Below are 72,089 nucleotides of genomic sequence, written 5' to 3'. Positions count from 1 at the left end.
GCAGGTTCACACTCCCAGCACATTCACAGTCCCAGCAGGTGCACTCTCCCAGCACATTCACAGTCGCAGCAGGTTCACTCTCCCAACACATTCACAGTCCCAGCAGGTTCCCTCTCCCAGCACAATTACAGTCCCAGCAGGTTCACCCTCCCACCACATTCACAGCCCCAGCAGCTTCAACCTCCCAGCACATTCACAGTCCCAGCAGGTTAACTCTCCCAGCACATTCACAGTCCCAGCAGGTTCACTCTCCCAGCACATTCACAGTCCCAGCAGGTTCACTCTCCCAGCACATTCACAGTCCCAGCAGGTTCACTCTCCCAGCACATTCACAGTTCCAGCAGGTTCACTCTCCTAGCACATTCACAGTCCTAGCAGGTTCACTCTCCCAGCACATTCACAGCCCCAGCAACTTCAACATCCCAGCACATTCACAGTCCCTTCAGGTTAACTCTCCCAGCACATTCACAGTCCCAGCAGGTTCACTCTCCCAGCACATTCACAGTCCCAGCAGGTTCACTCTCCCAGCACATTCACAGTCCCAGCAGTTTCACTCTCCCAGCACATTCACAGTCCCAGCAGGTTCACTCTCCCAGCACATTCACAGTCCCAGCAGGTTCACTCTCCCAGCACATTCACAGTCCCAGCAGGTTCACTCTCCCAGCACATTCACAGTCCCAGCAGGTTCACCCTCCCAGCACATTCACAGTCCCAGCAGGTTCACTCGCCCATCACAATCACAGTCCCAGCAGGTGCACTCTCCCAGCGCATTCACAGTCCCAACAGGTTCACTCTCCCAGCACATTCACAGTCCCAGCAGGTTCACCCTCCCACCACATTCACAGTCCCAGCAGCTTCAACCTCCCAGCACATTCACAGACCCAGCAGGTTCACTCTCCCAGCACATTCTCAGTCCCAGCAGGTTCACTCTCCCAGCACATTCACAGTCCCAGCAGGTTCACTCTCCCAGCACATTCACAGTCCCAGCAGGTTAACTCTCCCAGCACATTCACAGTCCCAGCAGGTTCACTCTCCCAGCACATTCATAGTACCAGCAGGTTCACTCTCCCAGCACATTCACAGTCCCTGCAGCTTCACCCTCCCACCACATTCACAGTCCCAGCAGGTTCACTCTCCCAGCACATTCACAGTCCCAGCAGGTTCACTCTCCCAGCACATTCGCAGTCCCAGCAGGTTCACCCTCCCACCACATTCACAGTCCCAGCAGCTTCAACCTCCCAGCACATTCACAGTCCCAGCAGGTTCACTCTCCAAGCACATTCACAGTCCCAGCAGGTTCACTCTCCCAGCACATTCACAGTCCCAGCAGGTTCACTCTCCCAGCACATTTACAGTCCCAGCAGGTTCACTCTCCCAGCACATTCACAGTCCCAGCAGGTTCACTCTCCCAGCACATTCACAGTCCCAGCAGGTTCATTCTTCCAGCACATTCACAGTCCCAGCAGGTTAACTCTCCCAGCACATCCACAGTCCCAGCAGGTTCACTCTCCCAGCACATTCACAGTCCCAGCAGGTTCACTCTCCCAGCACATTCACAGTCCCAGCAGGTTCACTCTCCCGGCACATTCACAGTCCCAGCAGTTTCACTCTCCCAGCACATTCACAGTCCCAGCAGGTTCACCCTACCAGCACATTCACAGTCCCAGCAGGTTCACTCTCCCAGCACATTCACAGTCCCAGCAGGTTCACTCTCCCAGCACATTCACAGTCCCAGCAGCTTCACCCTCCCAGCACATTCACAGTCCTGGCAGGTTCACTCTCCCAGCACATTCAAAGTCACAGAAGCTTTACTCTCCCAGCACATTCACAGTCCCAGCAGGTTCACCCTCCCAGCACATTCACAGTCCCAGCAGGTTCACTCTCCCAGCACATTCACAGTCCCAGAAAGTTCACTCTTCCAGCACATTCACAGTTCCAGCAGGTTCACTCTCCCACCACATTCACGGTCCGATCAAGTTCACCCTCCCAGCACATTCACAGTCCCAGCAGCTTCAACCTCCCAGCACATTCACAGTCTCAGCAGGTTCACTCTCCCAGCGCATTCACAGTCCCAGCAGGTTCACTCTCCCAGCACATTCACAGTCCCAGCAGGTTCACTCTCCCAGCACATTCACAGTCCCAGCAGGTTCACTCTCCCAGCACATTCACAGTCCCAGCAGGTTCACTCTCCCAGCACATTCACAGTCCCAGCAGGTTCACACTCCCAGCACATTCACAGTCCCAGCAGGTGCACTCTCCCAGCACATTCACAGTCGCAGCAGGTTCACTCTCCCAACACATTCACAGTCCCAGCAGGTTCCCTCTCCCAGCACAATTACAGTCGCAGCAGGTTCACCCTCCCACCACATTCACAGCCCCAGCAGCTTCAACCTCCCAGCACATTCACAGTCCCAGCAGGTTAACTCTCCCAGCACATTCACAGTCCCAGCAGGTTCACTCTCCCAGCACATTCACAGTCCAAGCAGCTTCACTCTCCCAGCACATTCACAGTCCCAGCAGGTTCATTCTCCCAGCACATTCACTGTCCCAGCAGGTTCACTCTCCCAGCACATTCACAGTCCCAACAGGTTCACTCTACCAGCACATTCTCAGTCCCAGCAGGTTCACTCTCCCAGCACATTCACAGTCCCAGAAGGATCACCCTCCCAGCACATTATCAGTCCCAGCAGGTTCACTCTCCCAGCACATTCACAGTCCCAGCAGGTTCACCCTCCCAGCACATTCACAGTCCCAGCAGGTTCACTCGCCCAGCACAATCACAGTCCCAGCAGGTGCACTCTCCCAGCGCATTCACAGTCCCAACAGGTTCACTCTCCCAGCACATTCACAGTCCCAGCAGGTTCACCCTCCCACCACATTCACAGTCCCAGCAGCTTCAACCTCCCAGCACATTCACAGTCCCAGCAGGTTCACTCTCCCAGCACATTCTCAGTCCCAGCAGGTTCAGTCTCCCAGCACATTCACAGTCCCAGCAGGTTCACTCTCCCAGCACATTCACAGTCCCAGCAGGTTAACTCTCCCAGCACATTCACAGTCCCAGCAGGTTCACTCTCCCAGCACATTCACAGTCCCAGCAGGTTCACTCTCCCGGCACATTCACAGTCCCAGCAGTTTCACTCTCCCAGCACATTCACAGTCCCAGCAGGTTCACTCTCCCAGCACATTCACAGTCCCAGAAGGTTCACTCTCCCAGCACATTCACAGTTCCAGCAGGTTCACTCTCCTACCACATTCACGGTCCGATCAGGTTCACCCTCCCAGCACATTCACAGTCCCAGCAGCTTCAACCTCCCAGCACATTCACAGTCCCAGCAGGTTCACTCTCCCAGCGCATTCACAGTCCCAGCAGGTTCACTCTCCCAGCACATTCACAGTCCCAGCAGGTTCACTCTCCCAGCACATTCACAGTCCCAGCAGGTTCACACTCCCAGCACATTCACAGTCCCAGCAGGTGCACTCTCCCAGCACATTCACAGTCGCAGCAGGTTCACTCTCCCAACACATTCACAGTCCCAGCAGGTTCCCTCTCCCAGCACAATTACAGTCCCAGCAGGTTCACCCTCCCACCACATTCACAGCCCCAGCAGCTTCAACCTCCCAGCACATTCACAGTCCCAGCAGGTTAACTCTCCCAGCACATTCACAGTCCCAGCAGGTTCACTCTCCCAGCACATTCAGAGTCCCAGCAGGTTCACTCTCCCAGCACATTCACAGTCCCAGCAGGTTCATTCTCCCAGCACATTCACAGTCCCAGCAGGTTCACTCTCCCAGCACATTCACAGTCCCAACAGGTTCACTCTACCAGCACATTCTCAGTCCCAGCAGGTTCACTCTCCCAGCACATTCACAGTCCCAGAAGGATCACCCTCCCAGCACATTAACAGTCCCAGCAGCTTCACTCTCCCAGCACATTCACAGTCCCAGCAGGTTCACTCTCCCAGCACATTCACAGTCCCAGCAGGTTCACCCTCCCAGCACATTCACAGTCCCAGCAGGTTCACTCTCCCAGCACATTCACAGTCCCAGAAGGTTCACTCTCCCAGCACATTCACAGTTCCAGCTGGTTCACTCTCCCACCACATTCACGGTCCGATCAGGTTCACCCTCCCAGCACATTCACAGTCCCAGCAGCTTCAACCTCCCAGCACATTCACAGTCCCAGCAGGTTCACTCTCCCAGCGCATTCACAGTCCCAGCAGGTTCACTCTCCCAGCACATTCACAGTCCCAGCAGGTTCACTCTCCCAGCACATTCTCAGTCCCAGCAGGTTCACTCTCCCAGCACATTAACAGTCCCAGCAGGTTCACTCTCCCAGCACATTCACAGTCCCAGCAGGTTCACACTCCCAGCACATTCACAGTCCCAGCAGGTGCACTCTCCCAGCACATTCACAGTCGCAGCAGGTTCACTCTCCCAACACATTCACAGTCCCAGCAGGTTCCCTCTCCCAGCACAATTACAGTCCCAGCAGGTTCACCCTCCCACCACATTCACAGCCCCAGCAGCTTCAACCTCCCAGCACATTCACAGTCCCAGCTGGTTCACTCTCCCAGCACATTCACAGTCCCAGCAGGTTCACTCTCCCAGCACATTCACAGTCCCAGCAGGTTCACTCTCCCAGCACATTCACAGTCCCAGCAGGTTCACTCTCCCAGCACATTCACAGTTCCAGCAGGTTCAATCTCCTAGCACATTCACAGTCCTAGCAGGTTCACTCTCCCAGCACATTCACAGCCCCAGCAGCTTCAACATCCCAGCACATTCACAGTCCCTTCAGGTTAACTCTCCCAGCACATTCACAGTCCCAGCAGGTTCACTCTCCCAGCACATTCACAGTCCCAGCAGGTTCACTCTCCCAGCGCATTCACAGTCCCAGCAGGTTCACTCTCCCAGCGCATTCACAGTCCCAGCAGGTTCACTCCCCCAGCGCATTCACAGTCCCAGCAAATTCACTCTCCCAGCGCATTCACAGTCCCAGCAGGTTCACTCTCCCAGCACATTCACAGTCCCAGCAGGTTCACTCTCCCAGCCCATTCACAGTCCCAGCAGGTTCAACCTACCAGCACATTCACAGTCCCAGCAGGTTCACTCTCCCAGCACATTCACAGTCCCAGCAGGTTCAATCTCCCAGCACATTGACAGTCCCAGCAGGTTAACTCTCCCAGCACATTCAGAGTCCCAGCAGGTTCACCCTCCCAGCACATTCACAGTCCCAGCATGTTCAATCTCCCAGCACATTCACAGTCCCAGCAGGTTCACTCTCCCAGCACATTCACAGTCCCTGCAGGTTCACAATCCCAGCACATTCACAGTCCCAGCAGGTTCACTCTCCCAGCACATTCACAGTCCCAGCAGCTTCACCCTCCCAGCACATTCACAGTCCCAGCAGGTTCACTCTCCCAGCACTTCACAGTCCCAGCAGGTTCACTCTCCCAGCACATTCACAGTCCCAGCAGGTTCACTCTCCCTGCACATTCACAGTCCCAGCAGCTTCACCCTCCCAGCACATTCACAGTCCTGGCAGGTTCACTCTCCCAGCACATTCACAGTCCCAGCAGGTTCACTCTCCCAGCACATTCACAGTCCCAGCAGGTTTTCTCTCCCAGCACATACACAGTCCCAGCAGGTTCACTCTCCCAGCACATTCACAGTCCCAGCAGGTTCCCTCTCCCAGCATATTCACAGTCCCAGCAGGTTCCCTCTCCCAGCACATTCACAGTCCCAGCAGGTTCACCCTCCCAGCACATTCACAGTCCCAGCAGGTTCACTCTCCCAGCACATTCACATTCCTATCAGCTTCACCCTCCCAGCACATTCACAGTCCCAGCAGGTTCACTCTCCCAGCACATTCACAGTCCCAGCAGGTTCACTCTCCCAGCACATTCACAGTCCCAGCAGGTTCATTCCCCCAGCACATTCACAGTCCCAGCAGGTTCACTCTCCCAGCACATTCACAGTCCCAACAGGTTCACTCTACCAGCACATTCTCAGTCCCAGCAGGTTCACTCTCCCAGCACATTCACAGTCCCAGAAGGATCACCCTCCCAGCACATTAACAGTCCCAGCAGCTTCACTCTCCCAGCACATTCACAGTCCCAGCAGGTTCACTCTCCCAGCACATTCACAGTCCCTGCAGGTTCACTCTCCCAGCACATTCACAGTCCCAGCAGGTTCACTCTCCAAGCACATTCACAGTCCCAGCAGGTTCACTCTCCCAGCACATTCAAAGTCAAAGAAGCTTTACTCTCCCAGCACATTCACAGTCCCAGCAGGTTCACCCTCCCAGCACATTCACAGTCCCAGCTTGTTCACTCTCCCAGCACATTCACAGTCCCAGAAGGTTCACTCTCCCAGCACATTCACAGTTCCAGCAGGTTCACTCTCCCACCACATTCACGGTCCGATCAGGTTCACCCTCCCAGCACATTCACAGTCCCAGCAGCTTCAACCTCCCAGCACATTCACAGTCCCAGCAGGTTCACTCTCCCAGCGCATTCACAGTCCCAGCAGGTTCACTCTCCCAGCACATTCACAGTCCCAGCAGGTTCACTCTCCCAGCACATTCACAGTCCCAGCAGGTTCACTCTCCCAGCACATTCACAGTCCCAGCAGGTTCACTCTCCCAGCACATTCACAGTCCCAGCAGGTTCACACTCCCAGCACATTCACAGTCCCAGCAGGTGCACTCTCCCAGCACATTCACAGTCGCAGCAGGTTCACTCTCCCAACACATTCACAGTCCCAGCAGGTTCCCTCTCCCAGCACAATTACAGTCCCAGCAGGTTCACCCTCCCACCACATTCACAGCCCCAGCAGCTTCAACCTCCCAGCACATTCACAGTCCCAGCAGGTTAACTCTCCCAGCACATTCACAGTCCCAGCAGGTTCACTCTCCCAGCACATTCACAGTCCCAGCAGGTTCACTCTCCCAGCACATTCACAGTCCCAGCAGGTTCACTCTCCCAGCACATTCACAGTTCCAGCAGGTTCACTCTCCAAGCACATTCACAGTCCTAGCAGGTTCACTCTCCCAGCACATTCACAGCCCCAGCAGCTTCAACATCCCAGCACATTCACAGTCCCTTCAGGTTCACTCTCCCAGCACATTCACAGTCCCAGCAGTTTCACTCTCCCAGCACATTCACAGTCCCAGCAGGTTCACTCTCCCAGCACATTCACAGTCCCAGCAGTTTCACTCTCCCAGCACATTCACAGTCCCAGCAGGTTCACTCTCCCAGCACATTCACAGTCCCAGCAGGTTCACTCTCCCAGCACATTCACAGTCCCAGCAGGTTCACTCTCCCAGCACATTCACAGTCCCAGCAGGTACACCCTCCCAGCACATTCACAGTCCCAGCAGGTTCACTCGCCCAGCACAATCACAGTCCCAGCAGGTGAACTCTCCCAGCGCATTCACAGTCCCAGCAGGTTCACTCTCCCAGCACATTCACAGTCCCAGCAGGTTCACCCTCCCACCACATTCACAGTCCCAGCAGCTTCAACCTCCCAGCACATTCACAGTCCCAGCAGGTTCACTCTCCCAGCACATTCACAGTCCCAGCAGGTTCACTCTCCCAGCACATTCACAGTCCCAGCAGGTTCACTCTCCCAGCACATTCACAGTCCCAGCAGGTTAACTCTCCCAGCACATTCACAGTCCCAGCAGGTTCACTCTCCCAGCACATTCATAGTACCAGCAGGTTCACTCTCCCAGCACATTCACAGTCCCTGCAGCTTCACCCTCCCACCACATTCACAGTCCCAGCAGGTTCACTCTGCCAGCACATTCACAGTCCCAGCAGGTTCACTCTCCCAGCACATTCACAGTCCCAGCAGGTTCACCCTCCCACCACATTCACAGTCCCAGCAGCTTCAACCTCCCAGCACATTCACAGTCCCAGCAGGTTCACTGTCCAAGCACATTCACAGTCCCAGCAGGTTCACTCTCCCAGCACATTCACAGTCCCAGCAGGTTCACTCTCCCAGCACATTTACAGTCCCAGCAGGTTCACTCTCCCAGCACATTCACAGTCCCAGCAGGTTCACTCTCCCAGCACATTCTCAGTCCCAGCAGGTTCACTCTCCCAGCACATTCACAGTCCCAGCAGGATCATTCTTCCAGCACATTCACAGTCCCAGCAGGTTCACTCTCCCAGCACATCCACAGTCCCAGCAGGTTCACTCTCCCAGCACATTCACAGTCCCAGCAGGTTCACTCTCCCAGCACATTCACAGTCCCAGTAGGTTCACTCTCCCGGCACATTCACAGTCCCAGCAGTTTCACTCTCCCAGCACATTCACAGTCCCAGCAGGTTCACCCTCCCAGCACATTCACAATCCCAGCAGGTTCACTCTCCCAGCACATTCACAGTCCCAGCAGGTTCACTCTCCCAGCACATTCACAGTCCCAGCAGGTTCACCCTCCCAGCACATTCACAGTCCCAGCAGGTTCACTCGCCCAGCACATTCACAGTCGCAGCAGGTGCACTCTCCCAGCACATTCACAGTCCCAGCAGGTTCACTCTCCCAGCACATTCACAGTTCCAGCAGGTTCACTCTCCTAGCACATTCACAGTCCTAGCAGGTTCACTCTCCCAGCACATTCACAGTCCCAGCAGCTTCAACATCCCAGCACATTCACAGTCCCTTCAGGTTAACTCTCCCAGCACATTCACAGTCCCAGCAGGTTCACTCTCCCAGCACATTCACAGTCCCAGCAGGTTCACTCTCCCAGCACATTCACAGTCCCAGCAGTTTCACTCTCCCAGCACATTCACAGTCCCAGCAGGTTCAATCTCCCAGCACATTCACAGTCCCAGCAGGTTCACTCTCCCAGCACATTCACAGTCCCAGCAGGTTCACTCTCCCAGCACATTCACAGTCCCAGCAGGTTCACCCTCCCAGCACATTCACAGTCCCAGCAGGTTCACTCGCCCAGCACAATCACAGTCCCAGCAGGTGCACTCTCCCAGCACATTCACAGTTCCAGCAGGTTCAACCTCCCAGCACATTCACAGTCCCAGCAGGTTCACTCTCACAGCACATTCACAGTCCCAGCAGGTTCACTCTCCCAGCACATTCACAGTCCCAGCAGGTTCACTCTCCCAGCACATTCACAGTCCCAGCAGGTTAACTCTCCCAGCACATTCACAGTCCCAGCAGGTTCACTCTCCCAGCACATTCATAGTACCAGCAGGTTCACTCTCCCAGCACATTCACAGTCCCTGCAGCTTCACCCTCCCACCACATTCACAGTTCCAGCAGGTTCACTCTCCCAGCACATTCACAGTCCCAGCAGGTTCACTCTCCCAGCACATTCACAGTCCCAGCAGGTTCACCCTCCCACCACATTCACAGTCCCAGCAGCTTCAACCTCCCAGCACATTCACAGTCCCAGCAGGTTCACTCTCCAAGCACATTCACAGTCCCAGCAGGTTCACTCTCCCAGCACATTCACAGTCCCAGCAGGTTCACTCTCCCAGCACATTTACAGTCCCAGCAGGTTCACTCTCCCAGCACATTCACAGTCCCAGAAGGTTCACTCTCCCAGCACATTCACAGTTCCAGCAGGTTCACTCTCCCACCACATTCACGGTCCGATCAGGTTCACGCTCCCAGCACATTCACAGTCCCAGCAGCTTCAACCTCCCAGCACATTCACAGTCCCAGCAGGTTCACTCTCCCAGCGCATTCACAGTCCCAGCAGGTTCACTCTCCCAGCGCATTCACAGTCCCAGCAGGTTCACTCTCCCAGCGCATTCACAGTCCCAGCAGATTCACTCTCCCAGCGCATTCACAGTCACAGCAGATTCACTCTCCCAGCGCATTCACAGTCCCAGCCGGTTCACTCTCCCAGCGGATTCACAGTCCGAGCAGGTTCCCTCTCCCAGAGCATTCACAGTCCCAGCAGGTTCACTCTCCCACCGCATTCACAGTCCCAGCAGGTTCACTCTCCCAGCACATTCACAGTCCCAGCAGGTTCACTCTCCCAGCACATTCACAGTCCCAGCAGGTTCACTCTCCCAGCACAATCACAGTCCAAGCAGGTTCACTCTCCCAGCACATTTCCAGTCCCAGCAGGTTCACTCTTCCAGCACATTCACAGTCCCAGCAGGTTTACTCTCCCAGCACATTCACAGTCCCAGCAGGTTCCCTCTCCCAGCACATTCACAGTCCCAGCAGGTTCACTCTCCCAGCACATTCACAGACCCAGCAGGTTCACTCTCCCAGCACATTCACAGTCCCAGCTGGTTGACTCTCCCAGCACATTCACAGTGCCAGCAGGTTCACTCTACCAGCGCATTCACAGTCCCATCAGGTTCACTCTCCCAGCACATTCACAGTCCCAGCAGGTTCACTCTCCCAGCGCATTCACAGTCCCAGCAGGTTCACTCTCCCAGCACATTCACAGTCCCAGCATGTTCACTCTCCCAGCGAATTCACAGTCCCAGCAGGTTCACTCTCCCAGCGCATTCACAGTCCCAGCAGGTTCACTCTCCCAGCGCATTCGCTGTCCCAGCAGGCTCACTCTCCCAGCGCATTCACAGACCCAGCAGGTTCACTCTCCCAGCGCTTTCACAGTCCCAGCAGGTTCCCTCTCCCAGCGCATTCACAGTCCCAGCAGGTTCACTCTCCCAGCACATTCTCAGTCCCAGCAGGTTCCCTCTCACAGCGCAATCACAGTCCCAGCAGATTCTCTCTTTCAGCACATTCACAGTCCCACCAGGTTCACTTTCCCAGCACATTCACAGTCCCAGCAGCTTCACTCTCCCTGCACAATCACAGTCCCAGCAGGTTCCCTCTCCCATCCCACTCACAGTCCAAGCAGGTTGACTCTCCCAGCACATTCACAGTCCCAGCAGGTTCCCTCTCCCAGCACATTCACAGTCCTAGCAGGTTCACTCTCCCAGCGCATTCACAGTCCCAGCAGGTTCACTCTCCCAGCGCATTCACAGTCCCAGCAGGTTCACTCTCCCAGCGCATTCACAGTCCCAGCAGGTTCACTCTCCCAGCGCATTCACAGTCCCAGCAGGTTCACTCTCCCAGCGGATTCACAGTCCGAGCAGGTTCCATCTCCCAGCGCATTCACAGTCCCAGCAGGTTCACTCTCCCAGCGCATTCACAGTCCCAGCAGGTTCACTCTCCCAGCACATTCAGATTCCCAGCAGGTTCACTCTCCCAGCACATTCACAGTCCCAGCAGGTTCACTCTCCCAGCACAATCACAGTCCCAGCAGGTTCACTCTCCCAGCACATTCACAGTCCCAGCAGGTTCACTCTTCCAGCACATTCACAGTCCCAGCATGTTTACTCTCCCAGCACATTCACAGTCCCAGCAGGTTCATTCTCCCAGCACATTCACAGTCCCAGCAGGTTCACTCTCCCAGCACATTCACAGACCCAGCAGGTTCACTCTCCCAGCACATTCACAGTCCCAGCTGGTTAACTCTCCCAGCACATTCACAGTGCCAGCAGGTTCACTCTACCAGCGCATTCACAGTCCCATCAGGTTCACTCTCCCTGCACATTCACAGTCCCAGCAGGTTCACTCTCCCAGCGCATTCACAGTCCCAGCAGGTTCACTCTCCCGGCACATTCACAGTCCCAGCATGTTCACTCTCCCAGCGCATTCACAGTCCCACCAGGTTCACTCTCCCAGCGCATTCACAGTCCCAGCAGGTTCACTCTCCCAGCTCATTCACTGTCCCAGCAGGTTCACTCTCCCAGCGCATTCACAGTCCCAGCAGGTTCACTCTCCCAGCGCTTTCACAGTCCCAGCAGGTTCCCTCTCCCAGCGCATTCACAGTCCCAGCAGGTTCACTCTCCCAGCACATTCTCAGTCCCAGCAGGTTCCCTCACCCAGCGCAATCACAGTCCCAGCAGGTTCTCTCTTTCAGCACATTCACAGTCCCACCAGGTTCACTCACCCAGCACATTCACAGTCCCAGCAGGTTCACCCTCCCAGCACATTGACAGTCCCAGCAGTTTCACTCTCCCAGCACATTCACAGTCCCAGCAGGTTCACTCTCCCAGCACAATCACAGTCCCAGCAGCTTCACTCTCCCAGCGCATTCACAGTCCCAGCAGGTTCCCTCTCACAGCACATTCACAGTCCCAGCAGGTTCCCTCTCCCAGCACATTCACAGTCCCAGCAGCTTCACTCTCCCAGCACATTCACAGTCCCAGCAGCTTCACTCTCCCAGCACATTCACAGTCCCAGCAGGTTCACCCTCCCAGCACATTCAAAGACCCAGCAGCTTCACTCTCCCAGCACATTCACAGTCCCAGCAGGTTCACTCTCCCAGCACATTCACAGTCCCAGCTGCATCACTCTCCCAGCACATTCACAGTCCCAGGAGGTTCCCTCTCCCATTACATTCACCGTCCCAGCAGGTTCACTCTCCCAGCACATTCACATTCCCAGCAGGTTCCCTCTCCCAGCACATTGACAGTCCCAGCAGGTTCACTCTCCCAGCGCATTCACAGTCCCAGCAGGTTCACTCTCCCAGCGCATTCACAGTCCCAGCAGGTTCACTCTCCCAGCACATTCACAGTCCCAGCAGGTTCACTCTCCCAGCACATTCACAGTCCAAGCAGCTTCAATCTCCCAGCACATTCACAGTCCCAGCAGCTTCACCCTCCCAGCACATTCACAGTTCCAGCAGGTTAACTCTCCCAGCACATTCACAGTCCCAGCAGGTTCACTCTCCCAGCGGATTCACAGTCCGAGCAGGTTCCCTCTCCCAGCGCATTCACAGTCCCAGCAGCTTCACTATCCCAGCGCATTCACAGTCCCAGCAGGTTCACTCTCCCAGCACATTCACAGTCCCAGCAGGTTCACTCTCCCAGCACATTCACAGACCCAGCAGGTTCACTCTCCCAGCACAATCACAGTCCCAGCAGGTTCACTCTCCCAGCACATTCACAGTCCCAGCAGGTTCACTCTTCCAGCACATTCACAGTCCCAGCAGGTTTACTCTCCCAGCACATTCACAGTCCCAGCAGGTTCACTCTCCCAGCGCATTCACAGTCCCAGCAGGTTCACTCTCCCAGCACATTCACAGACCCAGCACGTTCACTCTCCCAGCACATTCACAGTCCCAGCTGGTTAACTCTCCCAGCACATTCACAGTGCCAGCAGGTTCACTCTACCAGCGCATTCACAGTCCCATCAGGTTCACTCTACCAGCGCATTCACAGTCCCATCAGGTTCACTCTCCCTGCACATTCACAGTCCCAGCAGGTTCACTCTCCCAGCGCATTCACAGTCCCAGCAGGTTCACTCTCCCAGCACATTCACCGTCCCAGCATGTTCACTCTCCCAGCGCATTCACAGTCCCAGCAGGTTCATTCTCCCAGCGCATTCACAGTCCCAGCAGGTTCACTCTCCCAGCGCATTCACTGTCCCAGCAGGTTCACGCTCCCAGCGCATTCACAGTCCCAGCAGGTTCACTCTCCCAGCGCTTTCACAGTCCCAGCAGGTTCCCTCTCCCAGCGCATTAACAGTCCCAGCAGGTTCACTCTCCAAGAACATTCTCAGTCCCAGCAGGTTCCCTCTCCCAGAAAATCACAGTCCCAGCAGGTTCTCTCTTTCAGCACATTCACAGTCCCTCCAGGTTCACTCACCCAGCACATTCACAGTCCCAGCAGGTTCACCCTCCCAGCACATTGACAGTCCCAGCAGTTTCACTCTCCCAGCACATTCACAGTCCCAGCAGGTTCACTCTCCCAGCACATTCACAGTCCCAGCAGGTTCACTCTCCCAGTACATTCAAAGTCCCAGCAGGTTCACCCTCCCAGCACATTCACAGTCCCAGCAGGTTCAATCTCCCAGCACATTCACAGTCCCAGCAGGTTCACTCTCCCAGCACATTCACAGTCCCAGCAGGTTCACTCTCCCAGCACATTCACAGTCCCAGCAGCTTCACTCTCCCAGCGCATTCACAGTCCCAGCAGGTTCCCTCTCACAGCACATTCACAGTCCCAGCAGCTTCACTCTCCCAGCGAATTCACAGTCCCAGCAGGTTCCCTCTTCCAGCACATTCACAGTCCCAGCAGGTTCTCTCTCCCAGCACATTCACAGTCCCAGCAGGTTCACCCTCCCAGCACATTCACAGTCCCAGCAGCTTCACTCTCCCAGCACATTCACAGTCCCAGCAGGTTAACTCTCCCAGCACATTCACAGTCCCAGCAGGTTCACTTTCCCAGCACATTCACAGTCCCAGCAGGTTCAATCTCCCAGCACATTCACAGTCCCAGCAGGTTCAATCTCCCAGCACATTCACAGTCCCAGCCGGTTCCCTCTCCCAGCGCATTCACAGTCCCAGCAGGTTCCCTCTCCCAGCACATTCACAGTCCCAGCAGCTTCACTCTCCCAGCACATTCACAGTCCCAGCAGGTTCCCTCTCCCAGCACATTCACAGTCCCAGCAGCTTCACTCTCCCAGCACATTCACAGTCCCAGCAGCTTCACTCTCCCAGCACATTCACAGTCCCAGCAGGTTCACCCTCCCAGCACATTCAAAGACCCAGGAGCTTCACTCTCCCAGCACATTCACAGTCCCAGCAGGTTCACTCTCCCAGCACATTCACAGTCCCAGCTGCTTCACTCTCCCAGCACATTCACAGTCCCAGGAGGTTCCCTCTCCCATTACATTCACCGTCCCAGCAGGTTCACTCTCCCAGCACATTCACATTCCCAGCAGGTTCCCTCTCCCAGCACATTGACAGTCCCAGCAGGTTCACTCTCCCAGCGCATTCACAGTCCCAGCAGGTTCAATCTCACAGCGCATTCACAGTCCCAGCAGGTTCACTCTCCCAGCACATTCACAGTCCCAGCAGGTTCACTCTCCCAGCACATTCACAGTCCAAGCAGCTTCAATCTCCCAGCACATTCACAGTCCCAGCAGCTTCACCCTCCCAGCACATTCACAGTTCCAGCAGGTTCACTCTCCCAGCACATTCACAGTCCCAGCAGCTTCACTCTCCCAGCGAATTCACAGTCCCAGCAGGTTCCCTCTTCCAGCACATTCACAGTCCCAGCAGGTTCTCTCTCCCAGCACATTCACAGTCCCAGCAGGTTCACCCTCCCAGCACATTCACAGTCCCAGCAGCTTCACTCTCCCAGCACATTCACAGTCCCAGCAGGTTAACTCTCCCAGCACATTCACAGTCCCAGCAGGTTCGCTCTCCCAGCACATTCACAGTCCCAGCAGGTTCAATCTCCCAGCAAATTCACAGTCCCAGCAGGTTCACTCTCCCAGCACATTCACAGTCCCAGCAGGTTCCCTCTCCCAGCACATTCACAGTCCCAGCAGGTTCCCTCTCCCAGCACTTTCACAGTCCCAGCAGGTTCACTCTCCCAGCACATTCACAGTCCTAGCAGGTTCACTCTCCCAGCGCATTCACAGTCCCAGCAGGTTCACTCTCCCAGCGCATTCACAGTCCCAGCAGGTTCACTCTCCCAGCGCATTCACAGTCCCAGCAGGTTCACTCTCCCAGCGCATTCACAGTCCCAGCAGGTTCACTCTCCCAGCGGATTCACAGTCCGAGCAGGTTCCCTCTCCCAGCGCATTCACAGTCCCAGCAGCTTCACTCTCCCAGCGCATTCACAGTCCCAGCAGGTTCACTCTCCCAGCACATTCACAGTCCCAGCAGGTTCACTCTCCCAGCACATTCACAGACCCAGCAGGTTCACTCTCCCAGCACAATCACAGTCCCAGCAGGTTCACTCTCCCAGCACATTCACAGTCCCAGCAGGTTCACTCTTCCAGCACATTCACAGTCCCAGCAGGTTTACTCTCCCAGCACATTCACAGTCCCAGCAGGTTCACTCTCCCAGCGCATTCACAGTCCCAGCAGGTTCACTCTCCCAGCACATTCACAGACCCAGCAGGTTCACTCTCCCAGCACATTCACAGTCCCAGCTGGTTAACTCTCCCAGCACATTAACAGTGCCAGCAGGTTCACTCTACCAGCGCATTCAGAGTCCCATCAGGTTCACTCTACCAGCGCATTCACAGTCCCATCAGGTTCACTCTCCCTGCACATTCACAGTCCCAGCAGGTTCACTCTCCCAGCGCATTCACAGTCCCAGCAGGTTCACTCTCCCAGCACATTCACCGTCCCAGCATGTTCACTCTCCCAGCGCATTCACAGTCCCAGCAGGTTCATTCTCCCAGCGCATTCACAGTCCCATCAGGTTCACTCTCCCAGCGCATTCACTGTCCCAGCAGGTTCACGCTCCCAGCGCATTCACAGTCCCAGCAGGTTCACTCTCCCAGCGCTTTCACAGTCCCAGCAGGTTCCCTCTCCCAGCGCATTAACAGTCCCAGCAGGTTCACTCTCCAAGAACATTCTCAGTCCCAGCAGGTTCCCTCTCCCAGCGCAATCACAGTCCCAGCAGGTTCTCTCTTTCAGCACATTCACAGTCCCACCAGGTTCACTCACCCAGCACATTCACAGTCCCAGCAGGTTCACCCTCCCAGCACATTGACAGTCCCAGCAGTTTCACTCTCCCAGCACATTCACAGTCCCAGCAGGTTCACTCTCCCAGCACATTCACAGTCCCAGCAGGTTCACTCTCCCAGTACATTCAAAGTCCCAGCAGGTTCACCCTCCCAGCACATTCACAGTCCCAGCAGGTTCAATCTCCCAGCACATTCACAGTCCCAGCAGGTTCACTCTCCCAGCACATTCACAGTCCCAGCAGGTTCACTCTCCCAGCACATTCACAGTCCCAGCAGCTTCACTCTCCCAGCGCATTCACAGTCCCAGCAGGTTCCCTCTCACAGCACATTCACAGTCCCAGCAGCTTCACTCTCCCAGCGAATTCACAGTCCCAGCAGGTTCCCTCTTCCAGCACATTCACAGTCCCAGCAGGTTCTCTCTCCCAGCACATTCACAGTCCCAGCAGGTTCACCCTCCCAGCACATTCACAGTCCCAGCAGCTTCACTCTCCCAGCACATTCACAGTCCCAGCAGGTTAACTCTCCCAGCACATTCACAGTCCCAGCAGGTTCACTCTCCCAGCACATTCACAGTCCCAGCAGGTTCAATCTCCCAGCACATTCACAGTCCCAGCAGGTTCAATCTCCCAGCACATTCACAGTCCCAGCAGGTTCCCTCTCCCAGCGCATTCACAGTCCCAGCAGGTTCCCTCTCCCAGCACATTCACAGTCCCAGCAGGTTCACTTTCCCAGCACATTCACAGTCCCAGCAGCTTCACTCTCCCTGCACAATCACAGTCCCAGCAGGTTCCCTCTCCCATCACATTCACTGTCCAAGCGGGTTGACTCTCCCAGCACATTCACAGACCCAGCAGGTTCCCTCTCCCAGCGCATTCACAGTCCCAGCAGGTTCACTCTCCCAGCGCATTCACAGTCCCAGCAGGTTCACTCTCCCAGCGCATTCACATTCCCAGCAGGTTCACTCTCCCAGCGCATTCACAGTCCCAGCAGGTTCACTCACCCAGCACATTCACAGTCCCAGCAGGTTCACTCTCCCAGCACATTCACAGTCCCAGCAGGTTCACTCTACCAGCACAATCACAGTCCCAGCAGGTTCACTCTCCCAGCACATTCACAGTCCCAGCAGGTTCACTCTCCCAGCACATTCACAGTCCCAGCAGGTTTACTCTCCCAGCACATTCACAGTCCCAGCAGGTTCACTCTCCCAGCGCATTCACAGTCCCAGCAGGTTTACTCTCCCTGCACATTCACAGTCCCAGCAGGTTCACTCTCCCAGCACATTCACAGTCCCAGCAGGTTCACTCTCCCAGCACAATCACAGTCCCAGCAGGTTCACTCTCCCAGCACATTCACAGACCCAGCAGGTTCACTCTCCCAGCACATTCACAGTCCCAGCAGGTTCACTCTCCCAGCACATTCACAGTGCCAGCAGGTTCACTCTACCAGCGCATTCATAGTCCCATCAGGTTCACTCTCCCAGCACATTCACAGTCCCAGCAGGTTCACTCTCCCAGCGCATTCACAGTCCCAGCAGGTTCACTCTCCCAGCACATTCACAGTCCCAGCATGTTCACTCTCCCAGCGAATTCACAGTCCCAGCAGGTTCACTCTCCCAGCGCATTCACAGTCCCAGCAGGTTCACTCTCCCAGCGCATTCACTGTCCCAGTAGGCTCACTCTCCCAGCGCATTCACAGTCCCAGCAGGTTCATTCTACCAGCGCTTTCACAGTCCCAGCAGGTTCCCTCTCCCAGCGCATTCACAGTCCCAGCAGGTTCACTCTCCCAGCACATTCTCAGTCCCAGCAGGTTCCCTCTCCCAGCGCAATCACAGTCCCAGCAGGTTCTCTCTTTCAGCACATTCACAGTCCCACCAGGTTCACTCACCCAGCTCATTCACAGTCCCAGCAGGTTCACCCTCCCAGCACATTGACAGTCCCAGCAGTTTCACTCTCCCAGCACATTCACAGTCCCAGCAGGTTCACTCTCCCAGCACATTCACAGTCCCAGCAGGTTCACTCTCCCAGCACATTCACAGTCCCAACAGGTTCACTCTCCCAGCACATTTGCAGTCCCAGCAGGTTCACTCTCGCAGCACATTTACAGTCCCAGCAGGTTCACACTCCCAGCACATTCACAGTCCCAGCAGGTTCACCCTCCCAGCACATTAACAGTCCCAGCAGGTTCACTCTCCCAGCACATTCACAGTCCCAGCAGATTCACTCTCCCAGCACATTCACAGTCCCAGCAGCTTCACTCTCCCAGCACATTCACAGTCCCAGCAGGTTCACTCTCCAAGCACATTCACAGTCCCAGCAGGTTCACCCTCCCAGCACATTCAAAGTCCCAGCAGCTTTACTCTCCCAGCACATTCACAGTCCAAGCAGGTTCACCCTCCCAGCACATTCACAGTCCCAGCAGGTTCACTCTCCCTGCACATTCACAGTCCCAGCAGGTTCACTCTCCCAGCACATTCACAGTCCCAGAAGGTTCCCTCTCCCAGCACATTCACAGTTCCAGCAGGCTCACTATCCCACCACATTCACAGTCCGATCAGATTCACCCTCCAGGCACATTCACAGTCACAGCAGCTTCAACCTCCCAGCACATTCACGGTCCCAGCAGGTTCACTCTCCCAGCACATTCACAGTCCCATCAGGTTCACTGTCCCAGCACATTCACAGTCCCAGCAGCTTCACCCTCCCAGCACATTCACAGTCCCAGCAGGTTCACTCACCCAGCACATTCACAGTCCCAGCAGGTTCACTCTCCCAGCACATTAACAGTCACAGCAGCTTCACCGTCCCAGCACATTCACAGTCCCAGCAGGTTCACTCTCCCAGCACATTCACAGTCCCAGCAGGTTCACTCTCCCAGCACATTCACAGTCCCAGCATCTTTCCCCTCCCAGCACATTCACAGTCCCAGCAGGTTCACTCTCCCAGTACATTCACAGTCCCAGCAGCTTCACTCTCCCAGCGAATTCACAGTCCCAGCAGGTTCCCTCTTCCAGCACATTGACAGTCCCAGCAGGGTCTCTCTCCCAGCACATTCACAGTCCCAGCAGGTTCACCCGCCCAGCACATTCACAGTCCCAGCAGCTTCACTCTCCCAGCACATTCAAAGCCCCAGCAGGTTCACTCTCCCAGCACATTCACAGTCCCAGCAGGTTAACTCTCCCAGCACATTCACAGTCCCAGCAGGTTCACTCTCCCTGCACATTCACAGTCCCAGCAGGTTCAATCTCCCAGCACATTCACAGTCCCAGCAGGTTCACTCTCCCAGCACTTTCACAGTCCCAGCAGGTTCCCTCTCCCAGCACTTTCACAGTCCCAGCAGGTTCCCTCTCCCAGCACATTCACAGTCCCAGCAGGTTCACTTTCCCAGCACATTCACAGTCCCAGCAGCTTCACTCTCCCTGCACAATCACAGTCCCAGCAGGTTCCCTCTCCCATCACATTCACAGTCGAAGCAGGTTCACTCTCCCAGCACATTCTTATCCCAGCAGGTTCCCTCTCCCAGCGCATTCACAGTCCCAGCAGGTTCACTCTCCCAGCGCATTCACAGTCCCAGCAGGTTCACTCTCCCAGCGAGTTCACAGTCCCAGCAGGTTCACTCTCCCAGCGCATTCACAGTCCCAGCAGGTTCACTCTCCCAGCGCATTCACAGTCCCAGCAGGTTCACTCTCCCAGCGGATTCACAGTCCGAGCAGGTTCCCTCTCCCAGCGCATTCACAGTCCCAGCAGGTTCACTCATCCAGCACATTCACAGTCCCAGCAGGTTCACTCTCCCAGCACATTCACAGTCCAAGCAGGTTCACTCTCCCAGCACATTCACAGACCCAGCAGGTTCACTCTCCCAGCACATTCACAGTCCCAGCAGGTTCACTCTCCCAGCACATTCACAGTCCCAGCTGGTTCACTCTCCCAGCACATTCACAGTGCCAGCAGGTTCACTCTACCAGCGCATTCACAGTCCCAGCAGGTTCACTCTCCCAGCACATTCACAGTCCCAGCAGGCTCACTCTCCCAGCACAATCACAGTCCCAGCATGTTCACTCTCCCAGCGCATTCACAGAACCAGCAGGTTCACTCTCCCAGCGAATTCACAGTCCCAGCAGGTTCACTCTCCCAGCGCATTCACAGTCCCAGTAGGTTCACTCTCCCAGCGCATTCACAGTCCCAGCTGGTTCCCTCTCCCAGTGCATTCACAGTCCCAGCAGTTTCACTCTCCCAGCACATTCTCAGTCCCAGCAGGTTCCCTCTCCCAGCGCAATCACAGTCCCAGCAGGTTCTCTCTCCCAGCACATTCACAGTCCCACCAGGTTCACTCACCCAGCACATTCACAGTCCCAGCAGGTTCACCCTCCCAGCACATTGACAGTCCCAGCAGTTTCACTTTCCCAGCACATTCACAGTCCCAGCAGGTTCACTCTCCCAGCACATTCACAGTCCCAGCAGGTTCACTCTCCCAGTACATTCAAAGTCCCAGCAGGTTCACCCTCCCAGCACATTCACAGTCCCAGCAGGTTCAATCTCCCAGCACATTCACAGTCCCAGCAGGTTCACTCTCCCAGCACATTCACAGTCCCAGCAGGTTCACTCTCCCAGCACATTCACAGTCCCAGCAGCTTCACTCTCCCAGCGCATTCACAGTCCCAGCAGGTTCCCTCTCACAGCACATTCACAGTCCCAGCAGGTTCCCTCTCCCAGCACATTCACAGTCCCAGCAGGTTCACACTCCCAGCACATTCACAGTCCCAGCAGCTTCACTCTCCCAGCACATTCACAGTCCCAGCAGGTTCACTCTCCCAGCACATTCACAGACCCAGCAGCTTCACCCTCCCAGCACATTCTCAGTCCCAGCAGGTTCACTCTCCCAGCACATTCACAGTCCCAGCAGGTTCACTCTCCCAGCACATTCACAGACCCAGCAGCTTCACTCTCCCAGCACATTCACAGTCCCAGCAGGTTCACTCTCCCAGCACATTCACAGTCCCAGCTGCTTCACTCTCCCAACACATTCACAGTCCCAGGAGGTTCCCTCTCCCATCACATTCACCGTCCCAGCAGGTTCACTCTCCCAGCACATTCACGGTCCCAGCAGGTTCCCTCTCCCAGCACATTCACAGTCCCAGCAGGTTCACTCTCCCAGCGCATTCACAGTCCCAGCAGGTTCACTCTCCCAGCGCATTCACAGTCCCAGCAGGTTCACTCTCCCAGCGCATTCACTGTCCCAGCAGGTTCACTCTCCCAGCGTATTCACAGTCCCAGCAGGTTCACTCTCCCAGCGCATTCACAGTCCCAGCAGGTTCCCTCTCCCAGCGCATTCACAGTCCCAGCAGGTTCACTCTCCCAGCGCATTCACAGTCCCAGCAGGTTCACTCTCCCAGCACATTCACAGTCCCACCAGGTTCACTCTCCCAGCACATTCACAGTCCCAGCAGGTTCACTCTCCCAGCACATTCACAGTCCCAGCAGGTTCACTCTCCCAGCACATTCACAGTCCCAGCAGGTTCACTCTCCCAGCACATTCACAGTCCCAGCAGGTTCACTCTCCCAGCACATTCACTTTCCCAGCAGGTTCCCTCTCCCAGCACAGTCACAGTCCCAGCAGGTTCCCTCTCCCAGCACATTCACAGTCCCAGCAGGTACACTCTCCCAGCACATTCACAGTCCCAGCAGCTTCACTCTCCCAGCACATTCACATTCCCAGCAGGTTCCCTCTCCCAGCACATTCACAGTCCCAGCAGGGTCACTCTCCCAGCACATTCACAGTCCCAAGCAGGTTCACTCTCCCAGCACATTCACAGTCCCAGCAGGTTCACTCTCCAAGCACATTCACAGTCACAGCAGGTTCACCCTCCCAGCACATTCAGAGTCCCAGCATGTTCACCCTCCCAGCACATTCACAGTCCTAGCAGGTTCACCCTCCCAGCACATTCACAGTCCCAGCAGGTTCACCCTCCCAGCACATTCACAGTCCCAGCAGGTTCACTCTCCCAGCACATTCACAGTCCCAGCAGGTTCACTCTCCCAGCACATTCACAGTCCCAGCAGGTTCACTCTCCCAGCACATTCAAAGTCCCAGCAGGTTCACCCTCCCAGCACATTCACAGTCCCAGCATGTTCAATCTCCCAGCACATTCACTGACCCAGCAGGTTCACTCTCCCAGCACATTCACAGTCCCAGCATGTTCACACTCCCAGCACATTCACAGTCCCAGCAGGTTCACCCTCCCAGCACATTCACAGTCCCAGCAGGTTCACTCTCCCAGCACATTGACAGTCCCAGCAGGTTAACTCTCCCAGCACATTCACAGTCCCAGCAGGTTCACTCTCCCAGCACATTCACAGTCCCAGCAGGTTCACTCTCCCAGCACATTCACAGCCCCAGCAGGTTCACTCTCCCAGCACATTCACAGTCCCAGCAGGTTCACTCTCCCAGCACATTCACAGTCCCAGCAGGTTCACTCTCCGAGCACTTTCACAGTCCCAGCAGGTTCACTCTCCCAGCACATTCACAGTTCCAGCAGGTTCACTCTCCCAGCACATTCACAGTCCCAGCAGCTTCACCCTCCCAGCACATTCACAGTCCCAGAAGGTTCACTTTCCCAGCACATTCACAGTCCCAGCAGGTTCACTCTCCCAGCACATTCACAGTCCCAGCAGGTTCACTCTCCCAGCACATTCACAGTCCCAGCAGCTTCACTCTCCCAGCGCATTCACAGTCCCAGCAGGTTCCCTCTCGCAGCACATTCACAGTCCCAGCAGCTTCACTCTCCCAGCTTATTCACAGTCCCAGCTGGTTCCCTCTCCCAGCACATTCACAGTCCCAGCAGATTCACTCTCCCAGCAGATTCACAGTTCCAGCAGCTTCACTCTCCCAGCGCATTCACAGTCCCAGCAGGTTCCCTCTCCCAGCACATTCACAGTCCCAGCAGGTTCCCTCTCCCAGCACATTCACAGTCCCAGCAGGTTCACTCTCCCAGCACATTCACAGTCCCAGCAGCTTCACTCTCCCAGCACATTCACAGTCCCAACAGGTTCACTCTCCCAGCACATTCACAGTCCCAGAAGGTTCACTCTCCCAGCACATTCACAGTCCCAGCAGCTTCACTCTCCCAGCACATTGACAGTCCCAGCAGGTTCACACTCCCAGCACATTCACAGTCCCAGCACATTCACAGTCCCAGCAGGTTCACCCTCCCAGCACATTCACAGTCCCAGCAGGTTCACTCTCCCACCACATTCACAGTCCCAGCAGGTTGACTCTGCCAGCACATTCACAGTCCCAGCAGGTTCACACTCCCAGCACATTCACAGTCCCAGCATGTTCACCCTCCCAGCACATTCACAGTCCCAGCAGGTTCACTCTCCCAGCACATTCACAGTCCCAGCAGGTTCTCTCTCCCAGCACATTCACAGTCCCAGCAGGTTCACTCTCCCAGCAAATTCACAGTCCCAGCAGCTTCACCCTCCCAGCACATTCACAGTCCCAGCAGGTTCACTCTCCCAGCACATTCACAGTCCCAGCAGGTTCAATCTCCCAGCACATTCACAGTCCCAGCAGGTTCATTCTCCCAGCGCATTCACAGTCCCAGCAGGTTCACTCTCCCAGCGCATTCACTGTCCCAGCAGGTTCACGCTCCCAGCGCTTTCACAGTCCCAGCAGGTTCACTCTCCCAGCGCTTTCACAGTCCCAGCAGGTTCCCTCTCCCAGCGCATTAACAGTCCCAGCAGGTTCACTCTCCAAGAACATTCTCAGTCCCAGCAGGTTCCCTCTCCCAGCGCAATCACAGTCCCAGCAGGTTCTCTCTTTCAGCACATTCACAGTCCCACCAGGTTCACTCACCCAGCACATTCACAGTCCCAGCAGGTTCACCCTCCCAGCACATTGACAGTCCCAGCAGTTTCACTCTCCCAGCACATTCACAGTCCCAGCAGGTTCACTCTCCCAGCACATTCACAGTCCCAGCAGGTTCACTCTCCCAGTACATTCAAAGTCCCAGCAGGTTCACCCTCCCAGCACATTCACAGTCCCAGCAGGTTCAATCTCCCAGCACGTTCACAGTCCCAGCAGGTTCACTCTCCCAGCACATTCACAGTCCCAGCAGGTTCACTCTCCCAGCACATTCACAGTCCCAGCAGCTTCACTCTCCCAGCGCATTCACAGTCCCAGCAGGTTCCCTCTCACAGCACATTCACAGTCCCAGCAGCTTCACTCTCCCAGCGAATTCACAGTCCCAGCAGGTTCCCTCTTCCAGCACATTCACAGTCCCAGCAGGTTCTCTCTCCCAGCACATTCACAGTCCCAGCAGGTTCACCCTCCCAGCACATTCACAGTCCCAGCAGCTTCACTCTCCCAGCACATTCACAGTCCCAGCAGGTTAACTCTCCCAGCACATTCACAGTCCCAGCAGGTTCACTCTCCCAGCACATTCACAGTCCCAGCAGGTTCAATCTCCCAGCACATTCACAGTCCCAGCAGGTTCAATCTCCCAGCACATTCACAGTCCCAGCAGGTTCCCTCTCCCAGCGCATTCACAGTCCCAGCAGGTTCCCTCTCCCAGCACATTCACAGTCCCAGCAGGTTCACTTTCCCAGCACATTCACAGTCCCAGCAGCTTCACTCTCCCTGCACAATCACAGTCCCAGCAGGTTCCCTCTCCCATCACATTCACTGTCCAAGCAGGTTGACTCTCCCAGCACATTCACAGTCCCAGCAGGTTCCCTCTCCCAGCGCATTCACAGTCCCAGCAGGTTCACTCTCCCAGCGCATTCACAGTCCCAGCAGGTTCACTCTCCCAGCGCATTCACATTCCCAGCAGGTTCACTCTCCCAGCGCATTCACAGTCCCAGCAGGTTCACTCACCCAGCACATTCACAGTCCCAGCAAGTTCACTCTCCCAGCTCATTCACAGTCCCAGCAGGTTCACTCTCCCAGCACAATCACAGTCCCAGCAGGTTCACTCTCCCAGCACATTCACAGTCCCAGCAGGTTCACTCTCCCAGCACATTCACAGTCCCAGCAGGTTTACTCTCCCAGCACATTCACAGTCCCAGCAGGTTCACTCTCCCAGCGCATTCACAGTCCCAGCAGGTTCACTCTCCCTGCACATTCACAGTCCCAGCAGGTTCACTCTCCCAGCACATTCACAGTCCCAGCAGGTTCACTCTCCCAGAACAATCACAGTCCCAGCAGGTTCACTCTCCCAGCACATTCACAGACCCAGCAGGTTCACTCTCCCAGCACATTCACAGTCCCAGCAGGTTCACTCTCCCAGCGCATTCACAGTCCCAGCTGGTTCCCTCTCCCAGTGCATTCACAGTCCCAGCAGTTTCACTCTCCCAGCACATTCTCAGTCCCAGCAGGTTCCCTCTCCCAGCGCAATCACAGTCCCAGCAGGTTCACTCTCCCAGCGCATTCACAGTCCCAGCAGGTTCCCTCTCCCAGCGCATTCACAGTCCCAGCAGGTTCACTCTCCCAGCGCATTCACAGTCCCAGCAGGTTCACTCTCCCAGCACATTCACAGTCCCACCAGGTTCACTCTCCCAGCACATTCACAGTCCCAGCAGGTTCACTCTCCCAGCACATTCACAGTCCCAGCAGGTTCACTCTCCCAGCACATTCACAGTCCCAGCAGGTTCACTCTCCCAGCACATTCACAGTCCCAGCAGGTTCACTCTCCCAGCACATTCACTTTCCCAGCAGGTTCCCTCTCCCAGCACAGTCACAGTCCCAGCAGGTTCCCTCTCCCAGCACATTCACAGTCCCAGCAGGTACACTCTCCCAGCACAATCACAGTCCCAGCAGCTTCACTCTCCCAGCACATTCACATTCCCAGCAGGTTCCCTCTCCCAGCACATTCACAGTCCCAGCAGGGTCACTCTCCCAGCACATTCACAGTCCCAAGCAGGTTCACTCTCCCAGCACATTCACAGTCCCAGCAGGTTCACTCTCCAAGCACATTCACAGTCCCAGCAGGTTCACCCTCCCAGCACATTCAGAGTCCCAGCATGTTCACCCTCCCAGCACATTCACAGTCCTAGCAGGTTCACCCTCCCAGCACATTCACAGTCCCAGCAGGTTCACCCTCCCAGCACATTCACAGTCCCAGCAGGTTCACTCTCCCAGCACATTCACAGTCCCAGCAGGTTCACTCTCCCAGCACATTCACAGTCCCAGCAGGTTCACTCTCCCAGCACATTCAAAGTCCCAGCAGGTTCACCCTCCCAGCACATTCACAGTCCCAGCATGTTCAATCTCCCAGCACATTCACTGACCCAGCAGGTTTACTCTCCCAGCACATTCACAGTCCCAGCATGTTCACACTCCCAGCACATTCACAGTCCCAGCAGGTTCACCCTCCCAGCACATTCACAGTCCCAGCAGGTTCACTCTCCCAGCACATTCACAGTCCCAGCAGGTTAACTCTCCCAGCACATTCACAGTCCCAGCAGGTTCACTCTCCCAGCACATTCAAAGTCCCAGCAGGTTCACTCTCCCAGCACATTCACAGCCCCAGCAGGTTCACTCTCCCAGCACATTCACAGTCCCAGCAGGTTCACTCTCCCAGCACATTCACAGTCCCAGCAGGTTCTCTCTCCGAGCACTTTCACAATCCCAGCAGGTTCACTCTCCCAGCACATTCACAGTTCCAGCAGGTTCACTCTCCCAGCACATTCACAGTCCCAGCAGCTTCACCCTCCCAGCACATTCACAGTCCCAGAAGGTTCACTTTCCCAGCACATTCACAGTCCCAGCAGGTTCACTCTCCCAGCACATTCACAGTCCCAGCAGGTTCACTCTCCCAGCACATTCACAGTCCCAGCAGCTTCACTCTCCCAGCGCATTCACAGTCCCAGCACGTTCCCTCTCGCAGCACATTCACAGTCCCAGCAGCTTCACTCTCCCAGCTTATTCACAGTCCCAGCTGGTTCCCTCTCCCAGCACATTCACAGTCCCAGCAGATTCACTCTCCCAGCAGATTCACAGTTCCAGCAGCTTCACTCTCCCAGCGCATTCACAGTCCCAGCAGGTTCCCTCTCCCAGCACATTCACAGTCCCAGCAGGTTCCCTCTCCCAGCACATTCACAGTCCCAGCAGGTTCACTCTCCCAGCACATTCACAGTCCCAGCAGCTTCACTCTCCCAGCACATTCACAGTCCCAACAGGTTCACTCTCCCAGCACATTCACAGTCCCAGAAGGTTCACTCTCCCAGCACATTCACAGTCCCAGCAGCTTCACTCTCCCAGCACATTGACAGTCCCAGCAGGTTCACACTCCCAGCACATTCACAGTCCCAGCACATTCACAGTCCCAGCAGGTTCACCCTCCCAGCACATTCACAGTCCCAGCAGGTTCACTCTCCCACCACATTCACAGTCCCAGCAGGTTGACTCTGCCAGCACATTCACAGTCCCAGCAGGTTCACACTCCCAGCACATTCACAGTCCCAGCATGTTCACCCTCCCAGCACATTCACAGTCCCAGCAGGTTCACTCTCCCAGCACATTCACAGTCCCAGCAGGTTCTCTCTCCCAGCACATTCACAGTCCCAGCAGGTTCACTCTCCCAGCAAATTCACAGTCCCAGCAGCTTCACCCTCCCAGCACATTCACAGTCCCAGCAGGTTCACTCTCCCAGCACATTCACAGTCCCAGCAGGTTCAATCTCCCAGCACATTCACAGTCCCAGCAGGTTCATTCCCCCAGCGCATTCACAGTCCCAGCAGGTTCACTCTCCCAGCGCATTCACTGTCCCAGCAGGTTCACGCTCCCAGCGCTTTCACAGTCCCAGCAGGTTCACTCTCCCAGCGCTTTCACAGTCCCAGCAGGTTCCCTCTCCCAGCGCATTAACAGTCCCAGCAGGTTCACTCTCCAAGAACATTCTCAGTCCCAGCAGGTTCCCTCTCCCAGCGCAATCACAGTCCCCGCAGGTTCTCTCTTTCAGCACATTCACAGTCCCACCAGGTTCACTCACCCAGCACATTCACAGTCCCAGCAGGTTCACCCTCCCAGCACATTGACAGTCCCAGCAGTTTCACTCTCCCAGCACATTCACAGTCCCAGCAGGTTCACTCTCCCAGCACATTCACAGTCCCAGCAGGTTCACTCTCCCAGTACATTCAAAGTCCCAGCAGGTTCACCCTCCCAGCACATTCACAGTCCCAGCAGGTTCAATCTCCCAGCACATTCACAGTCCCAGCAGGTTCACTCTCCCAGCACATTCACAGTCCCAGCAGGTTCACTCTCCCAGCACATTCACAGTCCCAGCAGCTTCACTCTCCCAGCGCATTCACAGTCCCAGCAGGTTCCCTCTCACAGCACATTCACAGTCCCAGCAGCTTCACTCTCCCAGCGAATTCACAGTCCCAGCAGGTTCCCTCTTCCAGCACATTCACAGTCCCAGCAGGTTCTCTCTCCCAGCACATTCACAGTCCCAGCAGGTTCACCCTCCCAGCACATTCACAGTCCCAGCAGCTTCACTCTCCCAGCACATTCACAGTCCCAGCAGGTTAACTCTCCCAGCACATTCACAGTCCCAGCAGGTTCACTCTCCCAGCACATTCAAAGTCCCAGCAGGTTCAATCTCCCAGCACATTCACAGTCCCAGCAGGTTCAATCTCCCAGCACATTCACAGTCCCAGCAGGTTCCCTCTCCCAGCGCATTCACAGTCCCAGCAGGTTCCCTCTCCCAGCACATTCACAGTCCCAGCAGGTTCACTTTCCCAGCACATTCACAGTCCCAGCAGCTTCACTCTCCCTGCACAATCACAGTCCCAGCAGGTTCCCTCTCCCATCACATTCACTGTCCAAGCAGGTTCACTCTCCCAGCACATTCACAGTCCCAGCAGCTTCACTCTCCCAGCGCATTCACAGTCCCAGCAGGTTCCCTCTCGCAGCACATTCACAGTCCCAGCAGCTTCACTCTCCCAGCTTATTCACATTCCCAGCTGGTTCCCTCTCCCAGCACATTCACAGTCCCAGCAGATTCACTCTCCCAGCAGATTCACAGTTCCAGCAGCTTCACTCTCCCAGCGCATTCACAGTCCCAGCAGGTTCCCTCTCCCAGCACATTCACAGTCCCAGCAGGTTCCCTCTCCCAGCACATTCACAGTCCCAGCAGGTTCACTCTCCCAGCACATTCACAGTCCCAGCAGCTTCACTCTCCCAGCACATTCACAGTCCCAACAGGTTCACTCTCCCAGCACATTCACAGTCCCAGAAGGTTCACTCTCCCAGCACATTCACAGTCCCAGCAGCTTCACTCTCCCAGCACATTGACAGTCCCAGCAGGTTCACACTCCCAGCACATTCACAGTCCCAGCACATTCACAGTCCCAGCAGGTTCACCCTCCCAGCACATTCACAGTCCCAGCAGGTTCACTCTCCCACCACATTCACAGTCCCAGCAGGTTGACTCTGCCAGCACATTCCCAGTCCCAGCAGGTTCACACTCCCAGCACATTCACAGTCCCAGCATGTTCACCCTCCCAACACATTCACAGTCCCAGCAGGTTCACTCTCCCAGCACATTCACAGTCCCAGCAGGTTCTCTCTCCCAGCACATTCACAGTCCCAGCAGGTTCACTCTCCCAGCAAATTCACAGTCCCAGCAGCTTCACCCTCCCAGCACATTCACAGTCCCAGCAGGTTCACTCTCCCAGCACATTCACAGTCCCAGCAGGTTCAATCTCCCAGCACATTCACAGTCCCAGCAGGTTCATTCTCCCAGCGCATTCACAGTCCCAGCAGGTTCACTCTCCCAGCGCATTCACTGTCCCAGCAGGTTCACGCTCCCAGCGCTTTCACAGTCCCAGCAGGTTCACTCTCCCAGCGCTTTCACAGTCCCAGCAGGTTCCCTCTCCCAGCGCATTAACAGTCCCAGCAGGTTCACTCTCCAAGAACATTCTCAGTCCCAGCAGGTTCCCTCTCCCAGCGCAATCACAGTCCCAGCAGGTTCTCTCTTTCAGCACATTCACAGTCCCACCAGGATCACTCACCCAGCACATTCACAGTCCCAGCAGGTTCACCCTCCCAGCACATTGACAGTCCCAGCAGTTTCACTCTCCCAGCACATTCACAGTCCCAGCAGGTTCACTCTCCCAGCACATTCACAGTCCCAGCAGGTTAACTCTCCCAGCACATTCACAGTCCCAGCAGGTTCACTCTCCCAGCACATTCAAAGTCCCAGCAGGTTCAATCTCCCAGCACATTCACAGTCCCAGCAGGTTCCCTCTCCCAGCGCATTCACAGTCCCAGCAGGTTCCCTCTCCCAGCACATTCACAGTCCCAGCAGGTTCACTTTCCCAGCACATTCACAGTCCCAGCAGCTTCACTCTCCCTGCACAATCACAGTCCCAGCAGGTTCCCTCTCCCATCACATTCACTGTCCAAGCAGGTTGACTCTCCCAGCACATTCACAGTCCCAGCAGGTTCCCTCTCCCAGCGCATTCACAGTCCCAGCAGGTTCACTCTCCCAGCGCATTCACAGTCCCAGCAGGTTCACTCTCCCAGCGCATTCACATTCCCAGCAGGTTCACTCTCCCAGCGCATTCACAGTCCCAGCAGGTTCACTCTCCCAGCACATTCACAGTCCCAGCAAGTTCACTCTCCCAGCACATTCACAGTCCCAGCAGGTTCACTCTCCCAGCACAATCACAGTCCCAGCAGGTTCACTCTCCCAGCACATTCACAGTCCCAGCAGGTTCACTCTCCCAGCACATTCACAGTCCCAGCAGGTTTACTCTCCCAGCACATTCACAGTCCCAGCAGGTTCACTCTCCCAGCGCATTCACAGTCCCAGCAGGTCACTCTCCCTGCACATTCACAGTCCCAGCAGGTTCACTCTCCCAGCACATTCACAGTCCCAGCAGGTTCACTCTCCCAGAACAATCACAGTCCCAGCAGGTTCACTCTCCCAGCACATTCACAGACCCAGCAGGTTCACTCTCCCAGCACATTCACAGTCCCAGCTGGTTCACTCTCCCAGCACATTCACAGTGCCAGCAGGTTCACTCTACCAGCGCATTCACAGTCCCATCAGGTTCACTCTCCCAGCACATTCACAGTCCCAGCAGGTTCACTCTCCCAGCGCATTCACAGTCCCAGCAGGTTCACTCTCCCAGCACATTCACAGTCCCAGCATGTTCACTCTCCCAGCGAATTCACAGTCCCAGCAGGTTCACTCTCCCAGCGCATTCACAGTCCCAGCAGGTTCACTCTCCCAGCGCATTCACTGTCCCAGCAGGCTTACTCTCCCAGCGCATTCACAGTCCCAGCAGGTTCACTCTACCAGCGCTTTCACAGTCCCAGCAGGTTCCCTCTCCCAGCGCATTCACAGTCCCAGCAGGTTCACTCTCCCAGCACATTCTCAGTCCCAGCAGGTTCCCTCTCCCAGCGCAATCACAGTCCCAGCAGGTTCTCTCTTTCAGCACATTCACAGTCCCACCAGGTTCACTCACCCAGCTCATTCACAGTCCCAGCAGGTTCACCCTCCCAGCACATTGACAGTCCCAGCAGTTTCACTCTCCCAGCACATTCACAGTCCCAGCAGGTTCACGCTCCCAGCACATTCACAGTCCCAGCAGGTTCACTCTCCCAGTACATGCAAAGTCCCAGCAGGTTCACCCTCCCAGCACATTCACAGTCCCAGCAGGGTCAATCTCCCAGCACATTCACAGTCCCAGCAGGTTCACTCTCCCAGCACATTCACAGTCCCAGCAGTTTCACTCTCCCAGCACATTCACAGTCCCAGCAGCTTCACTCTCCCAGCGCATTCACAGTCCCAGCAGGTTCCCTCTCACAGCACATTCACAGTCCCAGCAGGTTCCGTCTCCCAGCACATTCACAGTCCCAGCAGCTTCACTCTCCCAGCACATTCACAGTCCCAGCAGGTTCACTCTCCCAGCACATTCACAGACCCAGCAGCTTCACCCTCCCAGCACATTCACAATCCCAGCAGGTTCACTCTCCCAGCACATTCACAGTCCCAGCAGGTTCACTCTCCCAGCACATTCACAGACCCAGCAGCTTCACTCTCCCAGCACATTCACAGTCCCAGCTGCTTCACTCTCCCAGCACATTCACAGTCCCAGGAGGTTCCCTCTCCCATTACATTCACCGTCCCAGCAGGTTCACTCTCCCAGCACATTCACATTCCCAGCAGGTTCCCTCTCCCAGCACATTGACAGTCCCAGCATGTTCACTCTCCCAGCGCATTTACAGTCCCAGCAGGTTCACTCTCACAGCGCATTCACAGTCCCAGCAGGTTCACTCTCCCAGCGCATTCACAGTCCCAGCAGGTTCACTCTCCCAGCGCATTCACAGTCCTAGCAGGTTCCCTCTCCCAGCGCATTCACAGTCACAGCAGGTTCACTCTCCCAGCACATTCACAGTCCCAGCAGGTTCACTATCCCAGCACATTCACAGTCCTAGCAGGTTCACTCTCCCAGCACATTCACAGTCCCAGCAGGTTCACTCTCCCAGCACATTCACAGTCCCAGCAGGTTCACTCTCCCAGCACATTCACAGTCCCAGCAGGTTCACTCTCCCAGCACATTCACAGTCCCAGCAGGTTCACCCTCCCAGCACATTCACAGTCCCAGCACATTCACAGTCCCAACAGGTTCACCCTCCCAGCACATTCACAATCCCAGCAGGTTCACTCTCCCACCACATTCACAGTCCCAGCAGGTTGACTCTGCCAGCACATTCACAGTCCCAGCATGTTCACATTCCCAGCACATTCACAGTCCCAGCTGGTTCAAACTCCCAGCACATTCACAGTCCCAGCAGGTTCACTCTCCCAGCACATTCACAGTCCCAGCAGGTTCACTCTCCCAGCACATTCACAGTCCCAGCAGGTTCACTCTCCCAGCACATCCACAGTCCCAGCAGCTTCACCCTCCCAGCACATTCACAGTCCCACCTGGTTCACTCTCCCAGCACATTCACAGTCCCAGCAGGTTCACTCTCCCAGCACATTCACAGTCCCAGGAGGTTCATTCTCCCAGCACATTCACAGTCCCAGCAGGTTCACTCTCCCAGCACATTCACAGTCCCAACAGGTTCACTCTCCCAGCACATTTGCAGTCCCAGCAGGTTCACTCTCGCAGCACATTTACAGTCCCAGCAGGTTCACACTCCCAGCACATTCACAGTCCCAGCAGGTTCACCCTCCCAGCACATTAACAGTCCCAGCAGGTTCACTCTCCCAGCACATTCACAGTCCCAGCAGATTCACTCTCCCAGCACATTCACAGTCCCAGCAGCTTCACTCTCCCAGCACATTCACAGTCCCAGCAGGTTCACTCTCCAAGCACATTCACAGTCCCAGCAGGTTCACCCTCCCAGCACATTCAAAGTCCCAGCAGCTTTACTCTCCCAGCACATTCACAGTCCCAGCAGGTTCACCCTCCCAGCACATTCACAGTCCCAGCAGGTTCACTCTCCCTGCACATTCACAGTCCCAGCAGGTTCACTCTCCCAGCACATTCACAGTCCCAGAAGGTTCCATCTCCCAGCACATTCACAGTTCCAGCAGGCTCACTATCCCACCACATTCACAGTTCGATCAGGTTCACCCTCCAGGCACATTCACAGTCCCAGCAGCTTCAACCTCCCAGCACATTCACGGTCCCAGCAGGTTCACTCTCCCAGCACATTCACAGTCCCATCAGCTTCACCCTCCCAGCACATTCACAGTCCCAGCAGGTTCACTCACCCAGCACATTCACAGTCCCAGCAGGTTCACTCTCCCAGCACATTAACAGTCACAGCAGCTTCACCCTCCCAGCACATTCACAGTCCCAGCAGGTTCACTCTCCCAGCACATTCACAGTCCCAGCAGGTTCACTCTCCCAGCACATTCACAGTCCCAGCATCTTTCCCCTCCCAGCACATTCACAGTCCCAGCAGGTTCACTCTCCCAGTACATTCACAGTCCCAGCAGCTTCACTCTCCCAGCGAATTCACAGTCCCAGCAGGTTCCCTCTTCCAGCACATTGACAGACCCAGCAGGTTCTCTCTCCCAGCACATTCACAGTCCCAGCAGGTTCACCCGCCCAGCACATTCACAGTCCCAGCAGCTTCACTCTCCCAGCACATTCACAGTCCCAGCAGGTTCACTCTCCCAGCACATTCACAGTCCCAGCAGGTTCAATGTCCCAGCACATTCACAGTCCCAGCAGGTTCACTCTCCCAGCACTTTCACAGTCCCAGCAGGTTCCCTCTCCCAGCACTTTCACAGTCCCAGCAGGTTCCCTCTCCCAGCACATTCACAGTCCCAGCAGGTTCACTTTCCCAGCACATTCACAGTCCCAGCAGCTTCACTCTCCCTGCACAATCACAGTCCCAGCAGGTTCCCTCTCCGATCACATTCACAGTCGAAGCAGGTTCACTCTCCCAGCACATTCTTGTCCCAGCAGGTTCCCTCTCCCAGCGCATTCACAGTCCCAGCAGGTTCACTCTCCCAGCGCATTCACAGTCCCAGCAGGTTCACTCTCCCAGCGCATTCACAGTCCCAGCAGGTTCACTCTCCCAGCGCATTCACAGTCCCAGCACGTTCACTCTCCCAGCGCATTCACAGTCCCAGCAGGTTCACTCTCCCAGCGGATTCACAGTCCGAGCAGGTTCCCTCTCCCAGCGCATTCACAGTCCCAGCAGGTTCACTCATCCAGCACATTCACAGTCCCAGCAGGTTCACTCTCCCAGCACATTCACAGTCCAAGCAGGTTCACTCTCCCAGCACATTCACAGACCCAGCAGGTTCACTCTCCCAGCACATTCACAGTCCCAGCAGGTTCACTCTCCCAGCACATTCACAGTCCCAGCTGGTTCACTCTCCCAGCACATTCACAGTGCCAGCAGGTTCACTCTACCAGCGCATTCACAGTCCCAGCAGGTTGACTCTCCCAGCACATTCAGTCCCAGCAGGCTCACTCTCCCAGCACATTCACAGTCCCAGCATGTTCACTCTCACAGCGCATTCACAGAACCATCAGGTTCACTCTCCCAGCGAATTCACAGTCCCAGCAGGTTCACTCTCCCAGCGCATTCACAGTCCCAGCAGGTTCACTCTCCCAGCGCATTCACAGTCCCAGCTGGTTCCCTCTCCCAGTGCATTCACACTCCCAGCAGTTTCACTCTCCCAGCACATTCTCAGTCCCAGCAGGTTCCCTCTCCCAGCGCAATCACAGTCCCAGCAGGTTCTCTCTCCCAGCACATTCACAGTCCCAGCAGTTTCACTTTCCCAGCACATTCACAGTCCCAGCAGGTTCACTCTCCCAGCACATTCACAGTCCCAGCAGGTTCACTCTCCCAGTACATTCAAAGTCCCAGCAGGTTCACCCTCCCAGCACATTCACAGTCCCAGCAGGTTCAATCTCCCAGCACATTCACAGTCCCAGCAGGTTCACTCTCCCAGCACATTCACAGTCCCAGCAGGTTCACTCTCCCAGCACATTCACAGTCCCAGCAGCTTCACTCTCCCAGCGCATTCACAGTCCCAGCAGGTTCCCTCTCACAGCACATTCACAGTCCCAGCAGGTTCCCTCTCCCAGCACATTCACAGTCCCAGCAGGTTCACACTCCCAGCACATTCACAGTCCCAGCAGCTTCACTCTCCCAGCACATTCACAGTCCCAGCAGGTTCACTCTCCCAGCACATTCACAGACTCAGCAGCTTCACCCTCCCAGCACATTCTCAGTCCCAGCAGGTTCACTCTCCCAGCACATTCACAGTCCCAGCAGGTTCACTCTCCCAGCACATTCACAGACCCAGCAGCTTCACTCTCCCAGCACATTCACAGTCCCAGCAGGTTCACTCTCCCAGCACATTCACAGTCCCAGCTGCTTCACTCTCCCAGCACATTCACAGTCCCAGGAGGTTCCCTCTCCCATCACATTCACCGTCCCAGCAGGTTCACTCTCCCAGCACATTCACTGTCCCAGCAGGTTCCCTCTCCCAGCACATTCACAGTCCCAGCAGGTTCACTCTCCCAGCGCATTCACAGTCCCAGCAGGTTCACTCTCCCAGCGCATTCACAGTCCCAGCAGGTTCACTCTCCCAGCACATTCACAGTCCCAGCATGTTCACTCTCCCAGCGAATTCACAGTCCCAGCAGGTTCACTCTCCCAGCGCATTCACAGTCCCAGCAGGTTCACTCACCCAGCGCATTCACTGTCCCAGCAGGCTCACTCTCCCAGCGCATTCACAGTCCCAGCAGGTTCACTCTACCAGCGCTTTCACAGTCCCAGCAGGTTCCCTCTCCCAGCGCATTCACAGTCCCCGCAGGTTCACTCTCCCAGCACATTCTCAGTCCCAGCAGGTTCCCTCTCCCAGCGCAATCACAGTCCCAGCAGGTTCTCTCTTTCAGCACATTCACAGTCCCACCAGGTTCACTCACCCAGCTCATTCACAGTCCCAGCAGGTTCACCCTCCCAGCACATTGACAGTCCCAGCAGTTTCACTCTCCCAGCACATTCACAGTCCCAGCAGGTTCACTCTCCCAGTACATTCAAAGTCTCAGCAGGTTCACCCTCCCAGCACATTCACAGTCCCAGCAGGTTCAATCTCCCAGCACATTCACAGTCCCAGCAGGTTCACTCTCCCAGCACATTCACAGTCCCAGCAGTTTCACTCTCCCAGCACATTCACAGTCCCAGCAGCTTCACTCTCCCAGCGCATTCACAGTCCCAGCAGGTTCCCTCTCACAGCACATTCACAGTCCCAGCAGGTTCCGTCTCCCAGCACATTCACAGTCCCAGCAGCTTCACTCTCCCAGCACATTCACAGTCCCAGCAGCTTCACTCTCCCAGCACATTCACAGTCCCAGCAGGTTCACTCTCCCAGCACATTCACAGACCCAGCAGCTTCACCCTCCCAGCACATTCACAATCCCAGCAGGTTCACTCTCCCAGCACATTCACAGTCCCAGCCGGTTCACTCTCCCAGCACGTTCACAGACCCAGCAGCTTCACTCTCCCAGCACATTCACAGTCCCAGCTGCTTCACTCTCCCAGCACATTCACAGTCCCAGGAGGTTCCCTCTCCCATTACATTCACCGTCCCAGCAGGTTCACTCTCCCAGCACATTCACATTCCCAGCAGGTTCCCTCTCCCAGCACATTGACAGTCCCAGCATGTTCACTCTCCCAGCACATCCACAGTCCCAGCAGCTTCACCCTCCCAGCACATTCACAGTCCCACCTGGTTCACTCTCCCAGCACATTCACAGTCCCAGCAGGTTCACTCTCACAGCACATTCACAGTCCCAGGAGGTTCATTCTCCCAGCACATTCACAGTCCCATCAGGTTCACTCTCCCAGCACATTCACAGTCCCAACAGGTTCACTCTCCCAGCACATTTGCAGTCCCAGCAGGTTCACTCTCGCAGCACATTTACAGTCCCAGCAGGTTCACACTCCCAGCACATTCACAGTCCCAGCAGGTTCACCCTCCCAGCACATTAACAGTCCCAGCAGGTTCACTCTCCCAGCACATTCACAGTCCCAGCAGATTCACTCTCCCAGCACATTCACAGTCCCAGCAGCTTCACTCTCCCAGCACATTCACAGTCCCAGCAGGTTCACTCTCCAAGCACATTCACAGTCCCAGCAGGTTCACCCTCCCAGCACATTCAAAGTCCCAGCAGCTTTACTCTCCCAGCACATTCACAGTCCCAGCAGGTTCACACTCCCAGCACATTCACAGTCCCAGCAGGTTCACTCTCCCTGCACATTCACAGTCCCAGCAGGTTCACTCTCCCAGCACATTCACAGTCCCAGAAGGTTCCCTCTCCCAGCACATTCACAGTTCCAGCAGGCTCACTATCCCACCACATTCACTGTCCCAGCAGGTTCACTCTCCCAGCACATTCACAGTCCCAGCATGTTCACTCTCCCAGCGAATTCACAGTCCCAGCAGGTTCACTCTCCCCGCGCATTCACAGTCCCAGCAGGTTCACTCTCCCAGCGCATTCACTGTCCCAGCAGGCTCACTCTCCCAGCGCATTCACAGTCCCAGCAGGTTCACTCTACCAGCGCTTTCACAGTCCCAGCAGGTTCCCTCTCCCATTACATTCACCGTCCCAGCAGGTTCACTCTCCCAGCACATTCACATTCCCAGCAGGTTCCCTCTCCCAGCACATTGACAGTCCCAGCATGTTCACTCTCCCAGCACATCCACAGTCCCAGCAGCTTCACCCTCCCAGCACATTCACAGTCCCACCTGGTTCACTCTCCCAGCACATTCACAGTCCCAGCAGGTTCACTCTCACAGCACATTCACAGTCCCAGGAGGTTCATTCTCCCAGCACATTCACAGTCCCATCAGGTTCACTCTCCCAGCACATTCACAGTCCCAACAGGTTCACTCTCCCAGCACATTTGCAGTCCCAGCAGGTTCACTCTCGCAGCACATTTACAGTCCCAGCAGGTTCACACTCCCAGCACATTCACAGTCCCAGTAGGTTCACCCTCCCAGCACATTAACAGTCCCAGCAGGTTCACTCTCCCAGCACATTCACAGTCCCAGCAGATTCACTCTCCCAGCACATTCACAGTCCCAGCAGCTTCACTCTCCCAGCACATTCACAGTCCCAGCAGGTTCACTCTCCAAGCACATTCACAGTCCCAGCAGGTTCACCCTCCCAGCACATTCAAAGTCCCAGCAGCTTTACTCTCCCAGCACATTCACAGTCCCAGCAGGTTCACACTCCCAGCACATTCACAGTCCCAGCAGGTTCACTCTCCCTGCACATTCACAGTCCCAGCAGGTTCACTCTCCCAGCACATTCACAGTCCCAGAAGGTTCCCTCTCCCAGCACATTCACAGTTCCAGCAGGCTCACTATCCCACCACATTCACAGTCCCAGCAGGTTCACTCTCCCAGCACATTCACAGTCCCAGCATGTTCACTCTCCCAGCGAATTCACAGTCCCAGCAGGTTCACTCTCCCCGCGCATTCACAGTCCCAGCAGGTTCACTCTCCCAGCGCATTCACTGTCCCAGCAGGCTCACTCTCCCAGCGCATTCACAGTCCCAGCAGGTTCACTCTACCAGCGCTTTCACAGTCCCAGCAGGTTCCCTCTCCCAGCGCATTCACAGTCCCAGCAGGTTCACTCTCCCAGCACATTCTCAGTCCCAGCAGTTTCCCTCTCCCAGCGCAATCACAGTCCCAGCAGGTTCTCTCTTTCAGCACATTCACAGTCCCACCATGTTCACTCACCCAGCTCATTCACAGTCCCAGCAGTTTCACTCTCCCAGCACATTCACAGTCCCAGCAGGTTCACTCTCCCAGCACATTCACAGTCCCAGCAGGTTCACTCTCCCAGCACATTCACAGTCCCAGCAGTTTCACTCTCCCAGCACATTCACAGTCCCAGCAGCTTCACTCTCCCAGCGCATTCACAGTCCCAGCAGGTTCCCTCTCACAGCACATTCACAGTCCCAGCACGTTCCGTCTCCCAGCACATTCACAGTCCCAGCAGCTTCACTCTCCCAGCACATTCACAGTCCCAGCAGCTTCACTCTCCCAGCACATTCACAGTCCCAGCAGGTTCACTCTCCCAGCACATTCACAGACCCAGCAGCTTCACCCTCCCAGCACATTCACAATCCCAGCAGGTTCACTCTCCCAGCACATTCACAGTCCCAGCAGGTTCACTCTCCCAGCACATTCACAGACCCAGCAGCATCACTCTCCCAGCACATTCACTGTCCCAGCTGCTTCACTCTCCCAGCACATTCACAGTCCCAGGAGGTTCCCTCTCCCATTACATTCACCGTCCCAGCAGGTTCCCTCTCCCAGCACATTGACAGTCCCAGCATGTTCACTCTCCCAGCGCATTCACAGTCCCAGCAGGTTCACTCTCACAGCGCATTCACAGTCCCAGCAGGTTCACTCTCCCAGCGCATTCACAGTCCCAGCAGGTTCACTCTCCCAGCGCATTCACAGTCCTAGCAGGTTCCCTCTCCCAGCGCATTCACAGTCACAGCAGGTTCACTCTCCCAGCACATTCACAGTCCCAGCAGGTTCACTCTCCCAGCACATTCACAGTCCTAGCAGGTTCACTCTCCCAGCACATTCACAGTCCCAGCAGGTTCACTCTCCCAGCACATTCACAGTCCCAGCAGGTTCACTCTCCCAGCACATTCACAGTCCCAGCAGGTTCACTCTCCCAGCACATTCACAGTCCCAGCAGGTTCACCCTCCCAGCACATTCACAGTCCCAGCACATTCACAGTCCCAACAGGTTCACCCTCCCAGCACATTCACAATCCCAGCAGGTTCACTCTCCCACCACATTCACAGTCCCAGCAGGTTGACTCTGCCAGCACATTCACAGTCCCAGCATGTTCACACTCCCAGCACATTCACAGTCCCAGCTGGTTCAAACTCCCAGCACATTCACAGTCCCAGCAGGTTCACTCTCCCAGCACATTCACAGTCCCAGCAGGTTCACTCTCCCAGCACATTCACAGTCCCAGCAGGTTCACTCTCCCAGCACATCCACAGTCCCAGCAGCTTCACCCTCCCAGCACATTCACAGTCCCACCTGGTTCACTCTCCCAGCACATTCACAGTCCCAGCAGGTTCACTCTCCCAGCACATTCACAGTCCCAGGAGGTTCATTCTCCCAGCACATTCACAGTCCCAGCAGGTTCACTCTCCCAGCACATTCACAGTCCCAACAGGTTCACTCTCCCAGCACATTTGCAGTCCCAGCAGGTTCACTCTCGCAGCACATTTACAGTCCCAGCAGGTTCACACTCCCAGCACATTCACAGTCCCAGCAGGTTCACCCTCCCAGCACATTAACAGTCCCAGCAGGTTCACTCTCCCAGCACATTCACAGTCCCAGCAGATTCACTCTCCCAGCACATTCACAGTCCCAGCAGGTTCACCCTCCCAGCACATTCACAGTCCCAGCAGGTTCACTCTCCCTGCACATTCACAGTCCCAGCAGGTTCACTCTCCCAGCACATTCACAGTCCCAGAAGGTTCCCTCTCCCAGCACATTCACAGTTCCAGCAGGCTCACTATCCCACCACATTCACAGTCCCAGCAGGTTCGCTCTCCCAGCACATTCACAGTCCCAGCATGTTCAGTCTCCCAGCGAATTCACAGTCCCAGCAGGTTCACTCTCCCCGCGCATTCACAGTCCCAGCAGGTTCACTCTCCCAGCGCATTCACTGTCCCAGCAGGCTCACTCTCCCAGCGCATTCACAGTCCCAGCAGGTTCACTCTACCAGCGCTTTCACAGTCCCAGCAGGTTCCCTCTCCCAGCGCATTCACAGTCCCAGCAGGTTCACTCTCCCAGCACATTCTCAGTCCCAGCAGGTTCCCTCTCCCAGCGCAATCACAGTCCCAGCAGGTTCTCTCTTTCAGCACATTCACAGTCCCACCATGTTCACTCACCCAGCTCATTCACAGTCCCAGCAGTTTCACTCTCCCAGCACATTCACAGTCCCAGCAGGTTCACTCTCCCAGCACATTCACAGTCCCAGCAGCTTCACTCTCCCAGTACATTCAAAGTCCCAGCAGGTTCACCCTCCCAGCACATTCACAGTCCCAGCAGGTTCAATCTCCCAGCACATTCACAGTCCCAGCAGGTTCACTCTCCCAGCACATTCACAGTCCCAGCAGGTTCACTCTCCCAGCACATTCACAGTCCCAGCAGCTTCACTCTCCCAGCGCATTCACAGTCCCAGCAGGTTCCCTCTCACAGCACATTCACAGTCCCAGCAGGTTCCGTCTCCCAGCACATTCACAGTCCCAGCAGCTTCACTCTCCCAGCACATTCACAGTCCCAGCAGCTTCACTCTCCCAGCACATTCACAGTCCCAGCAGGTTCACTCTCCCAGCACATTCACAGACCCAGCAGCTTCACCCTCCCAGCACATTCACAATCCCAGCAGGTTCACTCTCCCAGCACATTCACAGTCCCAGCAGGTTCACTCTCCCAGCACATTCACAGACCCAGCAGCTTCACTCTCCCAGCACATTCACAGTCCCAGCTGCTTCACTCTCCCAGCACATTCACAGTCCCAGGAGGTTCCCTCTCCCATTACATTCACCGTCCCAGCAGGTTCACTCTCCCAGCACATTCACATTCCCAGCAGGTTCCCTCTCCCAGCACATTGACAGTCCCAGCATGTTCACTCTCCCAGCGCATTCACAGTCCCAGCAGGTTCACTCTCACAGCGCATTCACAGTCCCAGCAGGTTCACTCTCCCAGCGCATTCACAGTCCCAGCAGGTTCACTCTCCCAGCGCATTCACAGTCCTAGCAGGTTCCCTCTCCCAGCGCATTCACAGTCACAGCAGGTTCACTCTCCCAGCACATTCACAGTCCCAGCAGGTTCACTCTCCCAGCACATTCACAGTCCTAGCAGGTTCACTCTCCCAGCACATTCACAGTCCCAGCAGGTTCACTCTCCCAGCACATTCACAGTCCCAGCAGGTTCACTCTCCCAGCACATTCACAGTCCCAGCAGGTTCACTCTCCCAGCACATTCACAGTCCCAGCAGGTTCACCCTCCCAGCACATTCACAGTCCCAGCACATTCACAGTCCCAACTGGTTCACCCTCCCAGCACATTCACAATCCCAGCAGGTTCACTCTCCCACCACATTCACAGTCCCAGCAGGTTGACTCTGCCAGCACATTCACAGTCCCAGCATGTTCACACTCCCAGCACATTCACAGTCCCAGCTGGTTCAAACTCCCAGCACATTCACAGTCCCAGCAGGTTCACTCTCCCAGCACATTCACAGTCCCAGCAGGTTCACTCTCCCAGCACATTCACAGTCCCAGCAGGTTCACTCTCCCAGCACATCCACAGTCCCAGCAGCTTCACCCTCCCAGCACATTCACAGTCCCACCTGGTTCACTCTCCCAGCACATTCACAGTCCCAGCAGGTTCACTCTCCCAGCACATTCACAGTCCCAGGAGGTTCATTCTCCCAGCACATTCACAGTCCCAGCAGGTTCACTCTCCCAGCACATTCACAGTCCCAACAGGTTCACTCTCCCAGCACATTTGCAGTCCCAGCAGGTTCACTCTCGCAGCACATTTACAGTCCCAGCAGGTTCACACTCCCAGCACATTCACAGTCCCAGCAGGTTCACCCTCCCAGCACATTAACAGTCCCAGCACGTTCACTCTCCCAGCACATTCACAGTCCCAGCAGATTCACTCTCCCAGCACATTCACAGTCCCAGCAGCTTCACTCTCCCAGCACATTCACAGTCCCAACAGGTTCACTCTCCAAGCACATTCACAGTCCCAGCAGGTTCACCCTCCCAGCACATTCAAAGTCCCAGCAGCTTTACTCTCCCAGCACATTCACAGTCCCAGCAGGTTCACCCTCCCAGCACATTCACAGTCCCAGCAGGTTCACTCTCCCTGCACATTCACAGTCCCAGCAGGTTCACTCTCCCAGCACATTCACAGTCCCAGAAGGTTCCCTCTCCCAGCACATTCACAGTTCCAGCAGGCTCACTATCCCACCACATTCACAGTCCGATCAGGTACACCCTCCAGGCACATTCACAGTCCCAGCAGCTTCAACCTCCCAGCACATTCACGGTCCCAGCAGGTTCACTCTCCCAGCACATTCACAGTCCCATCAGGTTCACTGTCCCAGCACATTCACAGTCCCAGCAGCTTCACCCTCCCAGCACATTCACAGTCCCAGCAGGTTCACTCACCCAGCACATTCACAGTCCCAGCAGGTTCACTCTCCCAGCACATTAACAGTCACAGCAGCTTCACCCTCCCAGCACATTCACAGTCTCAGCAGGTTCACTCTCCCAGCACATTCACAGTCCCAGCAGGTTCACTCTCCCAGCACATTCACAGTCCCAGCATCTTTCCCCTCCCAGCACATTCACAGTCCCAGCAGGTTCACTCTCCCAGTACATTGACAGTCCCAGCAGCTTCACTCTCCCAGCGAATTCACAGTCCCAGCAGGTTCCCTCTTCCAGCACATTGACAGTCCCAGCAGGTTCTCTCTCCCAGCACATTCACAGTCCCAGCAGGTTCACCCGCCCAGCACATTCACAGTCCCAGCAGCTTCACTCTCCCAGCACATTCAAAGCCCCAGCAGGTTCACTCTCCCAGCACATTCACAGTCCCAGCAGGTTAACTCTCCCAGCACATTCACAGTCCCAGCAGGTTCACTCTCCCAGCACATTCACAGTCCCAGCAGGTTCAATCTCCCAGCACATTCACAGTCCCAGCAGGTTCACTCTCCCAGCACTTTAACAGTCCTAGCAGGTTCCCTCTCCCAGCACTTTCACAGTCCCAGCAGGTTCCCTCTCCCAGCACATTCACAGTCCCAGCAGGTTCACTTTCCCAGCACATTCACAGTCCCAGCAGCTTCACTCTCCCTGCACAATCACAGTCCCAGCAGGTTCCCTCTCCCATCACATTCACAGTCGAAGCAGGTTCACTCTCCCAGCACATTCTTGTACCAGCATGTTCCCTCACCCAGCGCATTCACAGTCCCAGCAGGTTCACTCTCCCAGCGCATTCACAGTCCCAGCAGGTTCACTCTCCCAGCGCATTCACAGTCCCAGCAGGTTCACTCTCCCAGCGCATTCACAGTCCCAGCAGGTTCACTCTCCCAGCGCATTCACAGTCCCAGCAGGTTCACTCTCCCAGCGGATTCACAGTCCGAGCAGGTTCCCTCTCCCAGCGCATTCACAGTCCCAGCAGGTTCACTCATCCAGCACATTCACAGTCCCAGCAGGTTCACTCGCCCAGCACATTCACAGTCCAAGCAGGTTCACTCTCCCAGCACATTCACAGACCCAGCAGGTTCACTCTCCCAGCACATTCACAGTCCCAGCCGGTTCAATCTCCCAGCACATTCACAGTCCCAGCTGGTTCACTCTCCCAGCACATTCACAGTGCCAGCAGGTTCACTCTCCCAGCGCATTCACAGTCCCAGCAGGTTCACTCTCCCGGCACATTCACAGTCCCAGCAGGCTCACTCTCCCAGCACATTCACAGTCCCAGCATGTTCACTCTCCCAGCGCATTCACAGAACCAGCAGGTTCACTCTCCCAGCGAATTCACAGTCCCAGCAGGTTCACTCTCCCAGCGCATTCACAGCCCCAGCAGGTTCACTCTCCCAGCGCATTCACAGTCCCAGCTGGTTCCGTCTCCCAGTGCATTCACAGTCCCAGCAGTTTCACTCTCCCAGCACATTCTCAGTCCCAGCAGGTTCCCTCTCCCAGCGCAATCACAGTCCCAGCAGGTTCTCTCTCCCAGCACATTCACAGTCCCACCAGGTTCACTCACCCAGCACATTCAAAGTCCCAGCAGGTTCACCCTCCCAGCACATTGACAGTCCCAGCAGTTTCACTTTCCCAGCACATTCACAGTCCCAGCAGGTTCACTCTCCCAGCACATTCACAGTCCCAGCAGGTTCACTCTCCCAGTACATTCAAAGTCCCAGCAGGTTCACCCTCCCAGCACATTCACAGTCCCAGCAGGTTCAATCTCCCAGCACATTCACAGTCCCAGCAGGTTCACTCTCCCAGCACATTCACAGTCCCAGCAGGTTCACTCTCCCAGCACATTCACAGTCCCAGCAGCTTCACTCTCCCAGCGCATTCACAGTCCCAGCAGGTTCCCTCTCACAGCACATTCACAGTCCCAGCAGGTTCCCTCTCCCAGCACATTCACAGTCCCAGCAGGTTCACACTCCCAGCACATTCACAGTCCCAGCAGCTTCACTCTCCCAGCACATTCACAGTCCCAGCAGGTTCACTCTCCCAGCACATTCACAGACCCAGCAGCTTCACCCTCCCAGCACATTCTCAGTCCCAGCAGGTTCACTCTCCCAGCACATTCACAGTCCCAGCAGGTTCACTCTCCCAGCACATTCACAGACCCAGCAGCTTCACTCTCCCAGCACATTCACAGTCCGAGCTGCTTCACTCTCCCAGCACATTCACAGTCCCAGGAGGTTCCCTCTCCCATCACATTCACCGTCCCAGCAGGTTCACTCTCCCAGCACATTCACGGTCCCAGCAGGTTCCCTCTCCCAGCACATTCACAGTCCCAGCAGGTTCACTCTCCCAGCGCATTCACAGTCCCAGCAGGTTCACTCTCCCAGCGCATTCACAGTCCCAGCAGGTTCACTCTCCCAGCGCATTCACTGTCCCAGCAGGTTCACTCTCCCAGCGCATTCACAGTCCCAGCAGGTTCACTCTCCCAGCGCATTCACAGTCCCAGCAGGTTCCCTCTCCCAGCGCATTCACAGTCCCAGCAGGTTCACTCTCCCAGCGCATTCACAGTCCCAGCAGGTTCACTTTCCCAGCACATTCACAGTCCCACCAGGTTCACTCTCCCAGCACATTCACAGTCCCAGCAGGTTCACTCTCCCAGCACATTCACAGTCCCAGCAGGTTCACTCTCCCAGCACATTCACAGTCCCAGCAGGTTCACTCTCCCAGCACATTCACAGTCCCAGCAGGTTCACTCTCCCAGCACATTCACTTTCCCAGCAGGTTCCCTCTCCCAGCACAGTCACAGTCCCAGCAGGTTCCCTCTCCCAGCACATTCACAGTCCCAGCAGGTACACTCTCCCAGCACATTCACAGTCCCAGCAGCTTCACTCTCCCAGCACATTCACATTCCCAGCAGGTTCCCTCTCCCAGCACATTCACAGTCCCAGCAGGGTCACTCTCCCAGCACATTCACAGTACCAAGCAGGTTCACTCTCCCAGCACATTCACAGTACCAGCAGGTTCACTTTCCAAGCACATTCACAGTCCCAGCAGGTTCACCCTCCCAGCACATTCAGAGTCCCAGCATGTTCACCCTCCCTGCACATTCACAGTCCTAGCAGGTTCACCCTCCCAGCACATTCACAGTCCCAGCAGGTTCACCCTCCCAGCACATTCACAGTCCCAGCAGGTTCACTCTCCCAGCACATTCACAGTCCCAGCAGGTTCACTCTCCCAGCACATTCACAGTCCCAGCAGGTTCACTCTCCCAGCACATTCAAAGTCCCAGCAGGTTCACCCTCCCAGCACATTCACAGTCCCAGCATGTTCAATCTCCCAGCACATTCACTGACCCAGCAGGTTCACTCTCCCAGCACATTCACAGTCCCAGCATGTTCACACTCCCAGCACATTCACAGTCCCAGCAGGTTCACCCTCCCAGCACATTCACAGTCCCAGCAGGTTCACTCTCCCAGCACATTCACAGTCCCAGCAGGTTAACTCTCCCAGCACATTCACAGTCCCAGCAGGTTCACTCTCCCAGCACATTCACAGTCCCAGCAGGTTCACTCTCCCAGCACATTCACAGTCCCAGCAGGTTCACTCTCCCAGCACATTCACAGTCCCAGCAGGTTCACTCTCCCAGCACATTCACAGTCCCAGCAGGTTCACTCTCCGAGCACTTTCACAGTCCCAGCAGGTTCACTCTCCCAGCACATTCACAGTTCCAGCAGGTTCACTCTCCCAGCACATTCACAGTCCCAGCAGCTTCACCCTCCCAGCACATTCACAGTCCCAGCAGGTTCACTTTCCCAGCACATTCACAGTTCCTGCAGGTTCACTCTCCCAGCACATTCACAGTCCCAGCAGGTTCACTCTCCCAGCACATTCACAGTCCCAGCAGCTTCACTCTCCCAGCGCATTCACAGTCCCAGCAGGTTCCCTCTCGCAGCACATTCACAGTCCCAGCAGCTTCACTCTCCCAGCTTATTCACAGTCCCAGCTGGTTCCCTCTCCCAGCACATTCACAGTCCCAGCAGATTCACTCTCCCAGCACATTCACAGTTCCAGCAGCTTCACTCTCCCAGCGCATTCACAGTCCCAGCAGGTTCCCTCTCCCAGCACATTCACAGTCCCAGCAGGTTCCCTCTCCCAGCACATTCACAGTCCCAGCAGGTTCACTCTCCCAGCACATTCACAGTCCCAGCAGAATCACTCTCCCAGCACATTCACAGTCCCAACAGGTTCACTCTCCCAGCACATTCACAGTCCCAGAAGGTTCACTCTCCCAGCACATTCACAGTCCCAGCAGCTTCACTCTCCCAGCACATTGACAGTCCCAGCAGGTTCACACTCCCAGCACATTCACAGTCCCAGCACATTCACAGTCCCAGCAGGTTCACCCTCCCAGCACATTCACAGTCCCAGCAGGTTCACTCTCCCACCACATTCACAGTCCCAGCAGTTTGACTCTGCCAGCACATTCACAGTCCCAGCAGGTTCACACTCCCAGCACATTCACAGTCCCAGCATGTTCACCCTCCCAGCACATTCACAGTCCCAGCAGGTTCACTCTCCCAGCACATTCACAGTCCCAGCAGGTTCTCTCTCCCAGCAAATTCACAGTCCCAGCAGGTTCACTCTCCCAGCAAATTCACAGTCCCAGCAGCTTCACCCTCCCAGCACATTCACAGTCCCAGCAGGTTCACTCTCCCAGCACATTCACAGTCCCAGCAGGTTCAATCTCCCAGCACATTCACAGTCCCAGCAGGTTCATTCTCCCAGCACATTCACAGTCCCAGCAGGTTCACTCTCCCAGCACATTCACAGTCCCAACAGGTTCACTCTCCCAGCACATTCACAGTCCCAGCAGGTTCACTCTCCCAGCACATTCACAGTCCCAGCATGTTCACACTCCCAGCACATTCACAGTCCCAGCAGGTTCACCCTCCCAGCACATTAACAGTCCCAGCAGGTTCACTCTCCCAGCACATTCACAGTCCCAGCAGGTTCACTCTCCCAGCACATTCACAGTCCCAGCAGGTTCACTCTCCCAGCACATTCACAGTCCCAGCAGGTTCACTCTCCCAGCACATTCACAGTCCCAGCAGGTTCACCCTCCCAGCACATTCAAAGTCCCAGCAGCTTCACTCTCCCAGCACATTCAAAGTCCCAGCAGCTTCACTCTCCCAGCACATTCACAGTCCCAGCAGCTTTACTCTCCCAGCACATTTACAGTCCCAGCATTTTCACCCTCCCAGCACATTTACAGTCCCACCACGTTCACTCTCCCAGCACATTCACAGTCCCAGCAGGTTCACTCTCCCAGCACATTCAGAGTCCCAGAAGGTTCCCTCTCCCAGCACATTCACAGTTCCAGCAGGATCACTCTCCCACCACATTCACAGTCCGATCAGGTTCACCCTCCCAGCACATTCACAGTCCCAGCAGCTTCAACCTCCCAGCACATTCACAGTCTCAGCAGGTTCACTCTCCCAGCACATTCACAGTCCCATCAGGTTCACTGTCCCAGCACATTCACAGTCCCAGCAGCTTCACCCTCCCAGCACATTCACACTCCCAGCAGGTTCACTCTCCCAGCACATTCACAGTCCCAGCAGGTTCACTCTCCCAGCACATTCACTGTCCCAGCAGCTTCACCCTCCCAGCACATTCACAGTCCCAGCAGGTTCCCTCTCCCAGCACATTCACAGTCCCAGCAGGTTCACTCCCCCAGCACATTCACAGTCCCAGCAGCTTTACCCTCCCAGCACATTCACAGTCCCAGCAAGTTCACACTCCCAGCACATTCACAGTCCCAGCAGCTTCACTCTCCCAGCGAATTCACAGTCCCAGCAGGTTCCCTCTTCCAGCACATTCACAGTCCCAGCAGGTTCTCTCTCCCAGCACATTCACAGTCCCAACAGGTTCACCCTCCCAGCACATTCACAGTCCCAACAGCTTCACTCTCCCAGCACATTCACAGTCCCAGCAGGTTCACTCTCCCAGCACATTCACAGTCCCAGCAGGTTAACTCTCCCAGCACATTCACAGTCCCAGCAGGTTCACTCTCCCAGCACATTCACAGTCCCAGCAGGTTCAATCTCCCAGCACATTCACAGTCCCAGCAGGTTCACTCTCCCAGCACATTCACAGTCCCAGCAGGTTCCCTCTCCCAGCACATTCACAGTCCCAGCAGGTTCCCTCTCCCAGCACATTCACAGTCCCAGCAGGTTCACTTTCCCAGCACATTCACATTCCCAGCAGCTTCACTCTCCCTGCACAATCACAGTCCCAGCAGGCTCCCTCTCCCATCACATTCACAGTCCAAGCAGGTTGACTCTCCCAGAACATTCACAGTCCCAGCAGGTTCCCTCTCCCAGCGCATTCACAGACCCAGCAGGTTCACTCTCCCAGCGCTTTCACAGTCCAAGCAGGTTCACTCTCCCAGCGCATTCACAGTCCCAGCAGCTTCACTCTCCCAGCGCATTCACAGTCCCAGCAGGTTCACTCTCCCAACGCATTCACAGTCCCAGCAGGTTCACTCTCCCAGCGGATTCACAGTCCGAGCAGGTTCCCTCTCCCTGTGCATTCACAGTCCCTGCAGGTTCACTCTCCCAGCACATTCACAGTCCCAGCAGGTTCACTCTGCCTGCACATTCAAAGTCCCAGCAGGTTCACTCTCCCAGCACATTCACAGTCCCAGCAGGATCACTCTCCCAGCACATTCACAGTCCCAGCAGGTTCACTCTCCCAGCACAATCACAGTCCCAGCAGGTTCACTCTCCCAGACCATTCATAGTCCCAGCAGGTTCACTCTCCCAGCACATTCACTGTCCCAGCAGGTTCCCTCTCCCAGGACATTCACAGTCCCAGCAGGTTCCCTCTCCCAGCACATTCACAGTCCCAGCAGGTTCACACTCCCAGCACATTCACTGTCCTAGCAGCGTTACTCTCCCAGCACATTCACAGTCCCAGCAGGTTCCCTGTCCCAGCACATTCACAGTCCCAGCAGGGTCACTCTCCCAGCACATTCACAGTCCCAAGCAGGTTCACTCTCCCAGCACATTCACAGTCCCAGCAGGTTCACTCTCCCAGCACATACACAGTCCCAGCAGTTTCAGCCTCCCAGCACAATCACAGTCCCAGCAGGTTCACCCTCCCAGCACATTCACAGTCCCAGCAGGTTCACACTCCCAGCACACTCACATTCCCAGCAGGTTCACCCTCCCAGCACATTCACAGTCCCAGCAGGTTCACTCTCCCAGCACATTCACAGTCCCAGCAGGTTCACTCTCCCAGCACATTCACAGCCCCAGCAGGTTCACTCACCCTGCACATTCGCAGTCCCAGCAGGTTCCCTCTCCCAGCACATTCACAGTCCCAGCAGGTTCACTCTTCCAGCACATTCACAGTCCCAGCAGGTTCACTCTCCCAGCACATTCACAGTCCCAGCAGGTTCACTCTCCCAGCACATTCACAGTCCCAGCAGGTTCACTCTCCCAGCACATTCACAGACCCAGCAGTTTCACTCTCCCAGCACATTCACAGTCCCAGCTGGTTCACTCTCCCAGCACATTCACAGTGCCAGCAGGTTCACTCTACCAGCGCATTCACAGTCCCAGCAGCTTCACTCTCCCAGCACATTCACAGTCCCAGCAGGTTCACTTTCCCAGCGCATTCACAGTCCCAGCAGGTTCACTCTCCCAGCGCATTCACAGTCCCAGCAGGTTCACTCTCCCAGCGCATTCACAGTCCCAGCAGGTTCACTCTCCCAGCGCTTTCACAGTCCCAGCAGGTTCCCTCTCCCAGCGCAGTCACACTCCCAGCAGGTTCACTCTCCCAGCACATTCTCAGTCCCAGCAGGTTCCCTCTCCCAGCGCAATCACAGTCCCAGCAGTTTCTCTCACCCAGCACATTCACAGTACCAGCAGGTTCATTCTCCCAGCACATTCACAGACCCAGCAGCTTCACCCTCCAAGCACATTCACAGTCCCAGCAGGTTCACTCTCCCAGCACATTCACAGTCCCAGCAGGTTCACTCTCCCAGCACATTCACAGACCCAGCAGCTTCACTCTCCCAGCACATTCACAGTCCCAGCAGGTTCACTCTCCCAGCACATTCACAGTCCCAGCTGCTTCACTCTCCCACCACATTCACAGTCCCAGCAGGTTCCCTCGCCCAGCACATTCACAGTCGCAGCAGGTTCACTCTCCCAGCGCATTCACAATCCCAGCAGGTTCACTCTCCCAGCGCATTCACAGTCCCAGCAGGTTCACTCTCCCAGCGCATTCACAGTCCCAGCAGGTTCACTCTCCCAGCGCATTCACAGTCCCAGCAGGTTCACTCTCCCAGCGCATTCACAGTCCGAGCAGGTTCCCTCTCCCAGCGCATTCACAGTCCCAGCAAGTTCACTCTCCCAGCACATTCACAGTCCCAGCAGGTTCACTCTCCCAGCACATTCACAGTCCCACCAGGTTCACTCTCCCAGACATTCACAGTCCCAGCAGGTTCACTCTCCCAGCACATTCACAGTCCCAGCAGGTTCACTCTCCCAGCACATTCACAGTCCCAGCAGGTTCACTCTCCCAGCACATTCACAGTCCCAGCAGGTTCCCTCTCCCACCACATTCACTGTCCCAGCAGGTTCCCTCTCCCAGCACATTCACAGTCCCAGCAGGTTCCCTCTCCCAGCACATTCACATTCCCAGCAGGTTCACTCTCCCAGCACATTCACAGTCCCAGCAGGTTCCCTCTCCCAGCACATTCACAGTCCCAGCAGGTTCCCTCTCCCAGCACATTCACAGTCCCAGCAGGGTCACTCTCCCAGCACATTCACAGTCCCAAGCAGGTTCACTCTCCCAGCACATTAACAGTCCCAGCAGGTTCACTCTCCCAGCACATTCACAGTCCCAGCAGGTTCACTCTCCCAGCACATTCAGAGTTGCAGCATGTTCACCCTCCCTGCACATTCACAGTCCTAGCAGGTTCACCCTCACAGCACATTCACAGTCCCAGCAGGTTCGCCCTCCCAGCACATTCACAGTCCCAGCAGGTACACTCTCCCAGCACATTCACAGTCCCAGCAGGTTCACTCTCCCAGCACATTCACAGTCCCAGCAGGTTCACTCTCCCAGCACATTCACAGTCCCAGCAGGTTCACCCTCCCAGCACATTCACAGTCCCAGCATGTTCAAACTCCCAGCACATTCACTGTCCCAGCAGGTTCACTCTCCCAGCACATTCACAGTCCCAGCAGGTTCACACTCCCAGCACATTCACAGTCCCAGCAGGTTCACCCTCCCAGCACATTCACAGTCCCAGCAGGTTCACTCTCCCAGCACATTCACAGTCCCAGCCGGTTAAATCTCCCAGCACATTCACAGTCCCAGCAGGTTCACTCTCCCAGCACATTCACAGTCCCAGCAGCTTCACCCAGCCAGCACATTCACAGTCCCAGCAGGTTCACTCTCCCAGCACATTCACAGCCCCAGCAGGTTCACTCTCCCAGCACATTCACAGTCCCAGCAGGTTCACTCTCCCAGCACATTCACAGTCCCAGCAGGTTCACTCTCCCAGCACATTCACAGTCCCAGCAGGTTCACTCTCCGAGCACTTTCACAGTCCCAGCAGGTTCTCTCTCCCAGCACATTCACAGTTCCAGCAGGTTCACTCTCCCAGCACATTCACAGTCCCAGCAGGTTCACCCTCCCAGCACATTCACAGTCCCAGCAGCTTCACCCTCCCAGCACATTCACAGTCCCAGCAGGTTTACTTTCCCAGCACATTCACAGTCCCAGCAGGTTCACTCTCCCAGCACATTCACAGTCCCAGCAGGTTCACTCTCCCAGCACATTCACAGTCCCAGCAGCTTCACTCTCCCAGCGCATTCACAGTCCCAGCAGGTTCCCTCTCCCAGCACATTCACAGTCCCAGCAGCTTCACTCTCCCAGCGCATTCACAGTCCCAGCTGGTTCCCTCTCCCAGCACATTCACAGTCCCAGCAGATTCACTCTCCCAGCACATTCACAGTTCCAGCAGCTTCACTCTCCCAGCGCATTCACAGTCCCAGCAGGTTCCCTCTCCCAGCACATTCACAGTCCCAGCAGGTTTACTCTCCCAGCACATTCACATTCGCAGCAGGTTCACTCTCCCAGCACATTCACAGTCCCAGCAGCTTCACTCTCCCAGCACATTCACAGTCCCAGCAGGTTCACTCTCCCATCACATTCACAGACCCAGCAGCTTCACCCTCCCAGCACATTCACTGTCCCAGCAGCGTTACTCTCCCAGCACATTCACAGTCCCAGCAGGTTCCCTGTCCCAGCACATTCACAGTCCCAGCAGGGTCACTCTCCCAGCACATTCACAGTCCCAAGCAGGTTCACTCTCCCAGCACATTCACAGTCCCAGCAGGTTCACTCTCCCAGCACATACACAGTCCCAGCAGGTTCAGCCGCCCAGCACATTCACAGTCCCAGCAGGTTCACCCTCCCAGCACATTCACAGTCCCAGCAGGTTCACCCTCCCAGCACACTCACAGTCCCAGCAGGTTCACTCTCCCAGCACATTCAAAGTCCCAGCAGGTTCACTCTCCCTGCACATTCGCAGTCCCAGCAGGTTCACTCTCCCAGCACATTCACAGTCCCAGCAGGTTCACTCTTCCAGCACATTCACAGTCCCAGCAGGTTCACTCTCCCAGCACATTCACAGTCCCAGCAGGTTCACTCTCCCATCACATTCACAGTCCCAGCAGGTTCACTCTCCCAGCACATTCACAGACCCAGCAGTTTCACTCTCCCAGCACATTCACAGTCCCAGCTGGTTCACTCTCCCAGCACATTCACAGTGCCAGCAGGTCCACTCTACCAGCGCATTCACAGTCCCAGCAGCTTCACTCTCCCAGCACATTCACAGTCCCAGCAGGTTCACTTTCCCAGCACATTCACAGTCCCAGCAGCTTCTCTCTCCCAGCACATTCACAGTCCCAGCAGGTTCACCCTCCCAGCACATTCACAGTCCCAGCAGGTTCACTCTCCCAGCACATTCACAGTCCCAGCAGGTTCACTCTCCCAGCACATTCACAGTCCCAGCAGGTTCACCCTCCCAGCACATTCACAGTCCCAGCATGTTCAAACTCCCAGCACATTCACTGTCCCAGCAGGTTCACTCTCCCAGCACATTCACAGTCCCAGCAGGTTCACACTCCCAGCACATTCACAGTCCCAGCAGGTTCACCCTCCCAGCACAATCACAGTCCCAGCAGGTTCACTCTCCCAGCACATTCACAGTCCCAGCAGGTTAAATCTCCCAGCACATTCACAGTCCCAGCAGGTTCACTCTCCCAGCACATTCACAGTCCCAGCAGCTTCACCCAGCCAGCACATTCACAGTCCCAGCAGGTTCACTCTCCCAGCACATTCACAGCCCCAGCAGGTTCACCCTCCCTGCACATTCACAGTCCTAGCAGGTTCACCCTCCCAGCACATTCACAGTCCCAGCAGGTTCGCCCTCCCAGCACATTCACAGTCCCAGCAGGTACACTCTCCCAGCACATTCACAGTCCCAGCAGGTTCACTCTCCCAGCACATTCACAGTCCCAGCAGGTTCACTCTCCCAGCACATTCACAGTCCCAGCAGGTACACCCTCCCAGCACATTCACAGTCCCAGCATGTTCAAACTCCCAGCACATTCACTGTCCCAGCAGGTTCACTCTCCCAGCACATTCACAGTCCCAGCAGGTTCACACTCCCAGCACATTCACAGTCCCAGCAGGTTCACCCTCCCAGCACATTCACAGTCCCAGCAGGTTCACTCTCCCAGCACATTCACAGTCCCAGCAGGTTAAATCTCCCAGCACATTCACAGTCCCAGCAGGTTCACTCTCCCAGCACATTCACAGTCCCAGCAGCTTCACCCAGCCAGCACATTCACAGTCCCAGCAGGTTCACTCTCCCAGCACATTCACAGCCCCAGCAGGTTCACTCTCCCAGCACATTCACAGTCCCAGCAGGTTCACTCTCCCAGCACATTCACAGTCCCAGCAGGTTCACTCTCCCAGCACATTCACAGTCCCAGCAGGTTCACACTCCGAGCACTTTCACAGTCCCAGCAGGTTCTCTCTCCCAGCACATTCACAGTTCCAGCAGGTTCACTCTCCCAGCACATTCACAGTCCCAGCAGGTTCACCCTCCCAGCACATTCACAGTGCCAGCAGCTTCACCCTCCCAGCACATTCACAGTCCCAGCAGATTTACTTTCCCAGCACATTCACAGTCCCAGCAGGTTCACTCTCCCAGCACATTCACAGTCCCAGCAGGTTCACTCTCCCAGCACATTCACAGTCCCAGCAGCTTCACTCTCCCAGCGCATTCACAGTCCCAGCAGGTTCCCTCTCCCAGCACATTCACAGTCCCAGCAGCTTCACTCTCCCAGCGCATTCACAGTCCCAGCTGGTTCCCTCTCCCAGCACATTCACAGTCCCAGCAGATTCACTCTCCCAGCACATTCACAGTTCCAGCAGCTTCACTCTCCCAGCGCATTCACAGTCCCAGCAGGTTCCCTCTCCCAGCACATTCACAGTCCCAGCAGGTTTACTCTCCCAGCACATTCACATTCGCAGCAGGTTCACTCTCCCAGCACATTCACAGTCCCAGCAGCTTCACTCTCCCAGCACATTCACAGTCCCAGCAGGTTCACTCTCCCATCACATTCACAGACCCAGCAGCTTCACCCTCCCAGCACATTCACTGTCCCAGCAGCGTTACTCTCCCAGCACATTCACAGTCCCAGCAGGTTCCCTGTCCCAGCACATTCACAGTCCCAGCAGGGTCACTCTCCCAGCACATTCACAGTCCCAAGCAGGTTCACTCTCCCAGCACATTCACAGTCCCAGCAGGTTCACTCTCCCAGCACATACACAGTCCCAGCAGGTTCAGCCTCCCAGCACATTCACAGTCCCAGCAGGTTCACCCTCCCAGCACATTCACAGTCCCAGCAGGTTCACCCTCCCAGCACACTCACAGTCCCAGCAGGTTCACTCTCCCAGCACATTCAAAGTCCCAGCAGGTTCACTCTCCCTGCACATTCGCAGTCCCAGCAGGTTCACTCTCCCAGCACATTCACAGTCCCAGCAGGTTCACTCTCCCAGCACATTCACAGTCCCAGCAGGTTCACTCTCCCATCACATTCACAGTCCCAGCAGGTTCACTCTCCCAGCACATTCACAGACCCAGCAGTTTCACTCTCCCAGCACATTCACAGTCCCAGCTGGTTCACTCTCCCAGCACATTCACAGTGCCAGCTGGTCCACTCTACCAGCGCATTCACAGTCCCAGCAGCTTCACTCTCCCAGCACATTCACAGTCCCAGCAGGTTCACTTTCCCAGCACATTCACAGTCCCAGCAGCTTCTCTCTCCCAGCACATTCACAGTCCCAGCAGGTTCACCCTCCCAGCACATTCACAGTCCCAGCAGGTTCACTCTCCCAGCACATTCACAGTCCCAGCAGGTTCACTCTCCCAGCACATTCACAGTCCCAGCAGGTTCACCCTCCCAGCACATTCACAGTCCCAGCATGTTCAAACTCCCAGCACATTCACTGTCCCAGCAGGTTCACTCTCCCAGCACATTCACAGTCCCAGCAGGTTCACACTCCCAGCACATTCACAGTCCCAGCAGGTTCACCCTCCCAGCACATTCACAGTCCCAGCAGGTTCACTCTCCCAGCACATTCACAGTCCCAGCAGGTTAAATCTCCCAGCACATTCACAGTCCCAGCAGGTTCACTCTCCCAGCACATTCACAGTCCCAGCAGCTTCACCCAGCCAGCACATTCACAGTCCCAGCAGGTTCACTCTCCCAGCACATTCACAGCCCCAGCAGGTTCACTCTCCCAGCACATTCACAGTCCCAGCAGGTTCACTCTCCCAGCACATTCACAGTCCCAGCAGGTTCACTCTCCCAGCACATTCACAGTCCCAGCAGGTTCACTCTCCGAGCACTTTCACAGTCCCAGCAGGTTCTCTCTCCCATCACATTCACAGTTCCAGCAGGTTCACTCTCCCAGCACATTCACAGTCCCAGCAGGTTCACCCTCCCAGCACATTCACAGTCCCAGCAGCTTCACCCTCCCAGCACATTCACAGTCCCAGCAGGTTTACTTTCCCAGCACATTCACAGTCCCAGCAGGTTCACTCTCCCAGCACATTCACAGTCCCAGCAGGTTCACTCTCCCAGCACATTCACAGTCCCAGCAGCTTCACTCTCCCAGCGCATTCACAGTACCAGCAGGTTCCCTCTCCCAGCACATTCACAATCCCAGCAGCTTCACTCTCCCAGCGCATTCACAGTCCCAGCTGGTTCCCTCTCCCAGCACATTCACACTCCCAGCAGATTCACTCTCCCAGCACATTCACAGTTCCAGCAGCTTCACTCTCCCAGCGCATTCACAGTCCCAGCAGGTTCCCTCTCCCAGCACATTCACAGTCCCAGCAGGTTTACTCTCCCAGCACATTCACATTCGCAGCAGGTTCACTCTCCCAGCACATTCACAGTCCCAGCAGCTTCACTCTCCCAGCACATTCACAGTCCCAGCAGGTTCACTCTCCCAGCACATTCACAGACCCAGCAGCTTCACCCTCCCAGCACATTCACTGTCCCAGCAGCGTTACTCTCCCAGCACATTCACAGTCCCAGCAGGTTCCCTGTCCCAGCACATTCACAGTCCCAGCAGGGTCACTCTCCCAGCACATTCACAGTCCAAAGCAGGTTCACTCTCCCAGCACATTCACAGTCCCAGCAGGTTCACTCTCCCAGCACATACACAGTCCCAGCAGGTTCAGCCTCCCAGCACATTCACAGTCCCAGCAGGTTCACCCTCCCAGCACATTCACAGTCCCAGCAGGTTCACCCTCCCAGCACACTCACAGTCCCAGCAGGTTCACTCTCCCAGCACATTCACAGTCCCAGCAGGTTCACTCTCCCTGCACATTCGCAGTCCCAGCAGGTTCACTCTCCCAGCACATTCACAGTCCCAGCAGGTTCACTCTTCCAGCACATTCACAGTCCCAGCAGGTTCACTCTCCCAGCACAATCACAGTCCCAGCAGGTTCACTAACCCAGCACATTCACAGTCCCAGCAGGTTCACTCTCCCAGCACATTCACAGACCCAGCAGTTTCACTCTCCCAGCACATTCACAGTCCCAGCTGGTTCACTCTCCCAGCACATTCACAGTGCCAGCAGGTCCACTCTACCAGCGCATTCACAGTCCCAGCAGCTTCACTCTCCCAGCACATTCACAGTCCCAGCAGGTTCACTTTCCCAGCACATTCACAGTCCCAGCAGGTTCTCTCTCCCAGCACATTCACAGTCCCAGCAGGTTCACCCTCCCAGCACATTCACAGTCCCAACAGCTTCACTCTCCCAGCACATTCACAGTCCCAGCAGGTTCACTCTCCCAGCACATTCACAGTCCCAGCAGGTTAACTCTCCCAGCACATTCACAGTCCCAGCAGGTTCACTCTCCCAGCACATTCACAGTCCCAGCAGGTTCAATCTCCCAGCACATTCACAGTCCCAGCAGGCTCACTCTCCCAGCACATTCACAGTCCCAGCAGGTTCCCTCTCCCAGCACATTCACAGTCCCAGCAGGTTCCCTCTCCCAGCACATTCACAGTCCCAGCAGTTTCACTTTCCCAGCACATTCACATTCCCAGCAGGTTCACTCTCCCTGCACAATCACAGTCCCAGCAGGTTCCCTCTCCCATCACATTCACAGTCCAAGCAGGTTGACTCTCCCAGCACATTCACACTCCCAGCAGGTTCCCTCTCCCACCGCATTCACAGTCCCAGCAGGTTCACTCTCCCAGCGCATTCACAGTCCCAGCAGGTTCACTCTCCCAGCGCATTCACAGTCCCAGCAGGTTCACTCTCCCAGCGCATTCACAGTCCCAGCAGGTTCACTCTCCCAACGCATTCACAGTCCCAGCAGGTTCACTCTCCCAGCCGATTCACAGTCCGAGCAGGTTCCCTCTCCCAGCGCATTCACAGTCCCAGCAGGTTCACTCTCCCAGCACATTCACAGTCCCAGCAGGTTCACTCTCCCTGCACATTCAAAGTCCCAGCAGGTTCACTCTCCCAGCACATTCACAGTCCCAGCAGGATCACTCTCCCAGCACATTCACAGTCCCAGCAGGTTCACTCTCCCAGCACATTCACAGTCCCAGCAGGTTCACTCTCCCAGACCATTCATAGTCCCAGCAGGTTCACTCTCCCAGCACATTCACTGTCCCAGCAGGATCCCTCTCCCAGCGCTTTCACAGTCCCAGCAGGTTCCCTCTCCCAGCACATTCACAGTCCCAGCAGGTTCACACTCCCAGCACATTCACTGTCCCAGCAGCGTTACTCTCCCAGCACATTCACAGTCCCAGCAGGTTCCCTGTCCCAGCACATTCACAGTCCCAGCAGGGTCACTCTCCCAGCACATTCACAGTCCCAAGCAGGTTCACTCTCCCAGCACATTCACAGTCCCAGCAGGTTCACTCTCCCAGCACATACACAGTCCCAGCAGGTTCAGCCTCCCAGCACATTCACAGTCCCAGCAGGTTCACCCTCCCAGCACATTCACAGTCCCAGCAGGTTCACCCTCCCAGCACACTCACAGTCCCAGCAGGTTCACTCTCCCAGCACATTCACAGTCCCAGCAGGTTCACTCTCCCTGCACATTCGCATTCCCAGCAGGTTCACTCTCCCAGCACATTCACAGTCCCAGCAGCTTCACTCTTCCAGCACATTCACACTCCCAGCAGGTTCACTCTCCCAGCACATTCTCAGTCCCAGCAGGTTCCCTCTCCCAGCGCAATCACAGTCCCAGCAGGTTCTCTCTCCCAGCACATTCACAGTCCCAGCAGGTTCACTCTCCCAGCACATTCACAGTCCCAGCAGCTTCACTCTCCCAGCGCATTCACAGTCCCAGCAGGTTCCCTCTCCCAGCACATTCACAGTCCCAGCAGGTTCCCTCTCCCAGCACATTCACAGTCCCAGCAGGTTCACTCTCCCAGCACATTCACAGTCCCAGCAGCTTCATTTTCCAGCACATTCACAGTACCAGCAGGTTCATTCTCCCAGCACATTCACAGACCCAGCAGCTTCACCCTCCCAGCACATTCACAGTCCCAGCAGGTTCACTCTCCCAGCACATTCACAGTCCCAGCAGGTTCACTCTCCCAGCACATTCACAGACCCAGCAGCTTCACTCTCCCAGCACAATCACAGTCCCAGCAGGTTCACTCTCCCAGCACATTCACAGTCCCAGCTGCTTCACTCTCCCAGCACATTCACAGTCTCAGGAGGTTCCCTCTCCCATCACATTCACCGTCCCAGCAGGTTCACTCTCCCACCACATTCACAGTCCCAGCAGGTTCCCTCTCCCAGCACATTCACAGTCCCAGCAGGTTCACTCTCCCAGCGCATTCACAGTCCCAGCAGGTTCACTCTCCCAGCGCATTCACAGTCCCAGCAGGTTCACTCTCCCAGCGCATTCACAGTCCCAGCAGGTTCACTCTCCCAGCGCATTCACAGTCCCAGCAGGTTCACTCTCCCAGCGCATTCACAGTCCCAGCAGGTTCCCTCTCCCAGCGCATTCACAGTCCCAGCAAGTTCACTCTCCCAGCACATTCACAGTCCCAGCAGGTTCACTCTCCCAGCGCATTCACAGTCCCACCAGGTTCACTCTCCCAGACATTCACAGTCCCAGCAGGTTCACTCTCCCAGCACATTCACAGTCCCAGCAGGTGCACTCTCCCAGCACATTCACAGTCCCAGCAGGTTCACTCTCCCAGCACATTCACAGTCCCAGCAGGTTAACTCTCCCACCACATTCACAGTCCCAGCAGGTTCACTCTCCCAGCACATTCACAGTCCCAGCAGGTTCAATCTCCAGCACATTCACAGTCCCAGCAGGTTCAATCTCCCAGCACATTCACAGTCCCAGCAGGTTCCCTCTCCCAGCACATTCACTGTCCCAGCAGGTTCCCTCTCCCAGCCACATTCACAGTCCCAGCAGGTTCACTTTCCCAGCACATTCACATTCCCAGCAGGTTCACTCTCACTGCACAATCACAGTCCCAGCAGGTTCCCTCTCCCATCACATTCACAGTCCAAGCAGGTTGACTCTCCCAGCACATTCACAGTCCCAGCAGGTTCCCTCTCCCAGCGCATTCACAGTCCCAGCAGGTTCACTCTCCCAGCGCATTCACAGTCCCAGCAGGTTCACTCTCCCAGCGCATTCACAGTCCCAGCAGGTTCACTCTCCCAGCGCATCACAGTCCCAGCAGGTTCACTCTCCCAACGCTTTCACAGTCCCAGCAGATCACTCTCCCAGCGGATTCACAGTCCGAGCATGTTCCCTCTCCCAGCGCATTCACAGTCCCAGCAGGTTCACTCTCCCAGCACATTCACAGTCCCAGCAGGTTCACTCTCCCTGCACATTCAAAGTCCCAGCAGGTTCACTCTCCCAGCACATTCACAGTCCCAGCAGGATCACTCTCCCAGCACATTCACAGTCCCAGCAGGTTCAATCTCCCAGCACATTCACAGTCCCAGCAGGTTCACTCTCCCAGACCATTTATAGTCCCAGCAGGTTCACTCTCCCAGCACATTCACTGTCCCAGCAGGTTCCCTCTCCCAGCGCTTTCACAGTCCCAGCAGGTTCCCTCTCCCAGCACATTCACAGTCCCAGCAGGTTCACACTCCCAGCACATTCACTGTCCCAGCAGGTGTTACTCTCCCAGCACATTCACAGTCCCAGCAGGTTCCCTGTCCCAGCACATTCACAGTCCCAGCAGGGTCACTCTCCCAGCACATTCACAGTCCCAAGCAGGTTCACTCTCCCAGCACATTCACAGTCCCAGCAGGTTCACTCTCCCAGCACATACACAGTCCCAGCAGGTTCAGCCTCCCAGCACATTCACAGTCCCAGCAGGTTCACCCTCCCAGCACATTCACAGTCCCAGCAGGTTCACCCTCCAAGCACACTCACAGTCCCAGCAGGTTCACTCTCCCAGCACATTCACAGTCCCAGCAGGTTCACTCTCCCTGCACATTCGCAGTCCCAGCAGGTTCCCTCTCCCAGCACATTCACAGACCCAGCAGCTTCACTCTCCCAGCACATTCACAGTCCCAGCAGGTTCACTCTCCCAGCACATTCACAGTCCCAGCTGCTTCACTCTCCCAGCACATTCACAGTCTCAGGAGGTTCCCTCTCCCATCACATTCACCGTCCCAGCAGGTTCACTCTCCCACCACATTCACAGTCCCAGCAGGTTCCCTCTCCCAGCACATTCACAGTCCCAGCAGGTTCACTCTCCCAGCGCATTCACAGTCCCAGCAGGTTCACTCTCCCAGCGCATTCACAGTCCCAGCAGGTTCACTCTCCCAGCGCATTCACAGTCCCAGCAGGTTCACTCTCCCAGCGCATTCACAGTCCCAGCAGGTTCACTCTCCCAGCGCATTCACAGTCCGAGCAGGTTCCCTCTCCCAGCGCATTCACAGTCCCAGCAAGTTCACTCTCCCAGCACATTCACAGTCCCAGCAGGTTCACTCTCCCAGCACATTCACAGTCCCACCAGGTTCACTCTCCCAGACATTCACAGTCCCAGCAGGTTCACTCTCCCAGCACATTCACAGTCCCAGCAGGTGCACTCTCCCAGCACATTCACAGTCCCAGCAGGTTCACTCTCCCAGCACATTCACAGTCCCAGCAGGTTAACTCTCCCACCACATTCACAGTCCCAGCAGGTTCACTCTCCCAGCACATTCACAGTCCCAGCAGGTTCAATCTCCCAGCACATTCACAGTCCCAGCAGGTTCAATCTCCCAGCACATTCACAGTCCCAGCAGGTTCCCTCTCCCAGCACATTCACTGTCCCAGCAGGTTCCCTCTCCCAGCACATTCACAGTCCCAGCAGGTTCACTTTCCCAGCACATTCACATTCCCAGCAGGTTCACTCTCCCTGCACAATCACAGTCCCAGCAGGTTCCCTCTCCCATCACATTCACAGTCCAAGCAGGTTGACTCTCCCAGCACATTCACAGTCCCAGCAGGTTCCCTCTCCCAGCGCATTCACAGTCCCAGCAGGTTCACTCTCCCAGCGCATTCACAGTCCCAGCAGGTTCACTCTCCCAGCGCATTCACAGTCCCAGCAGGTTCACTCTCCCAGCGCATTCACAGTCCCAGCAGGTTCACTCTTCCAACGCATTCACAGTCCCAGCAGGTTCACTCTCCCAGCGGATTCACAGTCCGAGCAGGTTCCCTCTCCCAGCGCATTCACAGTCCCAGCAGGTTCACTCTCCCAGCACATTCACAGTCCCAGCAGGTTCACTCTCCCTGCACATTCAAAGTCCCAGCAGGTTCACTCTCCCAGCACATTCACAGTCCCAGCAGGATCACTCTCCCAGCACATTCACAGTCCCAGCAGGTTCACTCTCCCAGCACATTCACAGTCCCAGCAGGTTCACTCTCCCAGACCATTCATAGTCCCAGCAGGTTCACTCTCCCAGCACATTCACTGTCCCAGCAGGTTCCCTCTCCCAGCGCTTTCACACTCCCAGCAGGTTCCCTCTCCCAGCACATTCACAGTCCCAGCAGGTTCACACTCCCAGCACATTCACTGTCCCAGCAGTGTTACTCTCCCAGCACATTCACAGTCCCAGCAGGTTCCCTGTCCCAGCACATTCACAGTCCCAGCAGGGTCACTCTCCCAGCACATTCACAGTCCCAAGCAGGTTCACTCTCCCAGCACATTCACAGTCCCAGCAGGTTCACTGTCCCAGCACATACACAGTCCCAGCAGGTTCAGCCTCCCAGCACATTCACAGTCCCAGCAGGTTCACCCTCCCAGCACATTCACAGTCCCATCAGGTTCACCCTCCCAGCACACTCACAGTCCCAGCAGGTTCACTCTCCCAGCACATTCACAGTCCCAGCAGGTTCACTCTCCCTGCACATTCGCAGTCCCAGCAGGTTCACTCTCCCAGCACATTCACAGTCCCAGCAGGTTCACTCTTCCAGCACATTCACAGTCCCAGCAGGTTCACTCTCCCAGCACATTCACAGTCCCAGCGGGTTCACTCTCCCAGCACATTCACAGTCCCAGCAGGTTCACTCTCCCAGCACATTCACAGACCCAGCAGTTTCACTCTCCCAGCACATTCACAGTCCCAGCTGGTTCACTCTCCCAGCACATTCACAGTGCCAGCAGGTCCACTCTACCAGCGCATTCACAGTCCCAGCAGCTTCACTCTCCCAGCACATTCACAGTCCCAGCAGGTTCACTTTCCCAGCGCATTCACAGTCCCAGCTGGTTCACTCTCCCAGCACATTCACAGTCCCAGCATGTTCACTCTCCCAGCGCATTCACAGTCCCAGCAGGTTCACTCTCCCAGCACATTCACAGTCCCAGCAGGTTCACTCTCCCAGCGCATTCACAGTCCCAGCAGGTTCACTCTCCCAGCGCATTCACAGTCCCAGCAGGTTCACTCTCCCAGCGCTTTCACAGTCCCAGCAGGTTCCCTCTCCCAGCGCATTCACACTCCCAGCAGGTTCACTCTCCCAGCACATTCTCAGTCCCAGCAGGTTCCCTCTCCCAGCGCAATCACAGTCCTAGCAGGTTCTCTCTCCCAGCACATTCACAGTCCCAGCAGGTTCACTCTCCCAGCACATTCACAGTCCCAGCAGCTTCACTCTCCCAGCGCATTCACAGTCCCAGCAGGTTCCCTCTCCCAGCACATTCACAGTCCCAGCAGGTTCCCTCTCCCAGCACATTCACAGTCCCAGCAGGTTCACTCTCCCAGCACATTCACAGTCCCAGCAGCTTCATTTTCCAGCACATTCACAGTACCAGCAGGTTCATTCTCCCAGCACATTCACAGACCCAGCAGCTTCACCCTCCCAGCACATTCACTGTCCCAGCAGGTTCACTCTCCCAGCACATTCACAGACCCAGCAGGTTCACTCTCCCAGCACATTCACAGACCCAGCAGCTTCACTCTCCCAGCACATTCACAGTCCCAGCAGGTTCACTCTCCCAGCACATTCACAGTCCCAGCTGCTTCACTCTCCCAGCACATTCACAGTCTCAGGAGGTTCCCTCTCCCATCACATTCACCGTCCCAGCAGGTTCACTCTCCCACCACATTCACAGTCCCAGCAGGTTCCCTCTCCCAGCACATTCACAGTCCCAGCAGGTTCACTCTCCCAGCGCATTCACAGTCCCAGCAGGTTCGCTCTCCCAGCGCATTCACAGTCCCAGCAGGTTCACTCTCCCAGCGCATTCACAGTCCCAGCAGGTTCACTCTCCCAGCGCATTCACAGTCCCAGCAGGTTCACTCTCCCAGCGCATTCACAGTCCGAGCAGGTTCCCTCTCCCAGCGCATTCACAGTCCCAGCAAGTTCACTCTCCCAGCACATTCACAGTCCCAGCAGGTTCACTCTCCCAGCACATTCACAGTCCCACCAGGTTCACTCTCCCAGACATTCACAGTCCCAGCAGGTTCACTCTCCCAGCACATTCACAGTCCCAGCAGGTTCACTCTCCCAGCACATTCACAGTCCCAGCAGGTTCACTCTCCCAGCACATTCACAGTCCCAGCAGGTTCACTCTCCCAGCACATTCACTGTGTCAGCAGGTTCCCTCTCCCAGCACATTCACAGTCCCAGCAGGTTCCCTCTCCCAGCACATTCACAGTCCCAGCAGGTTCACTCTCCCAGCACATTCACAGTCCCAGCAGCTTCACTCTCCCAGCACATTCACAGTCCCAGCAGGTTCCCTCTCCCAGCACATTCACAGTCCCAGCAGGGTCACTCTCCCAGCACATTCACAGTCCCAAGCAGGTTCACTCTCCCAGCACATTAACAGTCCCAGCAGGTTCACTCTCCCAGCACATTCACAGTCCCAGCAGGTTCACCCTCCCAGCACATTCAGAGTCCCAGCATGTTCACCCTCCCTGCACATTCACAGTCCTAGCAGGTTCACCCTCCCAGCACATTCACAGTCCCAGCAGGTTCGCCCTCCCAGCACATTCACAGTCCCAGCATGTTCACTCTCCCAGCACATTCACAGTCCCAGCAGGTTCACTCTCCCAGCACATTCACAGTCCCAGCAGGTTCACTCTCCCAGCACATTCAAAGTCCCAGCAGGTTCACCCTCCCAGCCCATTCACAGTCCCAGCATGTTCAAACTCCCAGCACATTCACTGTCCCAGCAGGTTCACTCTCCCAGCACATTCACAGTCCCAGCAGGTTCACACTCCCAGCACATTCACAGTCCCAGCAGGTTCACCCTCCCAGCACATTCACAGTCCCAGCAGGTTCACTCTCCCAGCACATTCACAGTCCCAGCAGGTTAACTCTCCCAGCACATTCACAGTCCCAGCAGGTTCACTCTCCCAGCACATTCACAGTCCCTGCAGGTTCACTCTCCGAGCACTTTCACAGTCCCAGCAGGTTCTCTCTCCCAGCACATTCACAGTTCCAGCAGGTTCACTCTCCCAGCACATTCACAGTCCCAGCAGGTTCACCCTCCCAGCACATTCACAGTCCCAGCATCTTCACCCTCCCAGCACATTCACAGTCCCAGCAGGTTTACTTTCCCAGCACATTCACAGTCCCAGCAGGTTCACTCTCCCAGCACATTCACAGTCCCAGCAGGTTCACTCTCCCAGCACATTCACAGTCCCAGCAGCTTCACTCTCCCAGCGCATTCACAGTCCCAGCAGGTTCCCTCTCCCAGCACATTCACAGTCCCAGCAGCTTCACTCTCCCAGCGCATTCACAGTCCCAGCTGGTTCCCTCTCCCAGCACATTCACAGTCCCAGCAGATTCACTCTCCCAGCACATTCACAGTTCCAGCAGCTTCACTCTCCCAGCGCATTCACAGTCCCAGCAGGTTCCCTCTCCCAGCACATTCACAGTCCCAGCAGGTTCACTCTCCCAGCACATTCACATTCCCAGCAGGTTCACTCTCCCAGCACATTCACAGTCCCAGCAGCTTCTCTCTCCCAGCACATTCACAGTCCCAGCAGGTTCACTCTCCCAGCACATTCACAGACCCAGCAGCTTCACCCTCCCGGCACATTCACAGTCCCAGCAGATTTACTCTCCCAGCACATTCACAGTCCCAGCGGGTTCACTCTCCCAGCACATTCACAGTCCCAGCAGGTTCACTCTCCCAGCACATTCACAGTCCCAGCAGCTTCACTCTCCCAGCACATTCACAGTCCCAGCAGGTTCCCTTTCCCATCACATTCACAGTCCCAGCAGGTTCACTCTCCCAGCACATTCACAGTCCCAGCAGGTTCACTCTCCCAGCACATTCACAGTCCCAGCAGGTCCACTCTCCCAGCACATTCACATTCCCAGCTGGTTCACTCTCCCAGCATATTCACAGTCCCAGCAGGTTCACTCTCCCAGCACATTCACAGTCCCAGCAGGTTCACTCTCCCAGCACATTCACAGTCCCAGCAGGTTCACTCTCCAGCACATTCACAGTCCCAGCAGGTTCACTCTCCCAGCACATTCACAGTCCCAGCTGGTTCACTCTCCCAGCACATTTCCAGTCCCAGCAGGTTCACTCTCCCAGCACATTCACAGTCCCAGCAGGTTCACTCTCCCAGCACATTCACAGTCCCAGCAGGTTCACTCTCCCAGCACATTCACAGTCCTAGCAGCTTCACCCTCCCAGCACATTCACAGTCCCAGCAAGTTCACTCTCCCAGCACATTCACAGTCCCAGCAGGTTCACTCTCTCAGCACATTCAAGTCCCAGCAGGTTCACTCTCCCAGCACATTCACAGTCCCAGCAGGTTCACTCTCCCAGCACATTCACAGTCCCTGCAGGTTCACAGTCCCAGCAGATTCACTGTCCCAGCAGATTCACTGTCCCAGCAGATTCACAGTCCCAGCAGATTCACAGTCCCTGCTGCATGTCACTGTCCCAGCATATTCACTGTCCCAGCATATTCACTCTCCCAGCAGCGAGTCACTTTCCCAGCAGCAAATCCCAGCAGAGTATCTGTCTCTGCAGATTCTCAATCCCAGCAGATTCACAGTCCCAGCAGGTTCACTGTCCCCGCAGATTCACAGTCCCAGCAGCAATTCCCTGTCCCAGCAGATTCACTGTCCCAGCAGCGAGTCACTGTCCCAGCAGATTCACATTCCCAGCAGCAATTCACTGTCCCAGCAGGGTCACAGTCCCAGCAGGTTCACAGTCCCTGCTGAAAGTCACTGTCCCAGCATATTCACTGTCCCAGCAGCGAGTCACTTTCCCAGCAGCAAGTCCCAGCAGAGTATCAGTCTCTGCAGGTTCACTCTCCCAGCACATTCACAGTCCCAGCAGGTTCACTCTCCCAGCACATTCACAGTCCCAGCAGGTTCACTCTCCCAGCACATTCACAGTCCCAGCAGGTTCACTCTCCCAGCACATTCACAGTCCCAGCAGGTTAACTCTCCCAGCACATTCACAGTCCCAGCAGGTTCACTCTCCCAGCACATTCACAGTCCCAGCAGCGGGTCACTGTCCCAGCAGATAATCAATGTATCCGCAGATTCACTGTCCCAGCAGATTCACTGTCGCAGCAGATTTACAGTCCCAGCAGCAAATCACTGTCCCAGCAGAGAATCACTGTCTCAGCAAATTCGCTGTCACAGTAGATTCACTGTCCCAGCAGATTTAGTACCCCAGCAGAGAATCACTGTCTCTGCAGATTCACAATCCCAGCAGACTCACAGTCCCAGCAGCGAGTCACTGTCCCAAACTAGGATCACTGTCCCAGCAGATTCACTTTCCCAGCAGATTCACAGTCCCATCAGCAATTCACTGTCCCAGCAGATTCACTGTCCCAGCAGCGAGTCACTTTCCCAGCAGATTCACATTCCCAGCAGCAATTCACTGTCCCAGCAGGGTCACAGTCCCAGCAGGTTCACAGTCCCTGCTGCAAGTCACTGTCCCAGCATATTCACTGTCCCAGCAGCGAGTCACTTTCCCAGCAGCAAGTCCCAGCAGAATATCAGTCTCTGCAGGTTCACTCTCCCAGCACATTCACAGTCCCAGCAGGTTCACCCTCCCAGCACATTCACAGTCCCAGCAGATTCACTCTCCCAGCACATTCACAGTCCCAGCAGGTTCACTCTCCCAGCACATTCACAGTCCCACCAGGTTCACTCTCCCAGACATTCACAGTCCCAGCAGGTTCACTCTCCCAGCACATTCACAGTCCCAGCAGGTTCACTCTCCCAGCACATTCACAGTCCCAGCAGGGTCACTCTCCCAGCACATTCACAGTCCCAAGCAGGTTCACTCTCCCAGCACATTAACAGTCCCAGCAGGTTCACTCTCCCAGCACATTCACAGTCCCAGCAGGTTCACCCTCCCAGCACATTCAGAGTCCCAGCATGTTCACCCTCCCTGCACATTCACAGTCCTAGCAGGTTCACCCTCCCAGCACATTCACAGTCCCAGCAGGTTCGCCCTCCCAGCACATTCACAGTCCCAGCAGGTTCACTCTCCCAGCACATTCACAGTCCCAGCAGGTTCACTCTCCCAGCACATTCACAGTCCCAGCAGGTTCACTCTCCCAGCACATTCAAAGTCCCAGCAGGTTCACCCTCCCAGCCCATTCACAGTCCCAGCATGTTCAAACTCCCAGCACATTCACTGTCCCAGCAGGTTCACTCTCCCAGCACATTCACAGTCCCAGCAGGTTCACACTCCCAGCACATTCACAGTCCCAGCAGGTTCACCCTCCCAGCACATTCACAGTCCCAGCAGGTTCACTCTCCCAGCACATTCACAGTCCCAGCAGGTTAACTCTCCCAGCACATTCACAGTCCCAGCAGGTTCACTCTCCCAGCACATTCACAGTCCCAGCAGGTTCACTCTCCCAGCACATTCACAGTCCCTGCAGGTTCACTCTCCGAGCACTTTCACAGTCCCAGCAGGTTCTCTCTCCCAGCACATTCACAGTTCCAGCAGGTTCACTCTCCCAGCACATTCACAGTCCCAGCAGGTTCACCCTCCCAGCACATTCACAGTCCCAGCATCTTCACCCTCCCAGCACATTCACAGTCCCAGCGGGTTCACTCTCCCAGCACATTCACAGTCCCAGCAGGTTCCCTCTCCCAGCACATTCACAGTCCCAGCAGGGTCACTCTCCCAGCACATTCACAGTCCCAAGCAGGTTCACTCTCCCAGCACATTAACAGTCCCAGCAGGTTCACTCTCCCAGCACATTCACAGTCCCAGCAGGTTCACCCTCCCAGCACATTCAGAGTCCCAGCATGTTCACCCTCCCTGCACATTCACAGTCCTAGCAGGTTCACCCTCCCAGCACATTCACAGTCCCAGCAGGTTCGCCCTCCCAGCACATTCACAGTCCCAGCAGGTTCACTCTCCCAGCACATTCACAGTCCCAGCAGGTTCACTCTCCCAGCACATTCACAGTCCCAGCAGGTTCACTCTCCCAGCACATTCAAAGTCCCAGCAGGTTCACCCTCCCAGCCCATTCACAGTCCCAGCATGTTCAAACTCCCAGCACATTCACTGTCCCAGCAGGTTCACTCTCCCAGCACATTCACAGTCCCAGCAGGTTCACACTCCCAGCACATTCACAGTCCCAGCAGGTTCACCCTCCCAGCACATTCACAGTCCCAGCAGGTTCACTCTCCCAGCACATTCACAGTCCCAGCAGGTTAACTCTCCCAGCACATTCACAGTCCCAGCAGGTTCACTCTCCCAGCACATTCACAGTCCCAGCAGGTTCACTCTCCCAGCACATTCACAGTCCCTGCAG

The sequence above is a fragment of the Cetorhinus maximus genome, chromosome X, assembly GCF_964194155.1.
Source record: "Cetorhinus maximus chromosome X, sCetMax3.hap1.1, whole genome shotgun sequence".
NCBI lineage: Eukaryota > Metazoa > Chordata > Chondrichthyes > Lamniformes > Cetorhinidae > Cetorhinus > Cetorhinus maximus.
This window is presented reverse-complemented; position numbering follows the sequence as displayed.